This window comes from Athene noctua, chromosome 23, assembly GCF_965140245.1.
Source record: "Athene noctua chromosome 23, bAthNoc1.hap1.1, whole genome shotgun sequence".
Classification (NCBI taxonomy): domain Eukaryota; kingdom Metazoa; phylum Chordata; class Aves; order Strigiformes; family Strigidae; genus Athene; species Athene noctua.
Genome location: NC_134059.1, coordinates 5656856 through 5722260, shown reverse-complemented (window position 1 = coordinate 5722260; position 65405 = coordinate 5656856). Strand labels below are relative to the sequence as shown.

Below are 65405 nucleotides of genomic sequence, written 5' to 3'. Positions count from 1 at the left end.
GGGTACACAAAGTCTTCAAGCACCCAGAGCTGTCACAACCCCGGCACCTTCATCAGTGAAACAGCCAAGGGCATCTTGTCAAGGGAAGGGCCAAAACTCCCAGCCAAAAGAGCTGCTAATAAATGAAACTGCTCAGGGCCAAATACCCCCCATGGGAGAGGGGGAGATGTAAGGTTGGCAAGAGCAGCAGCCTTACACCCAGGGCTCACTTGGCCCCCTCGTTTTTTCCTCAGAAGGAAACGGAACAAAAGAAAACAGTTTTGCATCCAGCAAAACATCTGTCTTGGCTGCGCGAGGGTCCTGGCAAGCTGGATGGGGGCAGCAGGAGGTGTAAAGCCATGTGCCCCCCCACACACATGTGCTCCCTCTCCTCTCCCCCAGTGCCCTCGAGACTCAGCATCCATTAGTGGGGGAGTTCAAAGCAGCAAGGCAACAATTTCCCTTTGCCTCCTACTTAATTTGTCCCAGTCCAGAGTGACAGAAAATGAATAAAGATATTTATCCCTCGCTACAGGATTTTAATTGTCACTAATCTAATTGCTACTCTGTCCGACTGTCGCAATGCCTCTGCTCATTAAAATGTTGCTGCTTTGCTGGAGCTCTTACTTCTCAGAAATGTCTCGCTGCAGCCCTCCTGCCTGCTGTGTGATAAGACGCACCCCCCAACACCCCGGGCAGAGCAAATAACTGCTGCTGCCTGCTGGTGGCAGAAGGATTTGCTCCTTTTTCTCCAGAGCACCAGCCCCTGGACTGCATCCCACGGGGACCAAATCACCGCTGCGCTGCACCCGGGGCTCTGCACTCACCCTGCGCGGGGACGGGCGCTGGGTGGATGGGGCCGGCGGTGGTCGGAGGCTGCAGCTTTGGGGTTTCAGCCGTGGGGCCCAGGTCTGGGAGAGCCGCGGGGTCCTTGGGGCGAGGAGCCAGGGTGCCGACTTCAATCTGCAAACACAGCCTGGGCGTGAGGGCTGGGGCAGCCACGTGGGCCCTCCCGCTCCCCTCCAGCGCAGGAGGCGCTGGTCAGGGGGTCAAGGGCACTGGGTACATCTTATTGAAAAGCCAGCTCCTCTTTGGAGAGCTCTCCTAGCTCAGTTTCAGAAATCCCCCTTCCCGTTTACCCCGAGGGATGTAGGAAGCCTCATCTCCTGGCTTCCTGCAGCGATGCTCTGGCCAGGTGCTGGCTGGGAACGAGGAAGCTGGTGGAGGTCAGGGTGGGGTAAAGCCTTTCCTGACACCAATGAGACCGGTGGAAGAGCCACCAGGGCCTGTCGGCTTGTGCAAGAAGCTGGTTCTCCAGCTGTGCCCCATCCTTCCCCTGGACCAAGCCCCTTTCTCAGGGTGCACCCAGGGAAGACCTGCCCTGCACGCTGGTGCTCTCCTGCATCCCCCTCACCTTCGGAGCAAGGTCACCGTAGTCATAGAGCTCCTCATAGTTGCTCAGGTCAAAGATGTCCCCGTAGTTGTCCAATGTCAGGTCATAGTTGTCCAGGTCCAGGTTTTCGTAGAGTACCAGGTCAGCTTTTGTCTTCTCTGCCTTCCTCCTCTCCTCCTTGGCTGGGACAGCCCAAGCTGCCCCCAGGCACAGGCTGGCGATGCCCAGCCAGGCCAGGGCCTGCATCCTGCACCCGGCCAGCATCACCGCTGGGGACCACGGTCCCTGGAGGGCACAGGGCTCCCACAGGACCAACAATGCAGGGCAGGATGGGGCCAGGTGCCCTGAAACAATTGCAAAGCAGTGAAAGCAAAGAGGGATGGGAAGGCAGAACCAGCACGGTGGCTGCAGCCAGCCACACTCTGCAGCCATGGTGGGGACTGTGGCCGCCGTGGGGGACAAACAACCTCCATCCCTGGTCCCAGGAACATTACACCGTCCCTTTTCTTTCCAGCCCATTTCACGCTCGGCCAGGCGGCGATGCAGGAGAGGCCCCCCAGCCCTGCCGTGCTGCCCTCGCTTCTCAGCTTTCCCAGCCCTGAGGAGGGGGGGGGGGGGGGGTTGGGGTCCTGCTCTGGCCCCTCGAGGGGATGGATGAAGCTGGTCACTGGCCCAATAAACCCAGCAGAAAGGACCCCAGGAGCCCTGGCATTCTGCTGCTCTCCCCCCGGGTCGCCCCAAGTCCCAAGCCCCAAGGTGCTGTTTCTCAGCCTCCAGCATCCTGGGCAAGCCCGTGCTGGGGGGACTGGAAGCCACAGGGTCCCTGTGACTCGCCCCTGTCCCCTGTACGGGGACACTCCCAGCTCTGCAGCCCGGGTGGGGTGCACCTGGCAACCCTCTACCCAAACCCGCTGCGGCCCCTTCCCAAAGGGGGCTCCCTCCCACCTGAACCTGGCCCCTGCGCACGGGTCCCCAGCACCCACCGCGCACCCTGTGCTGCAGCATCGCCCACCCCACGGGCTGCGCGCCCACGTGTGCACCCACGGCAGAGCAGGCGGAGGGGCCCAGCGCCCAGCACCCTCCCACGCGGCTCTCCCAAACCAAATCCCAAAACAACCACCCAGCCCAGAGTTTTTGCACCCCAGACTGAGGATTCTGCTCCCTAATTTCTGCCCGGTTTTCCGCAGATTAAAGTTTTATGAGTGCAGTGAGCCCCCCACACACATCGCTGGCGCCCGACCCTCCTGCCCCACAGCTCACCCCAGCCCAGAGGGGCTCTGCTCGGTGCTGGATGAGCAGAAAGAAGGCGGCATGGCATGAACGTACCCCCTTTCCCCTCCTCCTTGGTGTGGGAGAGCCCCGCTCCGCTCCTCTGGGCTGGTGCACTGCCTGGGGAAGGGCTGCCGGGCTTTTAATGCATGGAGGGGGGGGGGGGTGGGGGCTGCACGGAGGGGCCTGGCATGGCCGCTGCTGAGGGGAGAGGCAGGATGCGGCCAATCAAGCCAGCAGCCCCCCACTGGGACCTTATATTGTCCCCAGGGGTAAGCCAGCCCCAGTGGCCGCTGTCCTCCCACAGCCTGGGCTTGTGTCTGGGGCTGTGGGGGACAGGATGGGGGACGCGCTGTGCTCCCTGCGCTGGTGTCCCTGTGGGCGATGGGGACACACGGCCCTGGGCAGAGGGCACAGAGCTGCATCCCTACCCCAACCAGCCCAAGTCCTGCCAGGCCTGAGAGCAACTTCCAGCTGTGGCCATCCCTGGGATGCAAAATGACAAAGCACCAGGCACAGCCCCCCCGTGCTGAGCTGGGCTTCAGCTGAGAGGGACGCTGGGGCCCAGGGAGCATCCCAGCCCGGGGGAGGGTGTGGGGAGACCCACCGCTCCCCAAGGTTTGGGGGTCTGCACAAGCCCACCTCAGTAGCCAGATGGCTTGTGATATTCGGCGCGTCCGCCCCCCCCGCTTCCCGCGGGGCTCAGCACTGCTCACCCCTCTGCGCGCCGTTGCTTTGGAAACATGTGGGAGGTTTGGGGAGGGGGAGCTGCTGCGGATGCGGGGTGCGGCAGCGTGCTCCCCCCACAGCGGTAGGATGGGTGACATCCCCCATCTCCCCCACGTGCACCCACGTGCTCTGGGGCAGGGGGGTTGATGGATACCCCCCATGCAGGGCTCAACTCAGGGGCACCACGGCCCTGCTTCATCCTTTGGGCAAGGAGGGATGGGGGGGGATGATGCCATTACCAGGGATGTGTCCTGTGGTGTTGGGACACCCCAGGATGGGCAGGGTGTGCACGGCAGCCCCGTGGGCTCCTCGCAGCGCTGGGCAGCCTTGTGCACACACAGCCGCCCACTGCCGTGAAAATGTTCTTCTCTCTCGCAGGCAGCTCGCAGCCCCCGCGCTCTCCCACCCGCGACGTCGCACCCATCTGCCGGTGCTTGCTGGGCAGGCGGGGACACCCTGGCAGCCCTCCTCAACCAGTGGGCACAAGCCTTGTCCATGCACCCGCAGCCCCCTCGCCCCCAGCGTGTCCCCCCGCTCCTTGCCAGGGCAGCCCCAGCCCTGCTCAGCACGGAGCAGAGCAAAGGGGCGCCGTTAATCTTCGTTAAGCCCCTCATTAGGCGGCTCGGCAGCCACAGTGACGGAGGCGATGTGGCAGCTGGGGGGGGGACACACACACATTACAGCTAACCCGGTGTCTCTGCTCCTTGGAGGGGCTGCAGGCACTGGTCCAGGGTGGGCGGCTGAGTCGTTTGTGTGTCGTGTGTCCCCCCCCCCCCCCCCCGGGAGTGGGGGCTTTGGCCCAGCGTAGCTGGAGGGGACCGGACCTTCATATGGGACTTTGTGGCACAGTTCAGGGGGAGATTGGGGGACAACTCCTGCCCGGCAGCCCAACGTGGGGGAAACTGCTGCAGAGCAAAAGCCTGGGCTGGTGAGGGTCCCCAGGGCAGCGGGGTCCCCGGGACAGCGGTTTTGCTGCCCCAGAGAAGCAGCCGGTGTCCGTCCTTGTGCCCAATTCTTCCCTTGTCCCCGAGGCAGCGGCCCCTCCGCAGCCTCAGCGATCACCCGCACGCGCGGCGTCGCCCGCCCAAAGGGTTGGTGCGAACCCTCACAGCAGGGGAGGGCCCTGCTCAAGCACCCCTCGGTGGGTGGGGGGATCACCAGCTGTAAGGGGGGGCTTGATTGGAGCAGTAACCCATCCTGCTCCAAGCTCACAGTACCCAGCCACTGCCCAGTGCTGGGAAGAGCAGCACCCACCACGCTGAGGAGCCCCCTTTGATGCCCACCCCGCACCCCCCACTGACGAGGGGTTTCCAGGCTTCCCCATGACCCCACGACACACACGGCGAGGGGAGGGCTTCCCACACCATCATCAGCTCTGCTCCCACTCCCAAGGCAACACAGCAACTGTTTGCGGAGATGAGAAACGAGCCCCCTTCTCTGCGGTGCTCGGCTCCCCCCAGGAGACAGGGCTGACTCTCTTGGGGAGGCAGCAAGTGAATGCACACCCAGGAGTGCATGATTCACGCCCCGGTTACAAAATGCAGAGATTTTATTCTCCAGCATAAAAAAAAAAAAAAACATAAGGGGAGCTCACTGCCTGTGCCTGCTCCGCACACACACGCACACGCAACCCCCCCTGCCAGCGTGCACACTCCCGTGAGCAGCCCCATGCCGCAGCCCATGCGTTCGCACCCGCGCCCACAGCCGTCCTCCCTCTCCGCTCATGATTCACGTGGGGAGAGCAGCAGCGAGAGGAGATTTTTTGAAGCTGCGGTGATGGGCAGAAGGATAAGTTGCTGCCTACACCCGTTCTGCTCGTGTGAAAACACGCGCGCACCCCACACAACCGCAGCCCTGGGGATGGATCCAGGCTTGTTGATGTGGGTGGGAGAGATGCCTCTTCCCCACGGTTGCCCCTGTACATGCCCTGAAGCTCCTCAGTGCTGCTCCACCGGGGACAAACTCACCCTGGGGACGTTTGTCCAGCTTCTGTGGGAGCATGAAGGTGACATGGGGGGCAGCACAGCCCGAGTTCACACACCCTGCCCTGACACGCAGCCATTGGCTTCTCCCACCCGGCTTGCAGGGGCAATAACACCCATCAGCTGCAGCCATGGGAGCTGTCGCAGAGGTCAGGCTCTCTTAATTAGCAGAGGTGCTCGTTAGGCAGGCCCACATAAGCCTCCCCACTGCCGCTCTGCTGGGGGCTTTGCAGGTGCTCTTGTGAGTCCAACCCAGCAGCGGTTCAAGTGACAGCACATCACAAACAACCCCCGAGCCCCCCAGCCTCCCACCACAGGGACCCCCTGGGCTCTCCCAAGCTCCGCCTGTTGGGAAGGTTGTCCCCAACAGAGCAAATCTGGTCCTGAATGAAGCGTCAGCTCCTGCACAGCGAGGAAGATGAGGATGGATCAGAGAGAGGCAAGTCCAACCGCGGTGCTGTGTCCCTTGTGAATCATTTTATTTTCACTGCTGCAGAGAGTAGGAGTGAAAATACCATTAAATTGAAATCAGTCGAGAACTACATATGTCTCTAGATATATCTGTACAGTCTACCAGTATATATACACATTATATATAAATATATACATAGGGTCTCCGGGTTTAAGGTTGAAACCTGTCAAACCCAATAAAGCCCACTGGAGGAAGATTTGGAGAAAAGACTTTTATCATGAGAAAACAAGCCTGAATTAGCACAGGGGTTTCATGAACCTTCCCGCGCTGGGAAGGGGGGAGCACTCAGCTCGCAGGGTCGCTGGTGTGTCCCCAGGCTGCGGGGAGCATCCCTGTCCCATTCCCAGGGAGCGGGACACGGTGCCCGTCCATGCCCGGCTCAGAGAAGGGTCAGTTTTGGTGGGTGAACTCAAAGGAGGTAACGGCTGGTTTCTTTGGTTTCTTGATTTAATGCTTATTTCAGTTGTTTGTTTGTTTGGTTTTTTTCCTTTAACACTCAGCCTTAAATCTAAATCCTGAGAATCAGGAAGAAAAAAAAGAGTATAACCCCCGCTAAACCCGGACACCCTATATATGCAGGTACAGCTATCAAAGAGGGAAGCGATACATGTGAAAACAGGGAGAAGGGGGAATAAAAAAAAAAGCTTTTCCAAAAGAGTAATTCTTCCTTTTTCTTTTTCTATCCTTTTTTTTTCCAAAACAAACAACAACAACAACAAAAAAGGCACAACCAGTCATGTGTGTTTGGTTCAAGAAAGCAACAGAGAGTAAAACTTCCAGGAGATGGGAGTCGAGGTGGGAGGGCAGAGGGACTGTGAGAGCAGAGCGGAGATCTCACGGGTCAACTCGGGGTCTTACACCCACGTCAGCATCTGGCCCCAGGCACCTAAATATGAGAGTTAAGTGTCCCACTGGCATTGCTGCAAAGCCCCTGGCTCTGCTCTGCCCCAGGGGGGTCCCGTGCCCGGGGCAGGTCACCAGCACTGGGGTCCCCAGGCTCGGGGAGGGCAGGGTGTAGCCGGCAGGAGCAGAGTGTGGCCGCGGCGCTGAGCCCGGCATCTCCACAGCACGGGGTGGCCGGAGGGTGCGGGGTGCTGGGAGGGGGCTGTGGCACCATGGATTGATGCTGCTGGGGGGAGCCTGGGAGGGATGAAAGCTGGGGAGGGGGCTGGTCTTGCAAAGGAGGGTGTGTGGTGTATTGCTGAGGGTGTGGGACACCCTCCGCACTCTCTCCTGGCGAGTTCACACCACCACGAGGGAATAAGCCCAGAGCAATGCGGAGCCAAGGCCCAAGGCCCCCAGGAGGGCCCAGGCGGGAGGAACGTGTCCCTCGCCCGGGGCCCCGGGACGTGGCTGTGGCCACGAGGTGTCGTTGCCGGTCCTGCCGGTCGGTGCCAGCCCCAGCCACCCTCCGCCGCACGGATCCTGCTCCCCCAGCCGCCCGGTACGCCCGGCTGGCATCGCCCGACGCCCCAGGGCTGCAGGGTGGCCACCTGCACCCTCGGCACACCAGCTCCGCCTCCATCACCGGGGATTTTTCCCCAGGGACATGGCAGGCTCTCGGGGTGCAGCCACACCCAGCGATGCTGTGACCCGAGTCCCGCAGCGAGGTGACCCCTGGGCTCCCTCGTCAGCTCCATCCGGTGATGCTCTTGGCTTGGACCGAATCCAACCTCCTGAAACTCTGCCGGGTGGAAGGGGAGAAAACAGAGCCAGCTCCAGGGCAGGGTGAGGGCAGAGAAGGCAGGGCCCGCAGGCAGGGAACTGGGGTGAGCGTGGCAGCCACCCCGGGGCTGATGCCGTCACCTGGGATGGCTGCTGCGACGCGGGGCTGTCCTGCAGACAGCGGTCCCCAAGGATGCCCATACCACGCGTGTCCACGGCCATCGCCGGGGAGGAAAGGGGGAAAGGGAAGAGGGATGGAGACGAGGTGTGAGCAGGGGAAGAGGGAGACAAAGAGGGTCCCACGTGTCAAACACAGACAGGGTTCGAGTCTCTGTGCAAAGCCAAGTCCTGGGAGAGGTGCGCTGCTGGGCAGGGCTAGAAAACCACGGACTGCAGGAGACGGAAACACATCATCAGGTCCAAGGGGATGGGAGGTTTCAGGAGGTTCCCATCCAGCCGCAGGTAGCGGAGCCGGGGCACGCTATCCAGGTCGGAGGGGGAGAAGTCGTGGATGGACACCAGCGAGGTGGGGCAGATCTGCGTCCCGTTGATTTCTGCAGAGAGGAGAGGAAAAGCAGGATGCGGGTTAGGAGAAAGGGAAGACAGAGAGGGATGCTAGAGATCCCCTGCCTGTCTGCTCAACCCCAAAACGCGGTTGCTTTTCTATCAAGGGGGAGAATCCCCAGCCTCTCCCAGAAGACGGTGCAGCCCCAGTGAGAGGAAAATCTTCCTTTTGTTCAGAAATGAAGTAGGTCACGTTCAGCCAAAGCACGGTAAGGGATGCAGTGTCATTTGAGAGAGAAAAGGGATTATTTCAAACATGAAACCTGCCGAGCCAGCCCTAAGCCTTCAAAAAAACATCAAGGAAACATGCTCCAGTGCCGTTATGCAGAAGATAACGTCAATACCCAGCTCGTTGCTCGCTTCTGGATTTCCACGTGTTTCTCCCTACTCCAGGGTCTGCATTACGGAAAATAAACCTGGAAATTCTTCTGTCGTTACCCAACTCCAGGGACTGAAACCTTCTAAAAGCTGGGTAAAATAGGCAAAAATAAAAGAGCTGGGACATGATGCGCATGGCCACGCAGGCATCTTTCCATGGAAAGCCCTCGCAGGACCTGGGTACTGGTGGGTGTGAAGCCAGCAGCAGTCACACCCCCCCCCCCCCCCAGGTTCCCCTTGGCTCCAGTTTGGTGTTAAATAAACCACAGATTAGCTGGTATTTGAACCAGCTGTTCATCACTGCATCATTATTCCCTGGGAACCGACTCCGGTGACTCCCTGAGAGAAGAGACGTGGCTTTGTGAGGGTTTTGCCCCTCTCCCTGGCATCACATCCCACACCATGATGAGTGCTTGCCTACAAAGAGAAGCTTTCTTGCTTGTCTCTTCCTGACTCATGTTCAGTGCCCTGTTTGGGCAGGAGCTAGCCCCAGAGTTAAAGCTACTCTGTGATTTTAAAACCCCTCTTTGGCAGTGGCCCACTCTTAAATATAAAGCCACGCACCATCACTGCACAATAAACACCACAGCGTGGAAGTGCTTGTGTCACACCACGTGTGGGGACCAGCGTCCTGCCTGGCAGCTGTTTCACAGGCGAGTAACGCCCTTGGGGGGTCCTGCAGCCCCCATACACCCCACCGCAGCCAGAAATACAAGAGCCCAGCACGCTTTTCCCAGTGCACATGGAGGGTTCCTGGCAGAGGCGCCGCATTCCTGCTCCCCCATGGATTACAAGGACAGCAAGCTGCTGGACCTCTAATAGCAGAAACATCTGGGGTGACCAGGAATGGGTGTCTGTCATCTTCTCGAATGTGCTGACTGTGTTTACACGTTTCACAGGCCAGCACCTCTCCCGTGAAACTGCAGTGCTTTGCCTGGAATGGTGAGAAACTGCCCCGGTTGGTTTGCCAAGACAACCTCCATCACAGCCTTGTTCTCCCTGTTCCTTCCTCGGTAAGGCTCAGCTCGAGAGCTAAGCTGGGTTATTTCTAACCATCTTGACTGCGTATTTGGCATCTGTTCTTAAAATATGTGCACAGACTCTCCTTTTTAAATATCCCTATTTCTGAGCTCTGCTGGAGAAGTAACTGTTTAGATGGCAGGTGGCCCCAAAGAAGAGCTGCCCATGACAACGAACATGAAAAGCCCTGCAGCACTAGGGGGAATTCAGCTCTGCCCCTCAGCTTCCACCCTCATCCTCAGGCCACCCTTCCCCACATGCAACTCCATCCCCCTTAGGGCCTTGTTCACCTACAACGAGCCCCCGGCTCTTCTCACCACTGCATCCCCCTTTGAAGGGCTCACATCACACTGGGTGAAAAATGAGGTTTTTCAGTGAAACACTTGCCATCCTCAAGCCCACCTGCTCCCCCCCACCCAAGGCCTCACCACAGCCTCCCAACCGTCCAGTGCAACTCACTTTCAATAGAGTTGTTATTCAGGTAGAGGTGCTCCAGCTTGGGGCTGATGAAAGGGACGTTGGTGAGCTTGTTGTGGGCCAGGTGCAACACCAGCAAGTTGGTGAGGTTGAAGGAGTTCTTGGGGAGCCCCTTGTCAGAGATCTGGTTGTAGTTGAGCCGGATGAATGCCAGGTTGGGGAACTCCTTGAAGTAGTCACTGGGGATATCCTCAATGTTGTTCCTGTCCAGGAAGAGCTGGTGGATGGCACTGGGTACCCCGGGGGGCATTTTCCTCAGGATGTTGTGGGCAAGGTTGAGTTGCATGAGGTTCTTGAGTCCCTTGAAGGTGTTTTTGTTGAAGACACCATCGCTTAGCTTGTTGTGGTGCAGATCCAAGAGCACCAGGTTCTCCAGCTTGTTGAAGACGCCAGCAGGGATCTTGGAGATCTGGTTCCTGCTCAGACGCAGCTGCTCCAGGTTGGGTGGCAGGAAGGAAGGCACCTCCTTGAGCTGGTTCTTCTCCATGTAGAGGAAGATGAGGTTTTCCAGCTTCTCCAGGACCCGTCTGTCCACCTTCCGGATGCGATTGTTGTCTAGGTTGACCCATTTCAGCTCTGTGGCGTTCCTGAAGGACTCCTCCGGGAGATCATCGATGAAGTTGTTCTGGAGGTAGAGGTAGTGGATGCGGGATGGGATGATGGGGACCTTCCGCAGGTTGCGGCTGTCACAGTAGAGGGCAGAGGGGAAGTCTGGGGGGCAGTAGCATTCTCGGGGGCAGTCTGGAAAGATGGAGGGGGGGCCTGGTGGTAGGGGTGGAGGCAGCTCTGTGGGCTCGACGGGCTCAATGAACTCAGGAGGCGGGCGGGTGGGTTTCCTTGGAGGCTTCCTCCGCTGCCCGCTCACCTCCGAGATCAGCACAAGAACAAGCGGGAGAAGCAATCTGAAGGCCACCTTCATGGTCCAGATGTTTCCCTGAGGGAGGCAACAAGAAGAGGTGGGCTAGGAAGTGCCCAATTTAGGTACCGCATCATCTCCCATCTTCCCCATCCCTGACAGGCAGGAATTTACCCCACATCATTGCCAGTAACCTGCTATTTTCTCTCCTTTCCCTTGGAAGTTATCTTTAAATCCAACCCTTCTCTAGAGCATGAGTCACCGAGATCCCCTCTCTCTGGCTCAGCTTTATGCCATGGGCGGGGGGAGTGTTGGGTTTTTTTCATTTGGTTTGGGTTTTTTTCACACTCCACCCCCGGCACTGCCCTGTACAGCCTGCCCGCCGCCCACCCCAGGAGCCCCAACACCACTGTACCCTCTCCCCAAAGGATGGATTAGGCTTAATTTTGCACTTGAGCCAAAAAAATCAATGATTCAGTAGCAAATTGGCTGCGCAACAGTATCAGGAGGCCAGCAGCAGTTAGCGGGGCAGCAAAGATAGATGGCCCTGTGCTTCAGGGACAAGGCTTTAATGCAGGACAGCCCATTTTCAAGGCTGTGTGAGAAAATGGGCATTTTGCAAGACTACGCATGGGTAATACTGCGGATGTTTGGCTATACAGCTCCTTGTGCTGCCCAAATAACCCATCCATCACCTCCAATCCCACTGCAGGATGCTGGGCTGGTTATTTGGCGAGAGTCCCAGTGGAAATGGGAGATCCGGAGGGATCAGATGAGGTCTCTGCTTGCCCCTAACCAGAGAGTTTCTCCTGGATACCAGCCCAACACCTTATACATAACTACCTCTCCCTCCTCTCTGGGTTGTTATCAAGCCCATGAAGGCTGCCAGTCCCATCTCTGCCCTCCCTGCTGCTGCCTGGAACAGCAGCCATAGTCCTTGCAAGACTGTTGCTGGGAGCTCTCCAGCTGATGCCTTGGGGGATGGAGGGATCCAGTTTGTTGCAGACAAGCTCCCCAAAGCCCTGTGCAGAAGGTGCTTTGGATGCTCTGACGCTCCCCAGGGCCAGCTGGAGCAGATCAGGCTGTGGGTTTCCTGGGCTGATACCTTGGGGCGCTCGCCAGGCTTTTCCCGGCGGCATTTGTCACCCCAGCAGGAACAGAGCTGAGCTGGATGTGTGGCGAGGCAGATGGAGGAGCTCAGCAGAGGCAGGGTGGGAAAGAGAATGAAGTGAGATGAGACAGGACGGAAGACAGAGAGGAAGATGAAGAGTCTCCAAGGAAGATGGATCTCCTGGGGAAACGGAGCGTCTGCTGTGGGAGCCAGTGCTGCCGGGACTGGAGTGTGGGGCAGAAGCCTTGAGGTGGTGACGCTGATGCTGGAGAGAAATCAGGCTCCCCCGGCTCATTGCTCTCTCCCATGCAACACGACAGCAGAGCTCACAGCTTGCCACTGCATGGCACTGCCATTGTGGCCACAGGGCCAGGGGCATCGGTGCCACGGGCACAGCCAGCCCCAAACAGGGGCAGCGGCAGCAAACAGGCAGGGCTGAGCTGGACACGTCACGTTTGTCTTTGGCCAGTGGACGGGAAATATCCCCAACCCTCATCTGACCAGCACTGCTGGGGTAACCCCCCGCCACACCAACCCCCTTTTGCTTCCAGCTGCCCAACGGCGGTCCGCATCCCACCCAGGGATACCTTAAGGCCCCTCGGTGGGCCACTGCTCCCCGGGCTGCGCCAGCCCAGCTCCCTTTGAAGCGATCCCACGCATTCCTGGGGCTCCAAGTAATTGACTTTCTCCAAGAGAAGATCCTGTTCTCGCCCCCCCTCCAGGCCCAGCCTGTTACTTTCCTTTTTGTCTCACTCCGTTCCCATCTGGCTCTGTTTAACCCTACGAGCCTCACATGCCTGCTGTTTTCAATCAGAGCTCTGGCATCTTGCTGGGGGAAGGGAGGAACAAGGGAAGAGCAATGGGGCCCGAATGCTGCCAGATATTCAGCTCAGCAGTGCTGCAGTAAGTCCCCTTTGGGGATGTACGTGCGTGCTTCTGTGTTGTAAGAGTTCAGATTCAACAGCGGGCTGCAGAGAACGGGCAAATTCGTGACAGGGAGCTGCTCTACGTGCAGTCCCCTCCCTGGCTCCGCAGCACCCTGCTCCTTTCCCAGCCACGTCCCTCCCTGCACGTGGCTCTCCCCCCAACCTTGTCCCAGACCTTTCCATGGGCTTTTGCCTCTGCTCCAAAATTCAGACCTGGATTTTAACACCCAGGGGGGCGGCGGGGGCTGAAGTCTGCGTTTGGCCCATTGCAGAGGGGAGGAGGCAGCTGGGAGCCGATATTCCAGCCAAGACACGGGCGCTCGCGGGGTGTTGCTCAGCTTGGGCCACCCAGCAGCCGCCACGGGCAATGTCACAGGGAGGGTGGGGGACAGGGCAGAGCTGTCACCCCATTGCTCTCAGGTTCTGGCCAGGCTCTCAGCCCTTCCAGAGTCCTGCACAGCCTGTGCTATCCCCTTCGCATGAGGCTTTAACGCCGCAGATGTGTAGGGACTCGGCATATAGCAGAAATAGTCAGCGAGCCAGAAATTCAGGCTGGAGAGCAGCAGCATCATGTGGCATTTGTCATAACAGAAGGAAAGTGTCATGAGGCAGATGCAGCCCCTTGTATCCGCCTGCAACCCACGGCTGGTCCCCCCACGGGGACTGCCACAGCCCCCCTGCCCCTCGCAGCCTGGCAGAGCCAGCACTGCCACCACCCTTCTCCGCTGCAGCTCCCCGTGGGGGCTCTGCCCACCCTCCCCAACTCGCTCCGGGAAAGCAGGACCCAATTCCAAACAATCTGCAGGAAACCAGCTCACAGCCAGCGGTCTCTGAAAGCCCTGCATCCAGAATAACGGGGGTGCAACAAACCTGAGGCCACCACAAGCTCTACAATTGCCTCCAACACTCTGGCAGGTTGAAAGCCAGCTCTCCCTGGAACCCGACACAGTCGGCAGTCTGTTCTCCATCCAGTTTCATGCAGTTGAATTTACTGGCGTGAATGCAAGAAGACAGATTTCAAAATCCCACACCCTGATTCTGCACGAGCACCGGCTGCCGAATCCGCGGCCAGAGCCATGGCACAGGGCCCGCGCTGCAAATGTCGCCGCTCGACCTTTCTCACCACTCCCCGACGGACAGGACAGCTCGGATCCCGGGTACCCACAAGGAATCCATGCAACTGGAATAAAGTTAAATCATGAAGCAATGAATTCATCCAGGAAACCAACTGCCTGGTGTGGAGAAAAGGCTCGATTCATGGATAAAAACAGTTCAGCCACCTCCTGAGCTGCAGGCTGGGCTGACCAGCTTGGCTTGGGTGCAAGACCAAGGCACCCAACAGATGCCAGCCCAGGGTTTTTCCCAGAAAGGGGCAGCTGCTCCCTCAGTCACCCCATTAAAATTGACAAAAATTCGGCACAACAGCTGGAAATTCCAGCCCCAAATGCCATTCGCGTTTGCTTTCCAAGTCGTTTATCTGCGCTGCATCTCGCTAACCCACAGCTCCCAAGCAGTGCTCCCTGCCAGCCCAGCGACGGGTGCCAAGGGCAGGCAAAAATTACAACCTCCGGGGCAAGACTGAGCTATGTAAAGGTCACGAGGGGATTTGTCACGGGCAGAAGTCCCGACGCTCTGCCTTGGGTGCCTCCTGCCCTCCCCACCTCCTCTTGCAGCAGTTAGACACACACAGAGCCGCGGCTGGCTCCGGGCAGCTGTCATGGATGTGTCTGGGACCCCTGGTCCTACGGAGGGGCTGGGAGGGCTAAAGGGAGCTCTGAGCTTTGGGAGGAGGGGGAAATCCCAGATGGCTGGACCGGGGATCCTTTCCAGCCCATTGCCCACAACCCTGCTAGCTCCCTTCACAGCTTTCCTACTGGGACCCCCAATTCCCATTGTCCCTCCAGCCCCCAGGCTGGAAAATGTCCCCACCCAGCCTGGGAACCTGCACGTTGGAGCAGAACAAGGAGATCAAGCTAAAAATAACGGAAAGGAGCCAGCAAAGCTCCCTCGTGTCGGCTTCCCACGTGCCCAACCACCTCAAGAACCCGTTCGTGTCTCTGCAGGAGTCTGGGTCTGATCAGCTGTAACTAAAACAGGGAGTTCTTTATCCAGAGCTGGCAATGGTGGAAAAGTGCTAAATACAGTGCAAGGCTGTCCTCAGAGGGGGGGCAGACACGCTGTCACCCAGGCATTCCCAGGGTCCCATGGGGAGCTGAGCCCTGATGCAACAACCCTCTCTTCTCGCCCTTTCCCAGCACTTTCCCAGCGAGAAGCGGAGCCGCAGGCAGCGCTCGGCCGGGCTCGGGGCTGGCTCACCGCCGAGGCCCCCGCTGCATTTCTTCTTGTGTGGGTACTGCTGTGTCCACGCAGGGGATGGGTGTCTCAGGAGACCCTGCCGGAGAGCAGCTCGGACGCACTCCTGGGCTCTCGAGAAACACTTTTGGGCTCAGCCCAAGGATTGCAGGACATGGAGACGACAATGCCCGGCTCCTGTGTCCCTCTGCGTGCCAGGAGCATTTCCTCACTGTACCGCAGTCACCAGACTCATTGCGAAAGGCTCGTCGCGTCCACAGCAACCTCCTCCCGCAGCGGGGTCTGTGGGAAGGCAGCCCTGGCAGAAAACACCTTTCTGCTGCCTTCTCGGTGTCAGCAATTCCTCCCTCCTCCTCCCTCACTGCATGTCCTGACCCTTCCCAGGGCTGCTCCCGGCTCAGCTCACCCGCAGACCTCTCTGCCACACACCGTGGAACTGGCTGGACACAGAAAAAAGCAAATCGTGGGAGAAAATGTTGCCAAAGCAACCGCAGCCCTGCCCCTGAGCCTAGCCCCCACGCACACCCTGCTCCCCTCCGAGCAGACACCTCACCTTGGTCCCCCCAGCTCTAGGGTTGGGAAACTGCTCCAATGCTTTATCAGCCTCATCCCTCCCCTCCAGCCTCTTCCCAAGGGCAGAGGAAACCTCCCACAGCTGCACTTTTTTCTCTTCCCAGGTGAAAGCATGCAGCCGCTCGCTCCCCAGGGGAGCAGGGACACCCCACATTCCTCCTCCGCGCTGCCTGTCCCGGCCTGGCGGAGGCCAGGGTGCTGCTGCCCGCGAGGCAGCTCCGGCAGGAGGCTGTCGGCCGAGCACCACATAAGGCCGGCCCACGATCCCAGGCTCCCAGGAAAGTTTCCAAGCCCTCATGTGCCACATGCTTTGCGTTCAGCTGCCAAGGGGATGAATTTTCACTTTCTGTCCTGTAGATGCTTTTCCTAAAGCTCTCGAACAGACATGGAAAAGGGGAGGGGGGGCGGTGGTGGGGATGATGTGCAAGAAAACCCTTTCCCCAGGATTTCAGCAAACGTCGCTGCCCTGTTGCTTCCTCCCATCATGTCCAGCCTCTGCCGGAGCAGAGACAAAGAACCAGCTCCGAGGGGGACCCACAGGGCAGCTCTCCCTGCGGGAAAGAGCCTGCCTGGAGTGGAGCTGGCTCGGATCGGCGATCCCGGCAGCAGAAGTGGTGTCACACGCCCTGGGAATGGTCTGTGTGACCCAGGCACGGCTCTGCCCGCAGGGCAGGAGAGAAGGGCTTTGCCACCTACATTTTGGGCAGAAAACCAGCTTGCTGAAGCATCGAGGTGCTGTGGGGCTGCTCTCTCCCACCTCGCTCTGGAAACAGCACGATGCTGGTCCCTTGCGCGGGGCAGAGAAACTCCCTGCTCCCCACTCCGGCACGGGGGCGAGGGGCTGCACACAGCCCCCCTCCCACGGGAGCAGGAACCCCCAGCCCCCCCAGCCCCCCTGATGGACCCGGTGCTCGGCACAAGGAAGCCCCGATGGTACCAAAGCCTCCCTGGGAGCCGTCCTGGCACCGGAGGGGGTCTGCTCCCCTCTCAGCCTCCCCCCCCTCCTTGCACGTTTTCCCGGCTCTTTTCCAAGGCAGGGGACTGTCCTGGGCACGGCTTGGGCTGTGCAATCCCCCCGGAACCCCCAGATCTGCCTCGCTGGCTGCAGAGCCAGAGCCCAGCATGCGTGGGGCTGCGAGTGTGTGAGAGCGCAGTCGGGGGGGGGGGACAGACACAAGGGGGGTCCTTGCTCAGCCCCGTAGAAAGCTCCTGGCAGCAGCTGCAACACTCTCAGAGACGGAACTTTCCTCTGACTTTGCAGCCCCAAGTTCCCCCCCTCCAGCCCAGCCTGCCCCACACCGAGAAAAACTCTTGCAACAAGAGAAAAGGGAAGGAACAAAGATTCCAGCTGTGGAAGAACAGAAAAACCAACAAGAGGAGAGAAAAAAAAATAGGAAGAGCAGATGCTGCTTTGCATGTAAGGGAGGATGGAGAGGGCAGGAGCATCGTTGACCAGTGCAGCGTCCTGGGTCGGAGGGTCAGGCAAGGCGAGAAGAGCCTGGGGGGAAAGCACCTGCCCACAGCTTACCTGTGTGCACCTCTCCCTCCTCCTGCCTCTTATTAATCCCCAAGACAAGTTTCTCTCTGGCTTTCTCCCTCCTCCGCCTCCTCCTCCTCCTCCTCCTCTCGGCACCGCGGCTCCGCCACGAGTGAGCCTCGGCCGAGCACGGGGGTTTTGTTCCTGGGAGCCGCTGGCCGAGGGTGGGTGGGAGCGCGGGAGGCGGAGGGCTGGGACCGAGGCACGATGACAACAATAACGTCTTTATCTGGCAGCCAAGCGCTGCGGGCTCTGCTGCGCACACATGGCCTGCCTGCCGGAGGGCTGGCGTTTAATAACAATTCCTTCTGCTGCGGAGGCTGCTTGGAGCCCGTGTTTAAAAACAAAGCTAATTAATAATTTAAATAAGCCCTTTTCCTTGCCACGGCCCCTGTTTTCCAGAAGCGCGCGTTTGGGATGGAGTTTTGCAGCGATACAGTTGAAGGGCAACGGGGGTGCAGAGCGTGGGGGCTTGGGGTGTGTCACCAGCCAGCCTGTCCCTGGGGATGTCCCACCTGGGTCCCCCACCTGCACAGAGTGACTTCCAGTGGCCCCCCCCAGCCCTGCTGAAGGGAGCCAGCCCCATGCCGGGGTCTCCGCTCCTGCCTGGCAGATGGCACTGTAAAACATGAGGCAGGGTTCATTCGCTCCCAGCTGGCAGTAAGCTTTAATTTAAATCCTGATGGCACTTAATAAAGAGAAAGGAAGGGACCCATGGAAGTGCCATGCAGCCGAGCGGGCCACAGGTGGGGGGCCACTGGGTTTTACATGGAGCCTCAGCCAGGTCCTGGGCTGGAAAACCACTGTGCACCCAGGGGACACGGCTGAGGGACCCCTGGGCATCTCACGTTGGTGGATGCTCAGGGGGGACATTTCTCCTCCAAGGAGGCAGATGAGGACCTGTTGCATATTCACAACTCACACACAGCCCCCGGGTGTGAGCGAGGAGTCCTGGGGGGCACAGCAGCCACGGGGATCTCCCTCCTCCAGGTACCCCCACCCCAGGCATCGCTGGGACGTGGGGTTCAGGGGGTCCTCTCCCCCTCTGCGAGCAGTCCTCTCTCCAGCCAAGCTGATTTACAGCAGGGGCCAGGAAACCTGAGCTGCTCTGGTTCATTAAAAACCCATCCCAAACCCTACTGGCAGCCACCCAGGAGGGTCCCATCCTGCACTCCCACACTCAGCTGACAGTGGCTCCCAACAGCGGGTTCAAACAGCTGAAATCAGAGTCTCTCTCGAAGTTCCCTCCCCAACTTTGCCCTGGGCTCCCCGCAACCTTTAAATATATTTGTTCCCATCACGGTGCCCTTCCCCTCACCCCAAAACCAGAGTATTGCTGGTGAGTGCTGCTCGCTGACTGCCAGGAGCAGAGCCCTCACCCTGCAGCGAGCTGGGGCACTCGGATGCCTCAAAACCAGCAGGTACCTCGAGCGCAAGCCAGGAAAAGGACTCAAGAGAAACCACGTCGGTATTTCACATCGTTTAAACAAAGGGTCGAGAGGGAGACATGTGTTTGCCAGCTGGAGAAGGATCAGAATCAATAGGGAAAGAACATGCAGTTTGGAGATTCATGCCAATTGCTTTAAAAACTAGTCAAAAGTGTCTAAATCCACGGGGACATGTTTCATGGTTGGGTTTTTTTTCCTGCTAACTAACAGATACTCAGCTGGGCACTGAAAGGGGAAAACTGAAGCACAGAATGGGGCCATTGCTTTGCACAAAAGGCTCCCTGCAATGCCAGCATGTAAAGTTTCACCTCCAAGCCCTTACCCCTCACGCCGTCCGACCTGCGAATCTGCTAACACAGCTCCCATTGCTGGGAGGCACGAAAACCTTCAGCCAATCTGGTGAGTGTAAATTTTGCTCTCAGCCAAGGGACTTTGTTTGTTGAATTTTCTTCCTGCAGGAATTTCGTTCGGTGTCCAAGTTTCGAATCCACCTTCAAAGACGCCCTTTTAAATTTTTAAGACGCAACAGGCTGCAGCCTCGAACGTGGGTCTGGGCGCCGCGCGCTCGGTTTATTCTATGTCTGGAGCAAAATCTGGCTCCGCTCTTGCAAGGGAAGGGGATGACGGAGGGTGGCCATGGAGTAAACTTGGTCTCACGGCTTTTGTCAGCTTGGAAAGATCCCAGTTTCAGTGCCCCTGCTGCAGGGTTCGCAGCATCCCAGTCATCCCTGGTCCCCCGATGCCATGTCCCTTCAGTTTATCCTCTTTCCTGCCCATGGCCTGTTTGTTCTGCAGAGGTTTGTAACAGAAATACCACTTTGGTCTGGCGGAGGTAGGAGAGGAAATGTTTGAGCGTGAAAGCACCGGGAGACAGAGCCAGGGCTGCGAGAACGGCCTGTCTCTACCAAGGACAACACGAGGGACGGCCATCGAGTGGGTAAACACGGAGGAATGTTGTCCCCAGCGAGCCCGGACGCTGCATCCCACCAGCCCATCAGGCAGAGCGAGGATTCGGCACCCGGCCATGCCCCGGTCACTCCAGCCATCCCAGTAGACACCCCAAATGAGGAAACACAGACATGAGGCAGCAGAGGGTTTAAGGGGAGCAAAAAAACCTCCATTATAACGCGTGGCTCCATCATCTCCAGCTGGGATACGTTAGACACAGCGAGCACCCTCATTCCTCATCCTCTCCCCTCCATCCCGGCCTCGTGCACCACATCACGGTGCTCCTGAGTGCGAGTGGCTCCTATCGGGTACGGTTCAAACACGTGTTCCCTTCTCCTGGCAGAAGGTCCCACCCTGAACCTCATCACATTGACTTCTGACAGCGCAGCCTCCCCGCCTGTTTGCAGCTCAGGCTATCGCAGCATCCCCATTTCCTCCCAGCCAGGGGCAACCCAAAGGGGTCATCCCCGGGGGACATCGCAGCACGCCAAGAGCTGGCGGTCCCGGCCCCAGGGGTTTCAAGAAGGGGAATTTTGCAGAGCAAAGCAGTGCAAGAGGCTTCTCAAACCCAGCCAAGCAAAGGGCTCTCTTCAAACCAGGCTTGCCTGCCCCACATCACAGCCTGGGCTCATCGGGAATCGCAGCTTAAAATGTTTATTTGGCCAGAGGGAGATGCTTATTCTTTATGTTATCCCAGCATCAGCCGCCCCATCCCAAGCCGAGCCTCCACTGCGCTCGGTGCTGCACAAGATGTTTTACAGCACAGCAGTTCTTTCTGACAGCCAGAGCTTAAAACTCCCTTTGGAGAGCTAAAAAACTGAATTTCAGAAAGGGGGGGTGGGGGTGGTGATGCAATAAAAAAAAGCAGCAGGAAACCCGAGCTGCCCCTGTGGCCACTTGGTCAGAGCAGTGTGTGCTCTGTGCAAAATGTCACATCACAGGCGTTTGGCAGAAAAAACCTCACAAGCCAGCCACGCTCTCCATCATCAGCCATGGTGTCATGGGGCCACTGAGCAGGGGAGCCCAGAAGTCCCCTCAAAACGATGGTTGGTGGTTTGGGATGGACCCGTTCCCCTGGGACCGTGACAGGAGGGTGCTGGGCTGCCCTTCGGCTCTCCCAGGGCTCCGCATGCCTCCCCCACCACAGGGTGTTGCCACTGGTGTTGGGTGGCCATCAGCCTGGAAAATTAAACTCAGCTTCCCCCAAACCTTGCTGGGAGCCGGGGACAGGCTCCTCCTCATCCCAGCCTTGGGCCGCAGCCCCCCCCACCCCGAGGGGAGCACACAGCAGCCTCCACACGCAAGAGCCAGAGAGCTGGGAGAGCGTCACCACAAAGCCTGGGAGAAACACTTGGCTCCGAGCAAAGCTCTGGAGGGGGAAGTGAGCGAAGGGGAAAAATATGTTGCTTTGTAATGCATAGAACCCGCTCTCGCGTTGCTGAGATGCGGCCTGATGCGTTTCCTCCCTCCCAGAGTGGCGCCTGGCTGGGGCAGGGGCAGAGCGTGCCTGCTCCGTGCCCACGCTTCCATCATCAGCAAACATCTGGAAACAGCCAGGAACACGCTCCATGAGCGTGGCTGCCAGGGGACACGGGGAAGGTACGCGAATCCCACTTTGAGCAAATCATCCCCCAGCCCCAAACGCTCTGCAGGTGCGAGGATGTGCGGGGTCAACTGGGTGCTTGGCCGGGGAGGGTGTTTGTGTGACTTTGGTCACCCCAGCACGGGGATCCCAGCACACAGCGAGGGAGGGAGGTGAGAGGAGGAGGAGGAGGCCTGGCCTCTCCATCCATCCCTGAGCATCTCACACTGCTTGAACCAGGGAGCAAAACCCTCGTGGGCCAGGACATGCAGCTTCACTAGCACAGATGGACAGGGCCAGGGCCAGGCTGGAGGGAACAAGCTGCACTTGCTCTGCAGTAAAAAACGCAGCCGAAAAGGCAGCTGACCTCTGCCCCAGCCAGGTGTTTAAAAGAGAGGAAAACCAAAAAACAACCCCTGTTTAGAGCACAGCTGCTGCTTCAGTCATTAAACCTACGGGCAAATCTCCCCTGGAGAAGAGCCTCGTGTGTCGGGTGCCCAAGTCCGGGCATTGTGGCAGCCAGGGAAGGGTTAGGGAATGGAAAACGCCTGCGAGCCATTCGCCCTCGGCGCTGGCTCCCGGTGCAGACGCAGCGGAGGAACACGAACCCCACCGCAGCGCCTCAGCTTCCCGCCCGCAGCCGTAAACCCCTTTCCGCTCGGGTTTTGCCAGAGACGTGACACGGTGTGAGGAGCCAGCAAACGCCACGAGCCAGCCCAAATCAGGATGGGCCCAGCGGCTCCTGCCCCAGAACCAGGCACGGCCGGCAGCTGGTCCTGCCCCCCCATCACGGCTCGGGCTGAGGATGCAGAGAGGGGAGAAAGGGGGATCCACATCCCCCATCACCTGCGGGGGAAACTGAAGCAGAAGAGAGCTCTGCGCTTGCAGGGCCGCAGAGCCAGCTGCCTTTTCTGTTTACACAACCCATAGTATTTCCAGTCATGCAAAGCTTTTATTTTTATTCCTTTTCAGCCTTGGCACAGAGGGGCTGATGCACACCAGTCTGTGAGCACTCACATCCCAGCCCCGATGGCTGTCCTCACCCCCTCCCTCACACTGCCTGCTGCCTGCCCACCCCCTCCATCACCCCCATCCTCCCAGTCTGCCCAGGAAAGAGGAGAAACTGGAAGCAATGGTTTTCCCACAGGGAAGGAACAGTCCTTCTAAGAAGATCTGAGACCCAGCAAACTCATTGCCGGGGCAGTCTGGAGGGACCTTGGTCCCCGCCAAGCAAAAGGCAAAGTGGAGGGCAGGGGTTGGAGCTCTCTGTGACAGGGACCAGCCCAATGGTGGGGGATTGGCATCGTGACACACGGGGACCCCATCCCCACTGCCTGGCACAGACAGGGTGACAGAGGAGCAGGCCCTGTCCCCAGTGGTGGCTGTAGCATGGTGCCAGCACCACTCGCTCTGTGCCACGGCCACCGAGCCCCCCCAGCCCACTCTGCATCCCCCCAGCCCCTTCCTACCCCCCCTCCCATCTTCTGCACTATTCTCGTGGCTGCTTTAAGCACAGGGAGGGGATACAGAATTCATCAAACCTCACATTTCTCGTGGATTAAATCATCCAACTCATTTCTCTGAGGGAGAGAAGTCCAAACCCCCTTTTTTTTTTCTTCTTTTTTTTTTTTTCTTTCTCCTGCAAGCCTGAGCAGCCGCTTATTAGCTCTTGGCAGCGGGGCCGAGGGCTGCTGAGCACATCAGCTCACGGCCACAGCGCCGGGGGCTGAGCATCGCCACGGGGCCCTGGGAACCGCGGCTGCGCGGGGCAGCGGTGTGGGAAACGGGGCCCCCTCCTTCACCTGGGGTCCCCCTCTCTCCCCAAGCTCAGTCCCTGCCCTCTCTGCCAGGCTGGAGCCCCCAAGCTTAGAGCCAGCAAAGCCCAGTGACACCCAAACTGGCTTCTTGCACCACGTGCCCCTGCACCCCCAGAGAAAAGAGCCCCCGTTATTCCCCATCTGGGCAGCTCTGGGCGCAGTACAGAGAGGTTATGAAAAGTCCCGTCCCTCCGCTCATGCGATATTAGGGCTGATGTTTCAAAGAAGCAAAGACAAAGTGATTCCAAGCCCAAGGTCCCCAGGGAGGCTCCCAGGGCTCGTGTTTTGCTGTGGGGCTATTCTTGAGGAAGCGGTTACTTGCACCCTCCCCCAGTAACGCGGCTCCATCTCAGAGGTCACATCCCAGCTGCTGATCCCAAAGCTGCCTCCAGCATCCTGCTGCCTACTTTGAGGAGGGAGAAACCGAGGCACGTGTCCAGGGAACCAATTTGGGAGCGAGAAGCAGGCATCCTGCACCCACCCTCCCTGAGGGTCTGAAAGAAACCCTGCAAGGCTCCAGCACATCCAGCCCTTGGAAAGCCAGGACATCCTCTCCTTGCTCCTTTTTACCTCCAGCAGTTTGACCTGTCACTGAACCAGTTCCTATCCATGCCGGGTTTAGCAGCACATCGCGCTGGGAACAAAACATTTTGGAGTGGAGTGAAGGAATTTTCCTGGCTGGTGGTTTCCCTCACTCCAGCACAAAGCACCAGCAGCTGGGGACAGGAGCCCACCGGGGCCAGCACATCCCCCACCTCCCAGCCAGGGGCTGCAGCTGGAGCAGGGTTGGGATCACCTTTGCTCCCCCACTGCCACCCCTTACCCCCCCAGGGCAGCAATTTACCTCGAGGGCTAAACACTGCCAACTTGGGGACCCACTTTACTCCTACTCTGCCCTTCTCATAGCACAAGGACAAGGCACCAAGGGTGACACTTTCCCCCCCCCCCTCCCCCCATCATGCCCCGCAGAGGGATGGGGCTGACAACTTCAGCCAGCAGCTCCCCAGTGCCCCCCAACATGGGGAAGGGACTGCCTGCACCCCGAGTCCCTCAGGGCTGAGGGAGAGGGAAGGACACAGCGGTACCGCGGCCCCACGCACTTGCTGCGATGCTTCGCTCCCTTCTCGCTCCCTCGCAGCACTTTGCAGATGGCCCCGTGCTGGCACCCTGACCTCTGTGCCCGGCCGCCTGCCAGCAGTCACACTTTATTTAGCTTTTAGCAAAAGAGAGGACAGCCTTCCCCTCTCCTCCTCACTATTCGCACAGAACAAGAGGTAGCTGCAACCCCCCAGCCCATCTCCCTGAGCTCAGCCAGGCACAACACACTTCGGACCACGCTGGCTGTGGGGATGGGGGAGTATGGTGCTGGCAAGGCTTCCTCCAGCCACGACAGCACTTTTGATGGTGGAAAGGTTCTTGGTGTCAGCTCAGCAGTGGGAAGAGCTGCCAGTGTTGGTTAGAACAAGAACAAGGGGGTGATTCAAAAAAACTCCAAATGGAGCGCGCTGGAAACCATGAAAGCAAATATTTCGAGCCGAACACACAATTAGCCGGTGGGACCCATCACCACAAGATGCCGCTCAGGCCAAGGGTTTGGTAAGGTTTTAAATAAATACATAATAAAATATGTGAAGGTCTGGCCACACATAGGGAGACTGGGGACATGGGGGTGGCAGGAGTCAGCAAGGACAAAGACAGGCAATCTGAAAAGCGTTGGGGACACAGAAAAGGAGTCGCCAAGCTGCCGTGGACATCTGCCCTGACTCTCTGGGTGACACATGTCTGTCACTGCTGGCTGGGGCTCACTGTGCCACCGAGGAGCCCCTGTGGGGGTGGAAGCAAGGGGTCCCCACCACGCAGGTGCCCCCTGGCCGCTGCAGTGGTGCCCCAAGCCAAGGGCCTCCATCACCTCCCTCGCCCTGTCTGGGCCTCGTCGCCGAGCTGCTGTTTGCAATGGAAACACCTGAGTCGTGTCTAGTCCTCCCTTGGGTTTGGCCTTCATCCTTGCCTCCTCCTCCCGGGCCAGTATTTTTCCTCTCAGAAGGCAGGAGCCAGCCGGATACTTTTCTCGCATGACATCAGCTGCCTTGTGAGCCCAACTGCTGCACCCCCCAGGCAGGGGACACCCACCACCTCAGCTAGTGACAAGGCACAGCCACAGGGGGGTGGGTCCGTGGGGCTGCTTCCCCTCGAAGAAATTAATTGGGGTGCTGCGATTTAGGGCTAACAGACCTGTATGGTAAAAGCAGCAGGGCCTGCTGGCCAGCACTGGAGAAGGAGAGACACCCTCATAATTGTTCTTTTCTATTCATATATATTCTCCTCCTGTGTAAGAGGAAAACATCAAGGAGAAGATTCTACAGCACGGCAATATAGCAGTGTTTCCCAGTGGAAACACAACAGTGTCCCTTGTAGGAGCCACCAGAGCTTTTACAGCGACCCTCTTGCCCACTCAACTGTCCTCAGGAAAATCCCAGTGTTTCCAAAAAACTCCAAAAGTATTTCAGCCACAGCCACCAACAGCAGTTGAGATGTCCTGAGCTGGAGACAGAGCCACATGCCTCGGGTGGGGATCTCCTACGTGAGACCACACTGAGCACACGTGTGTGAACTGCCCCGGCAGCGCGGGGCGGTGGCAGTCCCCGAGGTCACCCACGCTGGTGTCCTTCTTCTCCTCTGTGCGTGTGTGATGGGGAGGTGAAACCAGAGAGCACAGATGGGCCGGAGGGACCCGGAATGATGGATGCACAGGCCTGATCTGGGTAGTAATCTCCGTGGCCCTGTTATATTATTGCATATTACACCCGGCGCAGATTTGCCTATATTACTTGGCAGTGTGTGAGTAGAAAACAGGCCTCTGTCAAAACCCCAGAGATACCCAGAAACTGCTCCAAATATTACAGCTATAAACTCATCTCATTTTTCTAACTGCTAAGAGCTGCCAGGGGCTTTGACTTATTCCATCTCTCTAACCTTTGTGCCAGACCCTTGCAGGCACCCGTCCCTCCGCAGCTCCTCGCCCAGGTCCTGCGTCACAGACCCCGTCTGCCCTTGTCCTGCCCAGCTGGCAGAGCTGCCTGTCCCTGTCCCGGGCAGCATCCCACCCCACCGAGCTTCCATCTGTGCTTTCCTACACAGATGTCTGCCCTCGCCATCACCCCTCCTGCGGAGTTACCCCCCTCCCTCCAGACCCAAGGACACGCTCAGGCTGCAGTGGTCCTCCCGGACCCTTTCTGCCTCCCTTGCTCTCACGAAACCATCTGCTCTGCCCAGCATCCTTCCTCCTGCTTTGCCCTTCACAAGCAAATGCTTCATTTTCTCCTCTCGGCCTCTTTCGAGGAATAAAGATCCCACAGGAAACCGGTCTCTTCCCTCCTCAAGAAACACCTGGTGGGGTTTTCCCCCTTCCCTGAGCTGGGTTATTTCATTCTCACCCCTGGCCATGCCTGAGAGCCCAGCGTGCCCAGCCAGGAGCAGGGGGTGAATCCAGCCCTCTCCCCTCCCCTGCAGCAGCACACACGGTGCTTGCAGGGAAGAGTTAACTCTTCCTCGTGGTCACTGACCAAGGGTCAGCTGTTGAGCAGGGAAGCATCAGATTTCCAAAACCATTCCAGGAGCAGTCCTTCAAGGACCTCCAAGTATCCGCACACTCCCCTCCCCATAAACACTTTCCTTCCACCCTGGAGAAGAGCAGGGCTGTCATTAACCCCGGATCATCCCCAAACTTGGTAGAGCTGGGAATCATCCAGAGCATGGACTCATCACCCAGCCCTTCCCTTGGCTTCATCTGGCCACTCATCACCCAAATATTTGAGGCTCAGTTGTGCAAAGGGCTCGTTGTGCAAAGGGATGGAGCAGGAATCTGTTCAGCCATTCGCAAGGGGAGGCGGGCACCTCATTTCACCCTGAACAGGGGGCTCAGCATCCGCCCTGTAGAAGGAGCAGCACCAGGACCATTACTTTCAGGTCTGGAACACTGGGGCTCACCGCTCCCAGTTTGGGGCCATGAGCTGGCAGGACTCCGGCAGCCAAGGGGGACAGTGGGAAGAGGAGCAGGGTAACATCCCTCAGTTCCCTTCCTTTGGCCTTTGCCTCGAAACAGGGCAGCAGTTTCAGGGGGACAGAGGTTGGCCAAGCACCCAGAGACCCCGCAGCTCCCAGCACACATCCCCCAGGGAGCCAAGCACTGCAAAAACTATCAAGTGCAGGTGAAACCACATCCCTAAAAAAAGAGTCTCAATTTCCCATTAAGGGCTATACTGAAGGTAAAAATAGGAGTGAATATTTTGACTGTATTGAAAAAAAAAAGTTTCCTTCAACTCCAAGGGAAATTTTTCCAATTGTTCTGTTTTACGGGAAAAGTCTTATTTTTGTTTTTGTATTATTTTGGAGTGGAAAAAAAAAAAAAGCAGAATATGGGGCCTTTCCAGTGAAACTGAAACCCCCAATCCTGTCCAGCTCCGGTCGCTGCTCTCACTTTTCTTCTTTTAAACAGAGATCAACCAAGACCCAGAAATGGAAAAGACAACACACCGGGAGAGGCTGCTGTGACGAGGTTTCTGCCCCTTCGGGCAGCACAGGAAATCTCATAATGAAGGTTGTCTTGGTGAAAATCCCAGCTTGGTTTAAACAAACTCCAGAGGCCTGATAGTCAGGATTATCAATCACAGCCCAGGTCAGGCTCCAGGTTTGTTTTACTGGTGATCGTTTTGCTCTGAGGCTGTTCCTGTGTGGGCCCAGTCCAGTCATTGCACAAGCTTCAAGATAAACTCTTCACAAACCATGATGAAAGTTGAAAGCAAAAGGAGATGAAGGGAAGCAGCAAATAAATCAAGCTTCTCCTGTATTTTCCACTCAGCCAAGCTCCATCCCTTATCTCTCCCTACTTGCTCCCAGCCTTTTCCAGCCATTCCCTGGCACAGCTCCATGGGCACAGCCTTTATGTTGCCTCCCGCAGCTGTTTTCCCTCCTTTACTGGAATATCTTTCTCCTCTTTCCTGTTTTTCCAGGTGATCTGGGGTAAGAGGGAGCAGAAAGTTTCCTATGCTGGTGTCCGTCCGGACCTGCTCTCGGAATAGGGGTGACAGGCTCTGATCCCCATCAGCATCTCAGGCTCTTTTTCCCTTTTTTCAGGCCAGGTTCAGTGAGGGGCGAAGCAGTTCAGACACTCTCCAAGCAAGTAGCTCTGCTCAGCAGCAGCCTGGTTCCAATTATACCTCCAGACGGGTGTAAGAGAGCAACAGGCCCAAGTCTGGGAGGGTTTAACCCCTTTGAGGAGGGAGAACAGGGGAGGACAGAGGCTGTCCGGAGGCTGCACCTGAACCCTCCACCCCCAGCAGAGCCAGAGGTGTGGACTGGGCTAAACCAGGGGATTTTTCTGGAGCTTTTCATGGTGAATCTGGGAAGGCAGGTCCCACCACAGCCTGTTGTTCACCCCCTGGACCCAGGCAGCTCCCAAGGCTCTGGAAGGGAGGAGAGGGGGCAAACAAGGTGTAGGATTTGGGAGCAGGCACCTCATCCCTTCACCTCCATCCTCATCCCTCCACCTCTTCAGACCTGGGGTCCCCATGAAAACCCACCATGTCCCCAAAGCCCAGGGGGCACCTGGAGCCTTCCTCTCCTCGAAGAGGATGGGGGATGCCCGGCAGCCCCCTGCCACGCTCCCACGCAGGTGAGGAGCCAGAGCAGCCACCTCCCTGCATCCCACCAGCAGCCTGCCAGCACAGCCCAAGCTCCAGGGGTTAAGTCCACAGGCTGGTGAGTCAGAAAATCTTTGATGCAGCCAGAAGGAGCTGAGTAATTTGTGTATCTGCAGAGGTCACATTGACTCCTCTCTTTTTATGTCTGTTACTCATGCTGCTCCTTCCTACTCTCCCTCCACAGCCTGGACTCTCCTCTTCTCCCTTCACCAACTCTTTTTACTACTGTTACTATTAATTATTGGTACTAGAGGAGCCCCTGGCAGCAGCTGCCCATCCCACTTGGTGCCGGTTCCCATCGAAGGCAGAGCAGCAGTTGGTGCCAGAGCCTTCACAGTCGCTGCTCGACCCATTCCTTTCATCTCCCTCGCTCCTCCCAGGATATCCATCACTCTCTGCTCTGCAGTTGCAGCTCAGGCTCGAACAGCAGCATTTCTATAGGAGAAACTCTGCCACTGGCTCTGGTTCTTATTTTCCACAAAGTCACTTAACCCCTGAGCTCCAAGCCGTGCAAAGCGGAGAGGGACAGCTTTTTGCATCTCTGGTTTCGAGCCCATCACCTTGGCCGGGCATTGAGGCACACACCCGGGGTTCTCCTGCGCTCCCACAAGCCAGGTGATAAATCACGGCCACAGCAATTAACCACTGCAAAATCAGAATCCAGCTATTAGTTAGCAAGGCGCATCCTAAAGCGCAGCATCTCCCAAATAACAGTTTCAATAATCCCAGGTTGCTACAAAGCACCAGGGCAGCCAGAAAGATTTCCCTGCTTTTAATCAAATCACTTCATTAGGTTGTTTAATAAGCAAGGGAGCTCTGGGAACACCGGGGTTTCACTGCTCTCAAGAAGGAATTTATGGCAGAGCTATTAAGGCCCGATCAATCTGCCTTTAATTCTCCCACAGCCCCCACACTGCATAAAGCTTCCCCACTCCCACTGCCCTGGGTGACCTTCGGGCTGCCCCTCGTGAGAGGATTCTTCCCTGGGAGGTGCCTAAAGGGATGGAGATGGTTCAGGCACATCACAGAATCATCTAGGTTGGAAAAGATCGTTTAACCATCCCCACCACCAGCATCACCCTGGCTCTCACGAGCTGGCAGCAGGGACAAAAAGTTTCTGCACATGAACCAGGGGCTCTGCAGCATGCGGGGGACTGGGGAGAAGAGCTGAGACCTCTGGGTTCATAAGGCAGCACAAAGGGTGACACAACAGAAACCACAGCAGCAAAGCCTCATCCCGCACACCCCAAGTTAATTGGGCTTTTGGCCAGGGATGTCAGCGCGAGAGCAGGTCCCCCCCTGCTCAACTCCACCACCAAGAGCTGAAATTATCTCCCTGTAGCATTTCTCTGTATTATTAATATTCACACTCCCTGCCCCTTGTACTGCCTTTACACTTCAGGACAGTTACCGCAATTTAACAAAAGAGACCCCGACCCAGGGGCAGCAACCGCTACACCCCGGCGGTGCCAGCGAGGTGCCCTCACGGCCCCGGGGCTGGGACAGGAGTCCGGAGGTGGCACCCAGCAGCCGAAGGGAGCGTTTTCAGCCTGGGGATTGCAATCCCAGCTGGCACCCGTGGGATAAAGCGGCTGCAAGAGTACGAGGCCGCAGCCAGAAACCCGGGTCAGCTCGACGGGCTCCTGCCAGCCGCCGCTCGCCGGCCCTACGGAGAGCTCGGCGCTTGCTAAGCCGCAGGCGTTGCCAAAACCTGGCTGCTTGCTCAGGCAGGAGCCGAGCCGTTTGGACAGCCTGACAGAGCCCCTCCAGCCTCTTCCTGAATGAGAGGGACCCTAGAGCGGGCACCTCCTGAATGCCTTTCCCAGACCCGCTGCCCCGAGGAGCTCCCAGCACCCTCGACGTGCTGCTGCCATTCCCCAGTCCCCTCCAGATGGATTTGCTTTGCATTTTCCGAACTGGGCCTTTGTGTTTCCTGTAGATTTTTCTAACCTCTCTGTCCTCTCTGGTATTTGCAAATCCTCCCAGTTCTGCATCCTTAGAGGATTTTGTGCATGTGTTATTTCCTCCCTCATCCAGAGCGCTCCCGAAGCCCAGTAAACACAGCCGGTCCCCGTGGACCACCACCGGACCTGCACTTTCAATCTTCTCTGACTTGCAGAGCCCTGAAAAATCCTCAGATAAAGCCACAAACGTTTCCACAGTAAATTCAAGTCCACAGACCCCAAATATCTGCCGGCCATGGTTAAAACCCTCTGTGCAAGACACCAAACCCCCCCTGGTGCAGTTCCCCACGGGCCTGCAGCATCCTCAGCTCCAACACCCAGTGTGGCACAGAAAGCGGGACCTGCGCTGGCTCTTCCCCCGCTGCCTCTGCGCTTCCCTCAGGCTTGAAAACTGGCTGAAATTATCAGCCGAAGGTGCAACCTTTCATTCCTCCATCCAGAAATACCTGAGTTGCTGCCAGCAGCTCGGGGCATTTGATAACTCCCCGGTTAATGCAATCACTCGCACTCAGTAATTACAGCTGCTTCTCACCGCACACACCTGGGAGGATCCCAGACGCTGCTGCTCGGAGCCGGGTGTTCGCAGGCAATACCAGCTCCCGGTATCGTTGTGCCTTCCCTTTGATGTGTCAGCATGATGTGGTGGCAGCTCACATCGCTTTTCCCAGCCCCCTGCTACCCTCCTTGGCCCCCTTCCCCTCTCCCAGCATCGTGCCTTGCCATGGGAAGCCCCATCCCCAGGGAGAGTTTGTTCCCGTGGCTCTCGGCCTCCAAAGGAAACCTTGGGAAGTTGTCAAAGCAACACACCCCAGCCTCATCTCACTTCTTCCCTTACTTTTTTTCCTCCCTTCTTAGGGGACAGTCTCTGTGGTGGCCACCTCAGCCTGCAGCCTCTCCCCAGGAGCTGGGCACGAGCAGGGTTTGGCCAGAGGCATTTGCCCTGTCCCGGCGTGCACCGTGGCTGGCGAGCTGCAGCTGCAGAGCCCTGCCAGGCCTTCCACCCCAGCAAGCACCAACATTTCATAATAAATACATAGCTCAGGGCTGGAAAATAAACGTCTTTCTGTTTCTCTCTGCCTGGGGAGTTCGGCTCTGATACTTTAATATTGCACATTTATTTTGATTGAAGGAGAAGTGGATGGAAGGCCGAGCCGAGCTGCCAACACTGTAAAATCAGCTGTCAGGAGCCTTCCCAGAAGCTGCCGTCCTCCAGCCGTGCCCACCACCGTGTTTGCCATGGAGGGATGGGCTGGAGCTGAGCCACAGCAAAGTACAGGCAGCGCTGGAGGGCAGAGCAGCTGCCCTGGGGGGGGCATCAGCCCCCCAACATCTTCCTGCTGCAACAGCACCGTCTGGAAAGACTGCCTTCTGCTCGCAAGGGTGGATGCTAAATTGCAGTGTGGACAAAAAAAAAATTTAGAAATTAACCCCCAAATGGTGAAAATCTGCAGCCCTGGGGGTTTCTGTCAGAGCTGAGCTGCAGCAGGGACCAGAAGGGCAGGCAGAGGAACCACCCTGGGGCATTCAGGCTCATCTCTGCCCTTGCAAGGGTCAGTTTATTGCAGCAGGTCAAGAGCACAAAGCATTCACCCTCATCCAGAGACCTCTGCCACGGGTGGTCACAGCCCATAGGACCCGTCAGAGCCATCGGAACCAAGTGCTGAGGACCCACCAACTCAGTGCACCGTAGCCCCATCCCGGGCTCCAGACAACCCTGGTCCGGTGCTGCTGGCCGGGATAAACACCCGGTTCCCAGGACAGCAGCCGGGGTCGGCTCCTCTCCGGGCTCCCTCCCGGAGCCAGCGCTGCCCCACGCCGCTGCTTCACGCCTTTCGGCGGGATGAGCAACGTGTGTAATGGCTCCAATTAAGAGAGCCGGAAAGCTCCAGGGAGCTGCGGCTCTGCTTTCCCAAATGTCAGGTGGAGGTGGAGCGGCAGAGGAAGTGTTTTCATCTCGAAGGCATCTGCGCTGCTGCTTCCAGCTGAGGCAGATGCTCTGGTAGCTGCTCCCGTAGCCTCCGAGGATCTGCCTCTCCTGCGATGGAGCGTTGCAGATGCTGGGGGACTGAGAGGGCTCCAGGCCCTTTCCTGCATCCCCCGGCATCTTCCCAACATGCCAAAGGGACGCAACAGCCTGGAAAAGTGTTGCTGGTTCCTTCTCTTTTAGCCAAACCCTGCCCGAAACAAGGAAGGTTCCTGGGAGGGAAGTGGAGGCACAGGGCAGCAAACAGCGCTGGCCTGATGGGTGTCTGCGAGCAGACGCCGTCCTGCTGTCCCCGGGGGGGGGACCCAGCACCTCTGCCCTGAGCTGACCCCAGCACCAGCAGCAGGGGATGTGGGGCAGTGAGGGACGTGGGGAGAAGGCAGCTGCGTCCTGCACAGCCTGTTTATTTTTCAGTGGAGACCAGGGCTTTGCTAGAGCTGGAGGAATTCATCTTGCTGAAAGAGCCTTGTTTTTCACGGAGGAAATGAGACAGCGTGCTTTTAATAGGAAATAAAAACACATAAAATAAAGAGAAACTGAGACACAGGCCTGGAAAAAAGTGGAGCCATCCAGCTGCGTCTCGCCAGCAGCCCGGCCCCTGCCAGCACACAGCCCGGCCACGGCCCCACCGCGCTCGGTCCCCCAGCCCCTCCTTCCCCTCGCCCACCCCCAGCACCCAAGAGGCGTCTCCTGCAGATCTCCATCATCTCCGGCTGGAGCCACCTCCCTCCCTGCCCCTGTACCCTCCTCCTGTGCACGTGGGGTAGAGGGGGTTGCTTGGGGGGGTCTCTGGGTGGGTGGGTGGGTGGATGGATGGATGGATGGATGGAGGATGGAGGATGGAGGATGGATGGATGGAGGATGGATGGATGGATGGAAGGATGGATGATGGATGGATGGATGGATGAATGGAGGATGGATGGATGGAGGAAGGAAGGATGATGGATGGATGGATGGATGGATGGATGGATGGAGGAAGGAAGGATGAATGGATGGGTAGATGGGCACATGAATAGATCCAGATGTTGTCCTTCAAGGAAATCATTGATGCTTCACATCCAACCTCCCTGACATGGGCAACAAAGAACTGTTCGATAAACCCCGAAGGAGTGACTCTTGCAAATGTGCCCCAGGGTTCAGTAGGTTTCATGTGGGACTGGAAATTAATATTGATACAGCTTGGTGGTGACAGTGGGGGGTGTTCAAGCCTGACCAACCTGCCAAACGTGAGCAGGGGCTGTGTGCCAGACAGAGGCAATACCCAGAAACAGGGTTATGAAAAATATGCCCAGTGAGGAGCGCAGGGAACAAACTGTGAAGCACTCCTGGCTCAGGGCAGGCGTGAGAGCCGAGGACTTCGGTGGGGAGGCAGATGAGGGCAGAGCTGCGCTGCTATGAGGACAGCACAGAAAGAAAAGCCCTGATGATTTTCTAGCTGCCAGGGCGCACTTGGTGCCCTGAGTCCCCTCCAATGCTCCCAGGGGAGCTCTGCCAGCCCCCCCCCGGCACAAGGACAGAATTGCCGGCACCCTGCAGACAGACAGACACCCCCCCTGGCAGGTACAGCTGCTCTGGGGGGGGGGGAGCAGCACATGCTTCAGCAAACACAGAAGGAAAACCAGCCAAAGGCTGGGGAGAAGAGTTTTTCCAGCTGCATGTTTTACAAGGATTTTGCACCGTTCATGGCTCATAACTCATTTGCATTGATTAAGTGAGGCAATTAAACAGCAAGGGAAGGGCTTGGTGGTGGGAGATGGTGGCAGTGCAGGGAATGAGGCTGGGGAATAGGCCTGGAAACACATCCAAGAGCAGTTCACGGCTTTATGGTCTCACAATAAATATCTGATTAAATCGGAATGAAATGCACATCTGGAGGTGGCGCAGGGCAGCACCTGCCCCCTCCATCCGGGAGCCAGGGACCGTGTCCCGACGGCATTGCGCTGCCCCATGTCCCTCAGACCCTGCTCCAGAGCTGTCCCGGCACGGCCGGGCTGGGCGACAGGACATCCCAGCCTGGGGAATCCTTGGACCATCTGCCAAGCCGCAGCTGGGGCTGGCACCGTCCTCTGCTCAGCGCCTGGAAACTGTCCCCAGGGCCCAGGAGGGACCATCCCGAGCAGCAGCCTTACAGCCTGCATTTATCTGAGCTCCTCGCTGAGCAGGCAGCCGGTGGCCCAGCAAACCACGAGCCTCACACACCAAGTCCAAGCTCCCGAATTCGAGACTGAGCGTTGCCCATCGCTCCGGCGTTGCTCGCACACCCACACAGCTACCGCCTGGTTTCTTTCCACCAGACACCGTCCTGACGTATGAAATCAAACTCCTCCTTACGTAGCTGTTGGCTACTGAAGAAAATAGCTGTAGCTACGGATGCAAACAAGCGATGTTTCCATACCAGGCTGGCTCCAGCCCTCTCCTGGTTGTCTGCAGAGAGCCGCACCCTGGGCTTGAGCCATGCACCAAGGGCTGGGAGGTTTGGTGACCCTGATCTGACATTTCTTAAAAACCTGGGGACAGCGGTGCCTCGGGCCGTGCTGTCCCCATGCCCAGGTCCCTTTTGCTGGGGTGCAGCCACCCTGGAGCTACAGCAGCTCCGGGCAGTGACGTGGGGCTGGTATCAGAGAGCGGTTAAAGCCTTTGAAGCTGCTCCTCAGAGGCAACCTGCTGGGGATTTCTGAAGCTGCAGACACTTCAAGACAACCTCTCTCGGAAACGTTTAATTGGGAGGGCTGGGAGGGAGAGCAGAGCAAGCCCGGGGCATACACATCCCACAGGGAGCTGGGAGAAAAGCTGGGAAGGAGCCTGTAGTGCAGGGGCTTGGGCTCCAGCAGCTGTCCCAGCAAAGGGGGATGCTCCCTGAGCCATGCACGCTGCAGTCATGGGGCAGAGCTGCCAATCCCCCCAGGATCATCTTAGCCGGCCAGGGAATAGTTGGGAGAAGGAAGCCGGAAGAGAAACGCAGGAGTTTTCAAATTACCCTTGCAACCATTTCCCCAACAAAAGCCCCTTCAGTCCCAGGGTGGCTGGCCCCTCGCGTGCAGCCAAGGGTAACATTTGTGCATGTGGAGCTATAAGGAAACGTGTTTGTTTTTCGATACGTTCACCGAAACGCTGTGTGCTCAGCTGGGGAGAGGCAGCCACCGGGCGCTGGCTCCTCAGCTGGTGGGAGCAGGCAGAGTTTTCCCTGATGTTATTGGGACCAGTTCCAGCTCACACCAGCTCTGAAACCCACCCCGGAGCCCCTGTGTGATCCCATCCTCCTCCCCGTGACACCCACACCCCTTCTCCCAGCTGTGTGTGCAGCACTCCATCCTCTCCCGGCCGCACCGTTGCATCCAACGCCAGCCGGGCGCAGGGGCAGCAGGAGCATCCCCAGCGCCTGTGACAATGTGACGAACAGCCCACGGCACGTCACCTCCCGGCACCGCGGCTTGGGGACCACCAGGAGCCGAGTGGGGCCTCCACCCACCCCCCCGCGGGCCGTGTCCACTAGAGGGAGAGCGTGGCTTCCACCTCCAGCACCACGCTGCACCCCGGCATTGCCAGCAGAGCCGCGGCGTCCAGCCGGCAGTGGGTGCCCCTGCAGCCCCCACAAGCTGGGCTCCCCCCCCAGCACACAGCCCCCCGGCTCTGGCCACGAGTGCACTGCCCACCCAGACCCTCCCGCTCGCACCCGTGGCCGCAGGCAGCCCCCTGGCATGGGGCAGTGGGTGCTGGTCCCGCTGGGGCTGCAGGGTGCCAGGCAGGGTGCTGAGCTGGGGGGCTGCCGGAGGGCAGGAGGGGCCCCCCATGCACTGGCCACGTGAGCCTGCAGCTGCTTCCCGGTGAAGGATGCGTGTAATCACTACCAGACCTCGTTACGCTGCTTGCTAATTAACCCTGGGTTGCTGCAGTTTCCCCTGCAAGACCCCCAGCCCTCTGGCTGGGGGGGCAGAGCCAAGGCAGCCGCTGCAGAAGCCCCCTCCACCTCCCCAGCGCTGGTGAGGTTGAACAGGGGAGCGAGAGGAGCACCAGCAAAGCCTGGGAGCACACAGCACGGCCCCCCCGGAGTCAGGCTAACACCATCCCTGGCACCATCCACGGGGTCAAAGCTTTTGTTGAGTTTAAAAACAAGGAAACACGTTCCCACTCCTCCCATGCGGCAGCTGGGGGGAAGGATCCTGCTGGGATCGAGGCCATTTTGGGGGCTGATTCCCATTTAAATACCTGGGGGTCTCCTGGACATGGCAATTTAAATACCTGGACATGGCACCAGCGGTGACAGTGTTCTCTCAAAGTTTCCTGTTAAACACACTCGAATGGAGACATTTACTTAGGATTTCACATTATTAACAGACACAGCAGGAAAAGGTCGGGGAAAGAAAAAGCCGATTTTATTTCCCAGAGGAAATGCTGGGTGAGAGGATGCTGCCGGGGTTTCCTCCAGCAGCTCTGTAGCAAAGGAGAATTTTCCCCTTTAAAACACCCAGAGAAAGAAACATCCCAAAAAACCTGCTGGAGGGAAACCCCCCACCCCGAGGTGAGTGCGATGTGGCTGCTGGGGCCCCGAGTGCTCCGGAGCCATCATTGGGTACCACTGGCAGCCCGAGTTGTGCGTAACCATTCATCACCGGCCCTCGGGGGCGTTACGTGAGAGAATTAATTAAATTTTACACACAGAGCTTAGCGCAGGGCTGGGTGTGATCATGTATTATTCATACATTCAATAACACAGCTGATTTATTAATGAACAGGTCAGACTCCCTGGAAGTGAAGGTTTGTTGTAAAATTGCTTTGAGCCAGGATGTTTCAGAGGAGCCGCTGGAGTGGAGCTGGCTCGGGGCTCAGCTCTGCCGGGGCTGCACCCGCTGCCGGCTGGGCCAGGGACGGCGTGGCGAGAGCTGCCTGTTCCTTACAGCCCATTAATCCCCGCGCTGCTTCGGAGATGCACGTTCCTGCTCCAGCACAAGCAGACAGCAGTGGAAATGTATATGCAGGAGCCCAGAGGAGTATAGCGGTGTCTATAGGGGCGGCTTCCTGGCTGCCTCCTCCCTGCAGCCGCTGCTTCAGCCATGGAGGACCTGGGGAGCCAAAGAGACCCAGAGCTTACACATCAGCATCTCGGCCTTGCAGGGAAAAGGGAGAAAGCCACAGGCAGCCAACCCCTCCCTCCAGCGCGGTGCTGGCCGGGAGGGAGCTGGCTGTCAGCAGGGAGAGCAGGAGCTGGAGCAATCTCCAAAAAAAAAAAAAAAAGAAAAAAAAAAAGTAGGGAAGGAAATCCTTATAGCAGGAGCTATTTTCCCTGAGGTTACTCATGGGGACTAATAGCCCATCTACTTCTCAGCCCTGTATTTAGCTTGGCCCCGCTTTGGGCACCCCCTCTCCTCTCCTCGCCTCTCTCAAGGAGGGCAGCGAATGCCGTGTGTGGGGCTGAGCTGCAGCCAGCCCGGCTCTTCCCGGGGAAATAGGAACAGGGGAGGGTCAGACTGGACATTAGGAAAAAATTTTCACACAAAGAGTGGTCAGAGAGTGGAACAGGCTGCCCAGGGAGGGGGGGAGTCCCCATCCCTGGGGGTGTTTAAGGGCCGTTGGGATGAGCTGTGGGGGGATGTGGGGTAGGGGAGAACTTTGTAGAGTCGGGCTGAGGGTTGGACTCGATGATCCCGAGGGGCTTTTCCAACCTGAGTGACTCTGGGATTCTGGGATTCTGGGATCTCCAGCGTTGTCACAGCCCCGGGGCTGCCCCCTGTCCCCGATCCCGCGATGCTCCCGCAGCGTGCTTGCATGAGAGGACGGTTGCCTGCAGACAGCAAAGGGGGCACGTGGTGGGGGTGTAGAGAGCACCCCCAAAAGCAGACCTGTGGCTCCGGTTCAGCCCTTCCCCTCCACGCTTTGGGCGCTGTTTTCCCCGCTCCTGCCGCACGGTCCCGCAGCAGCCGGGGCTGGCTGTCGGGCTCAGCTCAGCAGCGGTTTCCCTCTCTGAGGGCAGAGACAAAACTGCTCCCAAGAGCCAGGGAGAGGTCCTGGGGCTCCCAAACACAACACACTCCATTGAGCAACTGCAAAGGGAAGGATGGAGAGGAGAAGGGGGAAGAAAAACACCCAGGGGGTCTCTGGGGGCCTTGCAGGTGGGGATGCAGCCAAGGGGCAAGCCCTAAGCAAGTGGAGGGGGTCAGGGGTGAGCGGGGAAATTGCTGGAATGGGTTTGGGGGCAAACAAGGGCTTTTCCGATGCCTCTGCTCGGGGGGCTGAGGCTGGGAGGAGGCCTGGGCAGGGCTTTGCCATAGATTCCTCCTTCTTTCTGCGGAGCGTGGAGGCGTCTCGCACACCCACGGAGCCGCTGCAGCCGGCGACAGCGGGGGAGAGGAGCTGGGTCCTGTAAACAGCCTCTCCCGGAGCGAAGAGGCATCCCGAGGGCAGGAGGATGGTGCCTTCTCCGCTGGGGATGATGGAGTGGAGGCAGCTGGCAGTTGTCTGCGCTCCGATCAGCCCGCACACACTGTCCTCGGAGAGGGCCGGCGGAAATCGGATGAAAACAAAGCAAGAATTTATCAAACCACATGTAGCGAGGCCAGGGCATGTCTCATCCAGCCCTCCCGCTGTGGGTGCCTCCGAGGAGGGAAATGCAGGCAGGGGCATGGGAGCAGAGGTCTGCCAGCCTCTGACTCGAGCGCAGGGGATTAGTGCCAGCTCCAGGCAGCGACACGCTCCGCTGGGATAAACCTGGAGGGAGCCCGTGGCAGGGACACGGGTGTCCCAGCTGTGGGGACAGCCTCAGCTCAGTGCAGGAGGGGCCAAATCGCAGGCTGGGGTGGCTCAGCAGCTGCAGCCTGCTCCCGTCCCCAAGGAGCTGCCAGACTCCTTATTCACCTTAACTCTCTCTTCTTGACTTGCAGAGATGCAGCGATGGAGACCTGGTTGCTGCCAGGCTGGGAGCGGAGCCCCCACACACAGAGACAGCCCTCCACAGCTCTGCCCATGGGGACACTCACCCCCAGCCCCCCCAAAATCACCCCACTGTTGCTGGGGGTCCTGAGAGCAGCTCAGCCCCAGCAGACACCTGCCCACAGGCAGGAGCGGGTGTTGTTTTCTCCCTGCCAGCAGCCAGAACTCACTGAGATTTCCCAGCATCCGTATTCAGGGCTGTCGGGAAGAAGCCGCTTTGATCATCACTAATTATTGCTCACGGGCTGACAGCACCCGCGTGAGCTCTGCAGCACCCAGCCCACCCCCAGCTCTGCTGCGTCTGCCCACGGACCCCCGGTAGCCCCTCGCTGCCCCGGCCCCTGCCTGTCTCCGCTCCACGGGGCTGCAGCCCCGTGCCCAGGGGATCACCCACATCCCAGCGCCCAGCGTCCGCGGCAGGGAAAAGGCAGATGGGGCACGAGTGCCCCAGAGGCTGGGACACGGCGAAGAGAAGCATCATCAGCCCAAATCTGAGGGGACTGTCCTGTCTCTTCAACGCCGCCTCCTTCTAGATGCTCTTTTTATTTCCCTAAATCGCGAAGGTGCTGCCAGGACCCCAAGTTTCCTCCACACAACTCAATTCAGTCAAACAGCAGCGAAAGCAGCGAACGCCCACGCCCTGCTTCTTGCTTCTGTTTATCTCCAAAGCTTTTTTTTTTTTTTTCCTTTGAAAAAAAGAAAACCATGCCTGCCTTTAATCTGGAGGAGTGTTTGCAGCTCGGAAGAAGGCCCGAATGTGACGGTGGAAGCCAGAGCAGAGGAGGGCAGAGGTTTGCTGCAGTGGCCCCTGGCAGGGTTTAGCCCTGCTCCCAGCAAAGATGCCAGGGCGAAGAGGCTCCGGGCAGCGGGACGTTTTGATTTGTTTGCTAGCACGGGAAGCCAGGTGGCAGGAGCAGGCAGGAACGCTAATAGGTTTCCCAGGCAGCTGCTTGTTTCGCTTTTTTTTTTTTTTTTTTTTTTTTTCATATTTCAGATGCTTTAGACAGAAAAACAGCCTGAGCACCATCTGGGAGGGGAGTTCAGTGCCGTGACCTTTGCAGAGGAGGGGGGTGATCTGTGATACTTGGGGGGGACCAGGAGGCACTGGGAAAGGGCTGAGCATGCCGTGGGACAGCCAGGCTCAGGTGCCCATCGCAGGGCTGTGGGGGTGCCCCCAGCTGCAGAGGGCACGAGGGGACAGGATCAGGCCCTTCCATCCCCCCTCTGCCCACCAGCTCTGCCACCCCCACCCCAGGGCTGGCTGCATCTCACTAACAGGGGGAGATTTGGGAAGCTGTGTGTTTTAAGAGCGTTAGCATCATTTAACAGCAATGAGAGATGTGTGGTTTTAAAGGCACCCCGGGACAGGGAATGTTCTCCCTGCTCCTCTCCGATGGTCCCTGCTGAGCCGGGAGGGATCCGCAGCAGCGCAGCTCTGTGCACCAGACCCTCTCCTTGTTTGCTGCCTGGTGCAGCTCAGATTGCCACTTAAAATTTATTACTCCCTACATGGGTTTATATTTGGCTCCCAGTGTGTCTGCAACCCTGTTTGCAGAGAGGTTTGGGTACCAAGCTCGCCTTGGAGGAGGAGGAGGTCTGCACCGAGCCCTCAAAGCTGGAGAGGAGAGACCTGGGGCTGGGGGACGGGGTTGGGGACAGGTTTGGGGACAGGCAGAGATGGGGCCCTTGGGCTCAGCGCTTTGCAAGAGGGCCCGGAGGTTCCCTGCTTGTAGGAAACATGACGTGAGATTTTCCCCATCCAGGAGCCTCAGTCAATGGGCTGGAATGAACCTGTTCCCTCCTGCTGTTTGTTCAGGAGAGCTGGGAGGCTTCGGAGAGGAGCCAAGCGTTCAAAGAGCCTTTGAAAATATGAATTGAAGGCTCTGAGCAAGGAAATGCTGCGTTTTTTCCTTCTGCTCCTTGGAAAACTGCAGCCAGCGCCTGGCAGCCTTCAGAGCTACCTTGATGCTATGCTGGGGAGAGAAGGGGAGAGGCAGCCGGGTCCCAGCGGGGCACCTTGCTCAGCCTCAAAGCACAGAGCAATCACCACTGACAAACGTCCTGGGGCTTCCCATGCCCCGGTCCCCTCCTGAGGTCCAGCAAGGGACAGGGAGCTGCTGCCACGTCCCAATGGAGCTGCTCTGCCCTGTGGTGGCTGAGCGCAGGGGCTCCAGGTTTGGACACCCATCACCCTGGGGTCCTGTGCCAGGCTGCTGCAGATCAGGGTCCGTCGGTCCCACAAACAGGGCTGGGAAGATGTCAGCATCCTGCCAGGATTGGTCCCGACACCGTGTGATACCCATGAGCAGAACAGAGTGATACCCACGCAGCCGTGGGCAAACATCTGCATCGCAAGGCAATAAATCACGGCAGCAACAGAGCCTGTGACACCTGACGGGACTTTGTGATCCTTGCCGCTGCCTTCCCGAGTGGATCTGCACTTGGCTAATCTTGTGCAAACTGCTCTCCCGGCTCCTCTGCAAAACCCGGAGGCTCTCAAATATATTTTGCTGTGTGCTCATAACCAGCCTGTGTCAGCCATGGAGATGTTAGCAGGGTAAAGCATACATCCAGGGACAGGCGAGGGAGCGACGGGATGAGGAAACACTTCATAGTTTCCAGCTCTGTTCCAAATTAAGCGCTTAACCTTTTCAAACACATTTTACAGTGGTTGTAATAAGCTCTGACCCTCTTTGTGCTGAGACATCCTCTCCCAGCACAGCCCAGGGCACCAGACACACTGCAAGGGGAGAGACGCTGGAGCCTGTAAATGGAGATTTAAGAAATCCAGTGTCTTGGGTTTGCAGGGAGGGGGATGAAAGCACACACGCTGAGACCGTTGGGTACCCAGAGCCACATCCATGGGGCTGGGACCTGTGGGACAGGCTGCAGGGACATTCCTGGGTCTGGGTGCTGGGAGGACTGAGTCCACCCCATAATAACCCACAGACCCCGAGAGACCAGGGAGCTATTACATGAGGCTCCAGAGCCCCGAAGCCAGCCTGTAATTATGGTGGGATGGGGCAAAGGCTTCCCCAGCCAGACTAAAATTTCCCAGCGCTGGCAGCCGTGCACAGTCAGCGGCTGGGGGGGGTAAGGGGCAATTTGGGGTTTGCCCTCCCTCCCCTCTGCCCCCCCACCAAGAGATTTGGAGGCAAATCAGAGCTGCCTGTGGCTACTGCACAGCCCGGACTGTGATGGGATGGACGAGCGAGGGACTGTGGGGCTGCTCAGCACCGTGCAAAGGCGGGTGTCACTTGGGGGTGGCATCGGGTGGCGTGTCCAGGGCAGGGGTCGGAGCAGCGACAAGGAGACACGGGTGGGGGCCGGGAGCTGGCAATCCCTTTCTTTTCCGTGTAAAGTCACCTCTCTTGTGGCTTTTTTTTGCAGCCCCGTGGCCACGGAGCAGCTGGGGCTGGGGCGTGGGATGGGAGCGAGCGAACGGGGCTGCAGCTGGTCACCAATTTCACAACCCCGGGTGTCCCGCGGGAGGGAGAGGAGGGGAGCAGACAGCAGGCGAGGATTCCCAGCCGAGGGCTGCCTGTCGTCCCGTTTCTAGCCAGGGGAAGCCTGTGCTGAGCCATCGCAGCTCGCTGCACTCAAGAGAAGCTTTAAAGCACCTCCCATCGAAACTGGGTGACCCCAGGAGCCCCGGGAGCATCGGACTGTGCTGACACCCAGGAGCCGTGGTGAGAGCATCGCCCCGACAGCCCGCGCCCGAATCAGAGTTTCCAGCACAGCCCCAAGGCTCGCTCGGCAGTCGCGCCGTCTCCGAGTGACCGACTCCCTCCAGATTGCCTCAAATCTCAGTCCAAGAATGTTGTTTGGGCTGAAGAATGTATCGCTTAAAAAGTAAAAAGGGAAAAGGGAGGCTGGGGTGAGAAGGGAGGTCGAGGGAGGGTTCGCCCTGCCCTTCCACGCTGACCTTTGCGTTTTTGGAGAGGAGGCTGCAGCCGACCGATGCAGACACTTGCCAGATGTTGAGCGTGTTCCCCCCACCCGACTAGGCTGAGGCTGAGCCCAAAAGGACCCGATCATCCCTGCTCCCCCCCACCCACTGCCCACACCCCCTAATGACTCCGTTTCCCTTCCTGACTTTTCTCTGCCTGCTGGTATCGCGTCCTCAGAAATCGGGTGGAGGTTTCCAGGTGAGTTTGGTTTAGCAGAGCCCTTTGAAAAGGAGCAGCACAGCCCTGGGGGTGACAGCCAAGATGATAATCTCTCTGAAAGCCACAGGACTGCTCCCCCAGGCACAGGAGAGCCCAAGCTGCCCCACAGACACCAGCGCTCTCACTCGGGGGCATGGTTAGAGGAAGAAGAGGGTTCCCTGCATGGCGTGGAGGGATGGGGCGATGGGGAGGCACCTGGAGAAGAGCTTTCACTGCCAGTGCCCGCACGAGAAGTCTCTCTGCGTTTTACAGAGGCTAGAAAGAGCCAGGACTAGTGAGGAAGAGGAGGTTTGGTTGCAAACATCCAGAAAACCTGGGAGCCACAGGATGCTGGGCACTGGCTCCAATGCCTTTCTGCTCAGGTGTTTGTAGCACGAGCCTGGTCGGGAGGCCTGATGCAAAGCAGGGGCTCTGGGTTCCAGCTTCATGGGCCTCTCCACCACGCAGGCTCTGCAGGCGATGCCCCACACATTCCCACCCACCCTGCCTGAGCAAGGTTGGAGATGCCAAGTGCCAAGGTCTCCTCGGCCTCTACTTGGACTGAAGTCCCTTAAAAGAGCAGCTGGGACCTTCGCCCTTCAGGGATGTGCCTTTAAAGACAAGGTCTGGGAGGGGACCTGCAGGACCTGCCAGGCAGCCATGGTGACACTGCAACACAAGCAGCCCTGTGTCTTCAAGCCCCTTGAGCCCAGCGGGACTGGTAACCCCCACCCAGGACAGGGAGGGCCGTGGAAATTAAAGAAAATGACATGAGTGGGAGGACAGAGCAGGCAACAGCTCCAGCAGAGCTGAAACTTCTTGGAAATGTGGAAGAGGCAGAAATAACATTTCCATGAGTAAAAAAAGGAAGCTGCTCAGAAGTAGCTGTGCTTCTGACAGTCGCTGTTTTTGGATGCCCACGGTAGGTTTAGCAGTTCTCTCTTCATCCAGGCAGAATGAACTTTAGCCTTCACAGGAGCATCAGAGACATTTGTTTCTTTGTTATGCTGTGAAGCATTCGGTCCCCACGCCAAAAGCATCCTGACAAACCCCTGTCCATCCGTGGAGAAGAGAGCGCTCCCGGCTCTCAGCGTAGGATTTGCAAATTAAAGGCAAACTCGGGCCAGATTCAGTGGTTTCAAATACAAAGCTCAAGAGCATTTGATCAAAACAACTGGAACAAACCCAACCAAAATAGACACTGTTCACATCAGTTTGGTTTAGAAAACCAAAGCAAACCAACACAGGCATCTGGCTGGCCCTGATGAGATACAGACTGTGACCGCTGGAGTAACTGCTCCGGATGAGATTATGCAGCGATAGGGACCATTGGCTTGGAGCAAGCAGGACAGCATGTTCCCAGCTCCTGTCATCAGTTCAGGGCTTTCTTTGAACCGTCAACAATAGGGAAGAGGTGTTTGTAAGAGGAGATGTTGAGAAAAGTTTCATGGAAATCACTTGGGAACCAAGAGGAGCTGTTTTTTACTGGCCTGAAACGAGCAGTAACATTGAGGTCTTATCAACACTCACCTCACACCAGGCGAACGGACCGAGCAAGAGAGCCCTGCTAGCAGTTTGGGAGATGCTGGACAACTGGAGCATGAGATTTCAAGGTTGGATGGATAAAAAAAAAAAAAAAAAAACCAAACAAAAACAAAACAACATACGTGGTCCTTCAGACAGCAAGTTTTCACTTCCCTGAGATAGTCCTAGACTGGTCAGAATGGGATTCAACAGAAAGTCCTGGTGACTGCGGGGAATATACAAACTGAGCTTAAGCATGTGGTTATTTTCTGGTTTAGGCTGGGGCAGGGGGATGTGACCGTAGGGAATGGCACCATTTGGAGCCAGTTTGTGCAGGGGAGGGCTCCTCAGCATCCCCCGGGGGACCACCAGCCCCAGGAGCTGCAGGACAGCCTCCCCCCAAGGGGACATGTCCTGGGTCATGAATATTTTTAAATTCCAGAAGATGGAGAGACCACACTCCTTATCTAACCGAGCTGGGGACAATCTGCTTTTCCAGAAAAATATCCAAGCCCTGCGAAAGCCTCTGAGCTGTTGGCCACCAGGACACCTTGAGCTGCCAGAGATGTGACGTTGGTTGACACCATCCGAGCGCCGAGCAGCAGATGTTACTGGCTGCCACTACCCTCCCCACCATTTTCGCTTGGAAAAGAGTTCCCTGGCAGCGGGAACAAATCCCTCCAGGCCGGGTCATTCTCCGCATCAGCCCAGAGCCTCGAATCACCTCCCTGCCCGTGGTGAGAGCCCTTCTCCAGCTGCCCCGTGCCGTGGCAATGCTCGATGGGCAAGAAGAGTTGCCAGCCGAATTAAAACCCCCACCACCCCTCTACAAGGGTTTTACCTCCTTTTAGGCAGCACAAACCCCCCTGTCCTCTTTTCCCACACAAAGGCAAAGCTTTCTCTGAATCCTCTCCCTCCCTGCAGATCCCGGCCCCGCGCTGCAGCGCAGCGAGCTGTGCTTTCCAGGCACACTCTTCCTTCCCAAATAAACCGGCTTTCTGGCAAAGTCCCCACTGTACAGCGTGTCCCTCGCAACCCCGGCTGCCAACCAGCCTGCACATTCCTCCTCCTCACAACAAGGACCTTCGGAGCGATAAGGATCTTTGCAAGGCTTCCCAGGGGAAGAGGATGTTTTGGCTCAGAAATTTCAATGGGAAGTAGGGAGAAAGCAAGCCCGGAGGGAGTCTGGCACCTGCTGAGCTTCACTAAGTCATTCCAGGCTCCTGGGAGGACCTGGGCGTGCTGCTGGAGTTGGGCATGGGATGGCAATGGGTGGTCAGGGCTCCTCCTCTCCTTTCCTTGTGGGAGGAAATGCTTCGCCAGCCCTGGAAGAGCTGTCTCCAAAGCTGAAGTGCACAGAGAGCCAGGATGGGGACTGGGGGGGGCTGTGACAGCGCCCACTGCTCCCCCTCTTCGCAGGACCCCCCAAGGCAAGGCTGGCACTGGGAGGTGATGAGCCTTGTGGCAGGGAGAGCTGTGAGCTCTTGTGTCTCTGCCCAAGCATGGGTCACCCTCAGCACCCACAACACCCCTGCCCCGTCCCCCCGCACCCACCCCCAGGTCAGCCTTGGAGGGGGACGATGACCCCCCCCATCCCAGGCAGATGGGCACAGCCTGCAGAAATGCCAGCTTGGCATTTCTCTCCTGCCAAGCTGACGGCAAATTCCTGCTGTCACAGTGGCCCTTTGGTAGGCAATTTGTTTACCTTGGATGCTGCAGCCTTATCGTTCATGGAAATGTTTATCCTAAATATTTAATAGCAGGACTGCATAAACTGAGGCTTCCTGGGGAAGAATCCCAGGCTGCAGTCAGAGCAGGCACTAACGTCTCTTCTCCTCATATTGCAAAAGTTAAAGATAATTTCTCGCTTCTCCCCAAGAATCACATCCTCAGCGCCTCAAAATCAGATATATTTTAATCTGGCCAGAGGCCTCCTCATCGCTTCCTGATGAGAAACACAGGAGACCTAACAACAGCCCTTTAAAAACAACATCCCTGATTCCACTAACTCGTTAAACAGAGAGAGCCTGAAAAGTGCCAACACTCCTATGAGAAAAGACGGGAGGGAGAGAGAGAGAGAGAGAGAGAGAGAGAGGGAGGAAAGAAAAAGCAGGTTATTTATAACGCCAGGCAGCATTAGGGTCTCTTCAGTCTCTCCTGCAAACTGGCTGCTGCTGGGAGGTCACTCCCCAAAAAACCTGCCGAGCCCGTGACCTGCAAGCACAATATTTGATCTGGGATCTAGGGCGGGCACCAGACTTTGCAAATCAGGAGACACACTCACATGCTGCTCGACACACGGGAGATCCCGGAGAAGAGCAGCGAGGCTTTGGAAAGGAGGTTCTTAGCTTGGTAAGTCTGTCTCTATATTTATTATGATTTTTTTTTTTTTTTTTAAAGCCTGATTTCCATACCCTTGCCTCGGCGGGCGGGCAGCTGCCACGCGAAGCACATGCCAGCGACACGGGTGGCACAGCTTGAAAGCCAACACTCCCGAGCCGCCGTGGCGGGGAAGCCTTCTCCTGCTGCCCACATCTCTTGCCCCTCTGGCAGCTCTTTGCCCACTTGGCTGGGGGCTGGACACCTCCAGCCACCGACACCCAGGTGCGGGCAGTGCCCGCTCCCTGCCCAGCACAGCTCTGCCCGTCCCATCTGCCAGGGTGCAGGGGAAGGGGGAGCTGGTTTCACACCTGGCAGAGCAGCAATGGGCCAAGTCCATGGATGGCCACGGACCATGAAGCCCCTTGTTCCAAAAGCTGCTCCCTCTCAGGGTGAGGAGCTGACCCCGTTAGCCCGGCAGCCTCTGGCACAGGAGCTTGGGCACCAGGAGATGACATGGATCTCGTGGCCGGCACATTCAGCTCAGATCCCACCCCAAAACCAGGGTTGGAACCCACTGGGGAGGGGAACAGCAACCTTCAAATGAAGAGGGGGCAGCAGTGTCAGCTGAGGACAGGCTCCGGGGTCACCAGTATATTGAAGGGGGCCACTAGACAAGCTGGAGGCACCCCGGGTCCTGCCCCGCACAGAGGGGCCCCCACGGGAAGGGGCTGCCAAGCTGCTCTGCATGGGTGGAGAAGCCCCTGCGTGGAGCAGGGCGGCTCTGGTATGTCAGCAGGCAGAGTGCCCTGGAGCAGGAGGGAGGAGGAGAAGAAACTCCTCCGTGATTGCCAAGCTCCCCCGTCGCACACAGCATCCCGGAGGACCACGTCTCATCTGCCCCTCGGCTGTGCGAGCACGCGGAGGGGGAAGGAGGGAGAGACGGAGAAAGCGAGGGAGCCATGCCTGCCTGCTGCCACCTCAATCCCTCTTTTTTTTCCAGCACGAGCAGCCTGCCAGCGTGCCTCGGTGGCAGGGCAGCCGCTGCCTCGGAGCAAACTGTGCCCTCTTTGTCTGCCGGGTGAGACATCTCCTCCTCACTGCAAGGTGGGGACGCAGCGAGGTTTCATCGGGGGACCCCACGGCCACCCCCTGGCACGGTGAGGTGGGACACTGGCCCGTGCTGGCACGTTGGCTGCACCGCGGCTGCCGGAGCGGAGCTGGCAGCGATGCGCCGGCAGCCCCAAGCTCTGCGCTCCCAGCCACGTATATAGGAGCCAGCAGGCAGGAGCGACTCCTCTCCCCCTCCGGATTTCCTGGAGGCATTTCAAGCTGCCTCGCTCCAGGCCGCTCTGTGTGCTCGTTTAGTCCGGAGACGAGGAGTCAGGATGAACGGCCATAGCTGGAGTCAGTGCCACGGCGTGCCGGCGCACCGCCCTGGGCACGGCACGGGGTGGCTGCGAAGGCCTCGCCAAGCCCGGGGGCTCGGGGACAAGTTTGCCTTGCTTCGAGCCCTCAACCTGGCTCTCTTCTGGATGTCAGCCCTCAGCAGGCTGACTCTCCCAAGCAGGGTCCAAGCACCAGGTCTGGTGAGGGCTCCCTCACTGGTTACACTGGCCTCGAGGGGCTGGTGGATGCTGCCCCTTCTCCTGTCAGGGCTGAGCTTGGGAAATCTAAGCTTGAAAGTGGTTTCGTTTCAAAAATAAGCCAGAACTTGTTTACCAGGATTTACATCAGTCCTGAGCAGCATGAGCATCCTGCATTTTTGTGGGGGAAGGGGAGAGCTGGATGAAACCCACAGCGAATCAAGTCGCCAGCGAGTGTAGAATAAATATAGCTCCATTGAAACATGCCTTGAGCTCCATCAACCTGTTCTCACAGCTACCGCTTTCCTCTGCTCGGCTGGAGAGCGGCCGAGTCCTTTCTCCTCCCTCCGCCCCCCCAGTGCAGAGCCAGCACAGGCAAATCCCAGGCACCTCAGAGCAGAGCTGCATCACCTCACGCAAATTCAGACTATGTGTCCCATACCTCCATCCTCCACTCAGTTGTAACGGAGATAAATACAGATTTTGCAAGCAAATACCCACTGGGATGGAGATTTCTAGCAGGGCTGAGGTGAAAAGGGGGAAGATCAGGGAGATGCAGACAGGGGATACATCTGCAGCCGCGGTTTTTTGGGTAGGATCCGCTCAGTTTCCCTGGTCCTCCAGCTCTGCTGCCAAATGCTACCAACCCCAGGCAGGGCTGTGGCCGCATCCAAACCATCTGGATTCCCAGGCCACGGGGTGCAGCTCGCCTGCCTCTAGCCCTCACACCAGACCTGACACTGCTGATGTTTTTTTCCCCCCGTTTCTCACCCCCCCAGGTCCCTCCAGCATCAGCACCATGCGTTGGGTCACCGTCCTGATCGTCGCTGGGCTCTGTGGAGCCTCCCTGGGCCAGTACAATGAAGAAGAAGACTTGGCTTGGTTACAGTACTACATGCGGCAGTCCCGTATGTCCTCCTACAACTACATGCCCTACTACGAGGATGAGAACACCCCTTACGTGTACTCTTACCTCCCAGCGCCAGACACGGAGGCAGAGCCTGGCCCTGAACCGCAGCAAGCCCTTTCCTGGCAGTGTCCCCAAGAGTGTGATTGCCCCCCGAACTTCTCATCAGCCATGTACTGTGACACCCGTAACTTGAGGTACCTGCCCTTCGTGCCTTCCCGGATGAAATACGTCTACTTCCAGAACAACCAGATCACTGCCATCCAAGAGGGCGCTTTTGACAACGCCACGGAGCTGGAGTGGCTCGCACTGCACAACAACCAGATCACCAGTGAGAAGATGGGCAAGAGGGTCTTTGCCAAGCTCAAAAACCTGGAGAGGTTGTACATGAACAACAACAACCTAACCAAGATGCCCAGCCCCTTGCCCCGGTCCCTGAGAGAGCTCCACTTGTCTTACAATCAGATCTCCAAGGTCCCCTCTAATGCTCTGGAGGGTCTGGAGAACCTCACAGCCTTGTACCTCAGCCACAACTACATTTTTGAGATGGGAGCATCCCTCAAAGGGCTCAAGTCCTTGATCCTTGCTGATCTGAGCTACAACCACCTCAGGAAAGTCCCTGATGGGCTCCCAATGGCTTTGGAACAGCTCTATCTAGAGTACAACTACATCAACACCATCCCTGATGACTATTTCAAGGTGTCTCCCAAGCTGCTCTATGTACGGATGTCCCACAACAGTCTGACAAATCAAGGTCTCTCTACCAACACTTTCAACAGCAGCAGCATCCTCGAGCTGGACCTCTCTTACAACAGGCTCCAGAAGATCCCCCGGGTCAGCACCAACCTCGAGAACCTCTACCTTCAGGGGAACCAAATCAACGGTGAGCAGAAACGCGTCGACCGAAGCGCGGTGGTGCAGGGGATGGTGGTGCAGTAGAGGGATGGGGAGATGAGGATGCAGAACCTGTCCCTCCCTGAGGGAGACTACTTGATATAATGGTTTGAGCAGGAGGATGGAATCTGGGAGACTTCTAGGAGGCCCTGAGCAGGAATGGGGCCCGTTGTGTACCAGCACACCTGGAACCAAGAGGCTCCCAGCTCTGAAGGTTCCCGTGTGACCGACGAAGCCATTGAACTGGTTTTACTGGGCATTTAGCAGCAGCCTGAGCATCTTCTGGTTAGAGATGCCAGAAACCTGCTGTGGGTAGAAGCTGATGCACAACCTGGGGAAGGGGCTGTGGCTTTAGTCCGGTGTCACACACAGGCCGAGGGGTCACGGACAGCGTGGACAGAGTTGGGGGGTCCCCACAGGTCACTGCATGTGGGAACACACGTTGCCCTGGTCAGTGCTAACGTGGGGACAGGGACGTACCCTGCAGTGCTGGGGACCAGCACACCCCCTTTCTCCAGCCCCTTCTGCCCACCTCCCTCCCACCCTTGCAGAACACCACCCCCTGGCCCCAAAGCCCCCACCAAGGGTCACGGTTTTCAGCTGAGGGGCACATCCTTGCCAGGGCTGGGACAGACGGGAGCTCTTAGTTATTAAAGCCATCAACGCAGCATCTTCTGCCAGGACCAAAATTCACTCCACTTAATATACAAATAAATAAAAGGAACAGATTGTTCTGGGGCTGCTATTTATAAAAACAAGCTAGAAAAAAAAAAAAAACAAAAAAAAAAAACCCAAACCAAGAACCAAGCAATCTCCTGGAAAAAGCCAGGCTTGCTCCTCTCACCTGCCAGGCCCCGAGGGCAGGACCCTCCTGGAGAGGTGCTGGAGCCCCCCAGCAAGGCTGGGCTGGGGCTGGGGCTGGGGCTGTGTCAGCGCAGCCATCAGCTGTTGCAGAGGAAACACAACCCCGCACCGGGGAACCGACAGAAACACAAAAACACGAACAGATTCCCAAATGTTTGCTTTCAAAATTTGTAGCTGTTAACGTCTGCCCACAAATGCCATGAAACCACCGCGGAGCCATTCAGGCTTTAGCGCAGATTTTCCTCCAGCTGCAGGTTTTGCCTCTGACCTTTAAAACACCCCCAGGAGCGAGGGGCTGCAGGTCCGGGCGTGCAGCACCAACCTTTTTGGGGGGCACATCCCACCCCATGGGGCATCGGGGATGGGGCCGTGCCCCTCCAGCCATACTGGGAGGTCCCCACTTGCCACGCCACAGGGCTCGTAGCCCCCCAAGCCCCTGGCCTGTGGGTCCCCCAGCACCCCACTGCCTTCCCAGCACCATCCCGGCCTGGAGCTTTGCTGCCCTCTAGTCGGTCGCTTCTCTCCCAAATCTTGCACAAAATTTTTGGAGTTTGCTCCCTTTTCCTCCCTCCAAACCCAGCCCAGGCAGGGCCGGAGTTTCCCTGCCCGGTGCTGGCAGCAGCGGGTGGCAGAGGGAGGGAGGGGGGATGTCTGCAGGCATGGGATGGGGACAGGGACAGCCGTGTCCCCCCTCCCGGACACACTGCCTGGGTGGTCCTTTGGTGGCCACTGGGAGTCAGAGCCTGGACACTGCAGAGTATGAAGCCTCATGAAAGAGGCTGCAAAGGCAATTTCTGATAGAAAGAAATTATTTTCATCTGACTCCACCCGGCTTTTTTCCTACGAACGCTCCAGCCAAGCTGGGTAAAGGCAGCCAGGGGCGGGCGCTGCCATCGCTTCCAAATCCTTGAATAGACACAAATTTACGGGCTCCTGACTGCAGCTTGGAGCATCAGTCACCTTTTAGCTTAAGAGGGGAGGGTGTTGAGTCCAAATATGCAGGAATAATTGGTGATTTGGGGGTACTCTCAATTTTTTTCCCCACTCACCTTCACATAAACCGACCCTCAGAGGTCGGTACCCTCAGACCCATCTCCAGAGCAGCCCCCCGTCACATTTCTCACATCACCCCCCAAAGATCACTCCCATCTCGAAGGTTAGAGCCGGGACCGATGCCAGGCTCAGCTCTCCATCTCCTCTCCCCCCCCCACAGAGTTCTCCATCAGCAGCTTCTGCACCGTGGTGGACGTCATGAACTACTCCAGGCTCCAGGTCCTGCGGCTCGATGGGAACGAGATCAAGCGGAACGCGGTGCCCCCCGACGCCCCGCTGTGCCTGCGACGTGCCACCATCATCGAGATCTAGCCCGGCCCTGCCCCGGCCCCTTCCCCATCCTCAGGACTTGGCTCCCCCGTTCCTGGGGAGACGCTCACTCCCATTTTAATGCAGCTTGACAGTTCGACTTGGCTTCCGCAATAGTGCAATAAGGGTACTCCAACACCGGCCCACGCGGGCGGGCAGGAGCCGTTCTTCCCCAAACGCTCCCTCTTCCCGGCTCTCCGGCCACACAGGGTGGGACAGGTCGTGGCACCATTCCCCCTTTGACCCACAACAGCCACCCCCCCGTTCACCCCCTCCCGTGGTTTGGGTGGGACACGGCGGGGGCAGGGGGAAAGCTCATCCCACCTCCAAAACATGGCACTGAGCATCCGACCCCAGCGGGGAGGGGTTCAGGTGTGGGTCCTGCAGAACCAGCAGATCTAAACCGACTCACCCTGGACCAGGTGCCAGTGGTCACTGGGAGAAGCATTTGGGAGCTGCACAAGTAAAGGGTTAAAGATTTTCTGGCTGCCAGCATCCCTCAGGCTAGGATAGGGAAGAGCAAACCCACTCTTCTCCCTCCATTTTTCCCCCCTTCTACCAGCCTCCTGCTCCAGAAATAAAGGAGAGAAACATTTTCTCCTCCTGCCAGGTGGCTGTCAGCTGCTGAGGTTAGAGAGAAACACCCTGAGAAACAGCCTGTTCGTGGGCTGTGGCCGAGGGGGGGGGTCTCACGTCTTCCTCCCAGACCCCTGGCTCCGGGCAGGGGACAAGGGATGGGGCAGTTCCTGGTGCCGTCACCCCCCGGACGCCCAGGTCCATCCCACCCACCAGCTTGGCTCTGAGCTCCTTCCCTGCCCAGGCAACTGGGGTCTCCCAGTTTAAAAAAAAAAAAAAAATTTTAAAAAAATCACAGCAACACGTGCATCCGCAGCACGTTTGAATTCACCAGAAGCTAAACACACCCAACTTGGCTCCTTGGACGGTTGAGTTTGAGAGCCAAAGGGGCAGCTGAGCTTTGGAGATGACCTGCAAAGCCGAAGAGGTCATCCAAGACCCTCCGCATTTAAACTGCATGCTAACACTATAGAAACAAAAACCCAAAAAAACCTGTACTATCACCGACGCATGAAGTGTAGATATCATACCGACGAATAAAGCCCTTTCTGTAACTGCACGAAACGTGTCTGAGGAATCCCAAATGCAGAGACCAGGGTCTGAGCACCCGGGCTGCTCTGAGCGCTGCATCCTCCCCTCTTGCAGACCAGATTTTTCTGCAGACATAATCCGGGCTGGATTTGCCGTCTAGTGGTTGTACCAGACAAGACATGTGTGTACGCTGCCTTCCCCACACCGAGGAGCTGCCGCTCCAGCACATCCCAGATGGGGTCCATGCAAAGACACTTATGGAAGGAGAAAATACACACGGAGAAGTGTCAGTTGAGAGAGGGAAGGGATGGCGGTGCCACTGGCACAGTACTTCTGGTTGTTATTTTCCAGATGCTTTCATGTTCTCCAGTCTTAAGCCCTGCTTATTTTTAACAGCTAAACTGGAGGATGCTTAAAAAAAATATATATATTCTCACAGGCAGGATTTTTACCGATCTGGAGTTGCACAGAAAGTGCCGTTTCCCAACCTGGGGACCTCTCCTCCGCCTCGCCTGGCTCTGGGCTGGTGGAGGCAGAGCCTGTGGGTGCTCCGTGGGGGGCAGGAGGTGGGTTTCCCCACTGGCCTTCCCCAAACAACCCTGGCCCTGGCTGGGAGCTGCTCCCCCCAACTCCAGCCAAGGCTCTTGCAGAAGCCAAGCTGGAGGAAAAGCAAAACAACCCCACTCCACTCCCTCAGGCCACCCCCTTTCCATCCTCTTCTGCGCCCCAGGGCAGCGCAGGGACACCCATGTCCTCACTGTGACCTCCCACCGCCAAACCCCTTCCCTGCAGAGCTGTGAATTCAGAGGACTGGGGACCCCGGCCCAAGGGGACCCCAGGGCTGTCTGTCACTAGATGTCAGCGTTGCCCATCACATGTGGCCCTGTCCAGGCTGGCAGGGTGGCCCTGGCTTCCCCTCGCCAAGGCCACGTCCCCAGAGAGCAGCACCGAGGTTCAGGAGCTGCCCGCCACAGCCAGTACTTGCTTGGGCAAGGCTGTGCTGAGACATGGGGTGAAACCTAGCCCCCCTCAGGGAAAAAAAAGGGCTCAGAGGGAGGCAAACCTGACCCCGCTTCTGATATAGCACGAGGAGAGTGGTGCTTGTGCCGGGCTCCATCCAAGGCAGAGGCACAGCGTGGGGGGAAGCAGGTTCTGCAGAGAGGGAGGATGCTCCAGACCCCAGCTGGTGCAGGTGCCTCTTGACATCAGCGACCAGCCCTGATCTTTCTGCCATCAGCCCCCAGGACAGGTGCCACAGCCCATCATCATCCTCCTTCCCTGGGGCAGCATCCAGCAGACGAGTGGGAAGGGGACAGGGACAGGACTACAAGCACCTGAGCCCACACCACGTCTCCACGCTCTCCACAAGAGGCAGCGGAGGATGTCTACAGGATCCAGGTACAAACCAGCCAAGCACCACCCTCCTCCCCGAGCTCGGGAGCTGCCCAGGCACCAACACATGCTGCTCCTTGTTCCTGGGTCAGGTTTTCGCCCTCAGAGCACCCACAGTCCCTCCCCAGTCAACACCAGCCTGCAGGAGCCAAAGGGGCTGCTGGTCCAGGGGGTGTTTGTGGGGAGGCCCCAGCCCACCACCTCAGGGGGGAACCTGTCAGCAGGGTCTGGTGGCAGCAAAACAAAACCCAGGAGAAACAACCACCCTACGCTGCTTCCAGCAGCTGCTTTATCCACGCAGGGCAACTGGGATTGCTGATTTACGCCAGCTGGGCCCTGGATCTGCTTCCCACAGGGGTGGAGGTGAGGGGACAGAGGGTCAGTATAACCCACTGCCCTGCATCTCCCTCTTCCCCCCCTCCCAAAAAGGGGGGCGGATCCCCCTGGTCCTAGTCAAGCCTATGGGGCGCCTTGTTGTGATGAGGATAACAGGGATGGGGGCTTGGCCCCCCTCTTCATCCCCTTTCTCCTCCTCCTGTTGCTGGGAGGAGGTGCAGGGTCCAAGGGGCCCCAGCAGCCTGTATCTCACTGGGGAGGGGGAGGAGGGGGGAGCACAGGGCTTTGTCCAGATCCACAGAGAAGCATAAAGGAGGGGGAAACTTCCAACCAACCAAAAAGTATCTCCCCAGCCCCGCTGGAGGTGGGCCCTGAGCACAGAAGCTTTGTGGGGCTGTTGCAGGAGGTACCAGCAGCTGCAGCCCCCCCCCAAAGTCATAACTGGACTGTGGGCTCCTCCTCTGGGCTCTCCTTGGGGGGGGGGTGTCACAGATACCTCTCTGCTCCTGCCAGACCCGCTGCCCCCCCGCCGTCACCCCACGTCCCCAGAGAGGCTCAAGCCACGGGTGCTGGACCCGGGCACCCGCCCTGGGGCTGTTCCTGCACAAGACCCCAGCAGCTCCCATGGGGTGCTCTGTGGGGACAGGCAGGATTTCTCCAGAGCTCCCCTGAAAACCCCCAAATTTCATCTCCACTTCTTTCCAGCCTCTTCGACCACATTCTCTTCCCCTCTTCACTTTTTTTTTTTTTTTTTTTTCCCCTTTACATCATCCCTCAACTCAAACGCTTCCCAGGCTGCTCGCAAACATCCCTTCAGGAGGATGTTTTCCTAGGAAGCAGGATTAGTGTTTAAAAACAACCCCTCAAAATATTTCCCTTTGGAGAAGTACACAAAAAAGCAGGAAGGCAGCGGGCAATGGGTTTGACCCTAACGTGGCTGGACGAGTTTGGGGTGGGCAGAGCCACCCCCCAGCCAAGGGACATGACCTCCGTGCACGTCATCATCCCTGTGCCTCAAGCTCAGCATGTGAACGATTGCAGAGCCGGCGTGAGTCAGGCCCAGGGAAGTGTAACCCGGCGTCACGTCCTTCACCGCTTCCCTTTGCTCAATTCTTCTCAGACTTAACCTAAAACCTTTATTGAGTTGGAGGAGTTGCAAGGACAAAAGGATCGGTGGCCAGGTCACGGCCGCCACCGCCACGCCTGGCCATCTGCAGACGTGCTCACGATGTGCCGAGCAATAAAAGTTGATTATTAATAAGCTGCTTGAATCCAGCCCCCAGCAGCTGCGACGTTGCTGGGAAGAGATAAGAAAACTGCGGAGGCAGCGGGAAAAGACGCCGGGGAGGGGCCTGGCACGTCGCCGGGGGAGATCACCAGGACCCCTCACCTCCCCGGCATCACACAGGAAAGAGCCAGTGTCCCATTTCACAGAGGAGCAGACTGAGGCTTGGAGGAACTGGGGGGGGGTCCTGCTCTCGCAGCTCCACATCAGGAGTCAAACAGAGTTGGGATTTTGGGGCTCAGGATTTTGGGACTCAGGATTTCAAGATGCATAACCCGGGAGCTAGAGCAGCTGGTGGGGCTCAGTCGTCACCCCCCCAAGGGACCCACCGCTTTGGGGGGACCACTGGGGAAAGGCGGTCTCGCTCCCCAGCAGTGTTTGAACACGGGGGAGAGGGACGGGCAGGAAATTCCCAATCTGTTCAGCTCCCATTCTTGCCTCCCCTTTTGTTTCACTCGCCATCTGTCCCGCAGCCCCGCACACCCCACGCTCCCGTCGCACGTGCCGTAAATATCAAGACGGGCTTTGTCTCTGCTTCAAAAGGCAGCGTGGCCCCCGCGCCCCAGCCCTGCACAGCCCCCAGCCCTCCCCAGCAGCGGCTGCTGCCAGCCTTAACGCTGCTGGGGGCTGGCACGGCTGCGGGGGCTTTCTGTGCCAGCCGGCTCGCTGTCGGGGGGTCTGGGTTTGGGGGGGACAGGCTCAGCATTGCCCTTCTCCCTCCTCCTGCCCCAGCAGGTTTTTTGGGCCGGCGCTAAGAGGGGGTGCAATGCTCTGACACCACAACCAGGATCCAGGAGCACGGCCTTGGGGCTGGAGCTGAACCCCATCACCGAAGTCACTCGGAAGGGGAAAAGCTCAGCCCCCTGCACGCTGGTGGGGCTCAGCAGAGACCCCCCAGCAGACACTGCAGCCCTGGGCTGCACCCCAAAACAGTGCCACTGTCTCTGCTGACCACCCAGGGGGGAATTTGCTGGGGCAGATCCCAGCCAGTCCCTCTGCAGAGTCCCCCCATGGGGGCCAGGATGGGGGCGACGAGCCCTCGTGCTTTAAAGGAGCACCACGGCCGGTGTCTCAGCCCCGAACCAGCCTTTTAACTCACAACAAAGCAGCAAACGAGTCAGCAAGGGCAGCTGCTCCGCTCCAGCCCCGTCCTTCCCCTTTTCTGTTTTATCCGGTGCTATAATAGAAATAAACTCCCTGGTAAAAGGGCATTGTCAGAGGGAAAATGGGCCTCGCCCTTGGTCTGGCAGCTGGGAACGCCAGGGACGCGCAGGGCTTAGGGATATTATTGTTGCCTGCAGCCAGTTCCCAGTAACACATTTCCCAGCGGTTCCCCAAAGGAGCGGGTGTTGCGTTCGTTCACACGGGTGTTGCGTTCGCACGGGTGTTGCGTTCATTCACACGGGTGTTGCGTTCACACGGGTGTTGCATCCCCCCAGCAGTAACCCCAAGAGCTGCCCCTTCCCGGCAGGGCTGGGCTCTGCTGTGCCAGGCCCGGGGATGCCCAAGGGGACGAGTGGCCCTTGCAGAGGGGATGGGGCAGGTACAACCCCGTGAGGGATGCCTGAACACACCCCAACATGAGCTGGTGGGTCCTGGGGTGCAGACCCCAGAATCACCCTTAAATCCTTCTGACCCGTTACTGCCAGCTGGGACATGAGGTAGGTACAAGCTATGGGCACTGGGGGAGATGCTCTCGAAGCCTGGAGATAGCCCACGAGGGACTCCTGGGTCAATGCCACTGGTGTGGAGATGTGGTGGAGCTGGGAGCCCTGTGAGTCCTCCTCTGGTGCTCCCCGGAGCTGGGAAATGTGCTCGCCCGGACACGCAGGGCTCGTCCCAGCTACCAGCTCCAGGCTGAGCCCAGAGACCTGGCTCGGCAGAAAGCAGATGAGGAGCAAAGCCCTGAACAAAACCCAGGCAGCTGGTGAGACTCTCACGCCTGGCTGAGACCTGCCCCAGGCTCTGCTCTCCTGTCTCAGACACAGACACCGCTCCACCAGGAACCACAAACTGCTCCGGGGCAGCACACGCAGCCTCTGGCTGCTCCCACCATCCCGGCTGCCTGTGCCCTGCCCTCTCCTCGCTGCCAGGGTACGGGATTTCTCAGGGATGGGGGCACAGAATCACTTGGGGACAAAGGGACATGGCATCCCTTGGGGACAAGGGCATGGCATGCCTTGGGGACAGGGGCATGGCATCCCTTGGGGAATGGGGCATGGCATCCCTTGGGGACAGGGGCATGGCATGCCTTGGGGACAGGGGCATGGCATCGCTTGGGGAGAGGGGCATGGCATCCCTTGGGGACAGGGGCATGGCATCCCTTGGGGAAGGGGCATGGCATAGCTTGGGGAGAGGGGCATGGCATCCCTTGGGGAGAGGGGCATGGCATCGCTTGGGGAGAGGGACATGGCATCGCTTGGGGAAGGGGCATGGCATCCCTTGGGGAGAGGGGCATGGCATCGCTTGGTGAGAGGGACATGGCATTTCTTGGGGAAGGGGCATGGCATCCCTTGGGGAAGGGGCATGGCATCCCTCGGGGTTGCAGGCACAGCATCCCTTAGTGACATTGCCACCGCATCCCTTGGCGACAAGGGCACAGCACCCCGCAGGGTGTCACTCCAAGGCCACACAGCCCCCAGTCCCCGAGGGCTGCACCCCGCCAGCACCAGCAGCTGTTGGCTTCTCCCTGCTGCAGCTCAGGACATGTCAGGGCACCCCGCTGGGTGCGGCACGGGGAGGATGGAGGGGGTTCAGTACTGCATTGCCCAACACTGACAGACTCCTCAGCTAACAATAATTACTATTATAATATTTAATAAGAATCGTATGCAACCCCCCCGGCGAGCTGAGCGAGCTCTGCCCTGACCCGTGAGGCGCAGAGGCCTCTTTTCTCCCCAGCTCTCAGCCCTTCTCTGGGAAACAAAAGGTGCAAAGTTTAGTGGTGCATGAAAGGAGAAACAAAACCTCGGCCCCGGCTCGGCCCCAGCCCCGCTGCGGCCCCCCCACCGCCCCACCAGACAGATGGCAACAGTTGTCCCCGCACACCAGTTGCTCGCTGCCGCCAACAAGCTCCTTTTATCCCCCAACGGGTCGTAAATGAGAGCGTTGGAGCCAGCCCTGGCGCAGGGGAGCAGCCGCTGCGGAGGGGGCTGCGATGGGGCCGGGGATGGGGATGGCTCTGTCCCCATGGGATGCTCCGTGGAAAACAAAAAAGAGCAACTGAAAGTGGCTCCTCTCCCCCTGCCCATCTGTCTCAGCCTTGGGAGCCCCTTGTAGCAGGGGGGTGGCCCAGGGTGAGTTGCCCACAGACCCCTGAGCCCCTCGGTGCCACCCCAGGAATAGGGGGACGGGGGGGACAGGGTGGGCTGTCCCTCTCCAGACCCCACTTGTGTCCCGTTCGAACCATTCGCCTCGATGGGGGTTGACCCTTCCCAGGGCCATGGGATGTGCCCACTCCTGGGGACCCCCCACTCCCCTTCCCCTCTCCCTCCCTGCTTTAATTTTTAATAAACCCAAAGTCTGCACAGGACCCGCTCTCTGTGTGCTCCGGCCCAAAAGCTGGCACGGAAGGAAGCGAGCAGGCAGGGAACGGAGACAGGGCTGGGGCTGAGCCTGCCAGCAGGTTCTGCGGTTGTTTGGGGTGGGGGGGAGGAATTTTTTTCATTTCAAGCTAGCATTAAGCAACGCCGCAGCCTGCCCCATCTGCTGCTGGAGTCCCTCCAAGCACAGCAAGCCGCGAGCGCCGAGACGGTTACTGCGCCGTGTGGGGGGAGGCAAGTGGGCGTGCGGCGGCTGCGGCACACGCGCTCGCATCTGACCGTGACCTTTTGGGAGGAAGGAGGGTTGTTGGTTTGGGGTTTTTTGGTTGGTTTGTTTGTTTGTTTTTTTTTTTCCACCAGGTGGTTCAGTTTTTAGCAAGGATTGGAAAGGCAGAGCGATGCCTTGGCCTTGGCGCTGGTTCAGGGTCCCCAGCGGCGTGTGAGGCTGTTGGGGGGACTCGGAGAAGTGGAGATAAGATGGGTCATGGCTGGGGGGAGCTCAAGGTCTGGCCGTGGCTGATGTGCAGATGTAAAGGGAGGCCGGAGTGCTGGATGAGGGAAGAGGAGGAAGAGGAAGGTCTGTCAGGAGGAAGGGCAGGCAGGGAGCGCGGTCCCCAGCCAGGAATCCCTCTGCCGTCCCAGCCAAGGGAGAGAACCCCCCAGTAGCCCACATGCCAAGGCAGACCCCGGACCCGCTCCCTGCCCATGCCCTGGGGGCTCGGGGAAGGGCTTGGCTCAGCCCTGCGGGGTGCAGAGCTGGAGGCAGAGCTTGTGTGGGGGCTCCAGCACGGCAACAAACCCTGGCAATGCCACCGTGAGCTGGTGAGAACCACGGCGATGCCGGAGACTGCCGGTGCAAGCAGCAGCAACGCCAGAGCCTGCCGGAGGGCTGCAACCCAAAGCACCGCGGGCTTGGCACAGCACCAACCCCTCCGAACCCCACAAACCATCTTCCCGTTGCCAGGCCACGTGGTTGCAAAGTTGCTCCGGCAGATCCTGGGAAGCTCATCCAGGCTCCGGAGCTCCGCAGGCGATGGAGAACCCCGGGGCCCACACCTCCCCCTTTTCCCAGAGCTGGGCGCTGCCGTCTGCGTCTCCCCAGATACAGGCGAGCGCGGCTGCACCCGATTGGCCTCGGCCAAACCGAAATAGCCGGTCGCTTCCCATCGCCCCGTCGGCAAACAAAGAGGGCAGGAAGCACCTGGCAGAGGCCGAGGCCTGCGCGAACGTGGTGGTGCAGGGAGGAGGCTCAGCGGCGCCCGGGTTCGCTTCTGTCCCTCCTCCCGCTGCAAACAAGGGAGAGAGCCCAGAGCCTCAGCGGCCGCTCTGGTGCCATCCCCGTTCCCGCTCCCTTTTCTCATTTCTGGGCAATCTGTTCCATTTGCCACGTTTTGAGGGGGCCCAGCTCTCCCCTCAGCTTCAGGGCGGGCAGAGGGGGTGGAAGCACTGCGAGGGAGGGACAGTAATACCGAGACTGGTCTGTGGGAAGGGCACAAATAACCCCAACCAGCAGTTTCGCATCCTCAGTGCTGATGTTGCTTTTCTGGGAACTTAGAAAAAAAAAAAAAACTTTCTGCTAAAGGGACCCCAGGAAAGAGGAGCACACAAAATAAATCAAACATACATTTTGCCACGAGTTAACCAAAATATCCTCACGGACCTGGGGGGACCCTCTCCTGGGGTGGTTGGTGCCGCGTGTTCCTCGTGGCTGGTTTGGGCTTTGCTCAATCTGCATTCCCCCAAAACTGCCCCAGCTCCTGCGAGGAAGGACTGAGAGCACTGCTACAGCATGCACACAGCTGGGGCGCCTCGCACCAGTGCAGGGACAGGACGGTAAAGCCCACCCCCATTTTTACTCTAAATAGCCATTAAAGACCCTCCAGTCTGCTGGGGCAGGAGGAGTGTGTGTTTTCCTCTGCGAGCCAGCATCACCCGTGCTGCCCTTCCTCCCTGCAGAATGTTTTTTTGGGGGGATAAGTTGTTTCTAGGCAGGACATTCTCTGGGTTTAAGTCCTGGACTGTGCTGTGCTGGCAGAGCTCGTCTCAGCAGCAGGCAGGGGTGCAGGCAGGTGTGCAGGCAAAGGGCTGAGCTCTCACCAAGGACACGTCAAAGGCACATGCTCATTTATGCAACACACCGATCTCTGATTACAGAGGACATTTGACCCAGGCTCCTTGAACCAGACACTTCCCTGCCCAGCCTGAATTAAAAAATCCCAACAGAAACTCAGCAGAAAACAAGTCCAGAGTTCAATGGGAGGAGGCGAGCAGGAGCACACCAGCATGGTTTAGTTACTGTCGGTCTTTTTCAGAGCTGCTTCAAGCACCCGGTGGGGGCAGCGGGGCCCCCAGTGCACACTCCAGCTGTGCCCCCACACTCCCACAGCCCCCAGCCGATCCTGTGACGCTCTCGGGGATCTCGCAGCGAGAAAACGTGGCGAGAACTGCGGCTCAGCATCAGGAGGCCTAGAAAGGGCTTTGTGGGGGGCAGATAAAGATGCACCCCCAAAGCTAACCCAGCTTGTACACTCGTTATCACGCTCCTATCAGAAGAAAAATTACAAGCAAAATAAAAATAGTAGATGAGTCACCTATTAAAAGGCTGGCAGGGGGAGCTGCTCGCAGCGCAGGTAGCACTGACTCCTCACTAAACTTACTCCATGGCGTAAGAGCTGTATTTTTATCTTGGCTGTGAGCAACTCAAAATTGTAGACAATCTTGGCTCTGCCTTGCTGGCCCAAATGCTGGCCATGGGCCACGGCACGCAGGACCACACCAAGCTGGCCATGGCACGGACTACGGCAGCCTGAAAATGGGGCACAGACCACGGCACACAGGTCCAGGCAGACCCCGCTGGTCCGGACAAGCCAGAGGGAGGAAGGCTGCCATCATCTGACTTCAGCAAGTCTTTGAACCTGGATGACTCTCGAGCTAATCAGCAACTGGATGGGACGCCCATTCCTCCCTGTTTCACAAACAGCAGCAATTTGGGTGTGTTTATGGAAACTAATGAAGGGATGAGTTCAAAAGGGAGCGGCTTTGACAGGGCACCAAAATCGGCCCACAAATTGTTTTCCTCTCGGGAGGTGGCGTGTTATGATAAAAGCAGGAGGGGAGGAAGCTGCTTTGCTCTCACCAGGGAGAGAACGGTGGGACCAGGCCTGTACCCCCCGCCTTGGCATCACCTCGGCCGGAGCACAATGATGGGGGGTTACAAGGACCCTGGCAGGCTACAACTCAAGCCCTCCTAACTCCATAAAAAGAGAGTTTTGGACTGAAACTAGCACGGGCTGATTTAGCTCAGGTCCTTACATCAGGTCAGCTCAAAGATGAGTGCGGATGGGGGTTAAACACAGGAGCTGGACACCCCCATCCTAGGGAGCAGGGTTACGGTGCCGTGCTGCAGTCACCTCCAGCCTCTCAGAGCCAAAACAGGATCTCCCGTGAATCAGCCCTGGGTGCCTTTATCATGACAGACCCAGAGCATCCTCCACATACCTGGGCCTTTCGATCCCGTGATCTCTCACCCTTCCTCCTCCAGCGGCTCAGGCCTGGAAGGACAGTGGAGGCAGGGAGGCTGAACTGCCCCTCTGCCTCACTCGGATCATTAATCGCTTCTTTCCAAGACTTCATGTACGTTCCCAGGGTTGGGCAAGAGATCCAGCAGCTGACTACATAACACCTTCATGCCCTGGCAGGACTCAGGATTTCTACAATCCTGCACTGAATAACTCCCCTGCTGCCCAAGCCAGGAGCCAGTAGTCAGCGGGGAAGGAGAGGGCAGGACACCCACAGCTCCGCATTAGTCATCAGACCAATTCCCAGCCTTAATTCCTCAGGTTTAGAGGGTCAGGTTTAGAGTCAGCATGTTGACTAAGCAGCTTTTTTTCTAAACCACCTCCTTGACACAGCTGGATATTAACAGCCAGCCACACTTTAACCAAGCCCACAGCATTCACAGCGCGGGATTTTCAGCTGCGATCCCAACCCTCACCCTCTCTGCAAGCATACAACAGTTCCCAGCAAGAAAACAAGGCTCATTTATACTGCTACATTTTTATTAAAGTAACAAAAGCCATACGTCTGTCAAAGGATCTGTACATTCTGTATATAAAAACACTACTATACAATTAGTAACCATCCACTCCCTCCTCCAAGTGTAGCGTACAAACTTTCTACCATTTTCACCAAATACAAAAAGCAGGTCCCGTTCAACAGTCCAGCTTGTTAAAAAAGTGACAGGAAACCCCTCAAATACAGTCTCAAAATACACACCATTCAGCTCTGCAGTCGAGTATCAGGCTTGTAGGCAGAAGGCAACAGAGCACACTAATTCACAGCTTTTACATGTAACCAGCTACAAGAGAGAAATGGATTATACCCAAGTTTGGTTGGTTTTGAAGCTAAAAACAGACGCCTTTAACATTAGACTCCTCCACACCAGGGACAAGAAGAATGAGACTTGGCTATTTTGGTTCTGGAAGTGGGGGGTATGTTAAAGAGTAATTATAGTGTATTCCTTTGGTGTG

General features: G+C 57.9%; 4 protein-coding genes across 5 annotated transcripts in view; 1 reads left to right on the top strand and 3 right to left on the bottom strand.

The window, feature by feature from the left end:
- Positions 1-2729, bottom strand: part of OPTC (opticin) — a 3927-nt gene extending 1198 nt beyond the window's left edge. The window contains exons 1-3 of the mRNA XM_074925666.1: positions 2699-2729; positions 1394-1716; positions 807-942 (exon numbers count right to left, since the gene is read on the bottom strand). Of these exons, the coding sequence (XP_074781767.1) occupies positions 807-942; positions 1394-1636 (379 nt within the window). The 5' untranslated portion in view covers positions 1637-1716; positions 2699-2729. The remainder of the gene's footprint in view (positions 1-806; positions 943-1393; positions 1717-2698) is intronic.
- Positions 2730-5814: 3085 nt separating this feature from the next.
- PRELP (proline and arginine rich end leucine rich repeat protein) lies at positions 5815-17493 on the bottom strand. Its single transcript, XM_074925673.1, has 3 exons — positions 17236-17493; positions 9911-10862; positions 5815-8043 (listed from the first exon to the last, which is right to left on the bottom strand). Exons 2-3 carry the CDS (start codon positions 10845-10847, stop codon positions 7865-7867), a joined length of 1116 nt encoding a protein of 371 aa, XP_074781774.1. The 5' UTR covers positions 10848-10862; positions 17236-17493; the 3' UTR covers positions 5815-7864.
- Positions 17494-47329: 29836 nt separating this feature from the next.
- FMOD (fibromodulin) lies at positions 47330-54354 on the top strand. Of its 2 annotated transcripts, XM_074925399.1 has the most exons (4): positions 47330-47634; positions 48605-48761; positions 49967-50977; positions 53066-54354. In XM_074925399.1, exons 3-4 carry the CDS (start codon positions 49987-49989, stop codon positions 53215-53217), a joined length of 1143 nt encoding a protein of 380 aa, XP_074781500.1. In that variant the 5' UTR covers positions 47330-47634; positions 48605-48761; positions 49967-49986; the 3' UTR covers positions 53218-54354. The 2 variants fall into 2 exon arrangements, with proteins under 2 accessions (XP_074781500.1, XP_074781499.1); XM_074925398.1 differs by lacking the exon at positions 48605-48761.
- Positions 54355-64913: 10559 nt separating this feature from the next.
- The window catches only part of BTG2 (BTG anti-proliferation factor 2), a 4400-nt gene continuing 3908 nt past the window's right edge, over positions 64914-65405 (bottom strand). Inside the window, exon 2 of the mRNA XM_074925555.1 lies at positions 64914-65405. This exon is cut by the window's right edge and continues 2725 nt beyond it. The gene's annotated coding sequence lies outside the window, so the exon portion shown is untranslated.

Excerpts from the sequence above, each read along its gene's own strand:
- PRELP (XM_074925673.1), bottom strand. The coding sequence starts at position 10,847 with ATGAAGGTGGCCTTCAGATTGCTTCTCCCGCTTGTTCTTGTGCTGATC. Across the intron at positions 8,044-9,910 it reads GAATAACAACTCTATTGAAA|AAATCAACGGGACGCAGATC; the intron begins GTGAGTTGCACT and ends TCCTCTCTGCAG.
- FMOD (XM_074925398.1), top strand. The coding sequence starts at position 49,987 with ATGCGTTGGGTCACCGTCCTGATCGTCGCTGGGCTCTGTGGAGCCTCC. Across the intron at positions 50,978-53,065 it reads TCAGGGGAACCAAATCAACG|AGTTCTCCATCAGCAGCTTC; the intron begins GTGAGCAGAAAC and ends CCCCCCCCACAG.